Source organism: Eriocheir sinensis, chromosome 62, assembly GCF_024679095.1.
Source record: "Eriocheir sinensis breed Jianghai 21 chromosome 62, ASM2467909v1, whole genome shotgun sequence".
Classification (NCBI taxonomy): domain Eukaryota; kingdom Metazoa; phylum Arthropoda; class Malacostraca; order Decapoda; family Varunidae; genus Eriocheir; species Eriocheir sinensis.
Window position 1 is genome coordinate 9891036 of NC_066570.1, and position 72089 is coordinate 9963124.

At 42.1% G+C, this 72089-nt stretch overlaps 1 protein-coding gene across 2 annotated transcripts; it reads left to right on the forward strand.

Moving 5' to 3' along the window:
- Positions 1-40165: 40165 nt before the first annotated feature.
- On the forward strand, positions 40166-54672 carry LOC126986755 (lactosylceramide 4-alpha-galactosyltransferase-like). Of its 2 annotated transcripts, XM_050843134.1 has the most exons (8): positions 40166-40249; positions 41074-41238; positions 43381-43474; positions 43889-43981; positions 44689-44882; positions 45045-45268; positions 46852-47058; positions 52604-54672. In XM_050843134.1, the coding sequence occupies exons 2-8, from the start codon at positions 41091-41093 to the stop codon at positions 52757-52759; spliced, it is 1116 nt and encodes a 371-aa protein (XP_050699091.1). In that variant the 5' UTR covers positions 40166-40249; positions 41074-41090; the 3' UTR covers positions 52760-54672. The 2 variants fall into 2 exon arrangements, with proteins under 2 accessions (XP_050699091.1, XP_050699092.1); XM_050843135.1 differs by lacking the exon at positions 43889-43981.
- Positions 54673-72089: the final 17417 nt, after the last annotated feature.

Consider the following 72089-nt stretch of genomic DNA (forward strand, 5'->3'; position numbering starts at 1 on the left):
TCCGCCCACCTAACAATGACCGCTTGACCCTAGCCAACGCATGACCAGCCGATTGATTCAGTGGGGTCACACTGAACCACTCGTCTTACCCCAGCCCTCCCACCACAGGAGAGTGTTGCCCACCGAGAGGAACTACACCCTGCCCCGCGGTGGACTCAACTCCCAAATGAGAGGGCACGGGAAGTATACGGGACGCCACGCACGGCAATCACGTGGGGAGACAATAGCCCTGCCCTAGGTGGTAAAAGGGCGGGCAAAGGCAACATCACCAGTAGGCCTCCCTTACCGTTGATAAGGGGAGAGCACTTGCCGTGATGTGGTATTCGTATTCGGTATTCGTATTCGAATACATTCGAATACAGTATTTGGGTGTATTCGTATTCGAATACTTGTAATCTGACGTCAAAGTATTTGCATTCGTATTCGAATACTTGGGAAAAGTATTCGTATTCTTCGAATAACATGCCAAATAATCTTAAATCCATCATCAGAAATAATAGTTATTATTCCTTCCAAGTTACAAATCTTCGTTCCTGTTTGTCCGACGTGTATGATACAGGTTTCCTAGTGTGGCCGCTGTGACTGTTGGGGTTTGGCGGGCGGCGGCCCTCATACAAAATAGGCTCAGAGAAAATATTATAGAAACACTATATATATATATATATATATATATATATATATATATATATATATATATATATATATATATATATATATATATATATATATATATATATATATATATGGCTGGAGTGGGTAGGAAGACACCTACCGAGCGGGCGCAAGCCACTCCCGGTGAGGTATATATGGGAGTTGAGAAGGGAGCTGAAGCCCTCCAAAGACCCTTTCCATGTCCTCACTAACCGTTTCCCTATTGTCTCACCAACACCAGAGAGTAGTTCAGCATGCTCTCTAAAGACAGATCCTCTCTCTATCCACACCACACTACATTCACACAACATATACACCTTTTCCCAAAATTCAAATTTCAAAATGGCGCACCTACATCAAGCCTCGGAGTCCCCGCCTGGGGGGGGACCACAAATTCCCCCAGGGAGGACTCCCCTTCTGGCTGCCGACCCGAGAGGTGTCTTGATAACTCCTCGAACCTCTTTCTTCTCAATTTCTGCAACATTCGCGTCTTCGTTCTAATTTTCATTCTGTGGAACATCATCTCTCCTCCTCTAAACCTCTCCTTCTCTTCCTTACCGAAACACAGGTTTCTGAGGCTACTGACAGCAATCTCTACTCTGTTCCCTCCTACTATCTCTATCCTAAATTTCAATCCAAAGCTGGATGTTGCGCCTACGTGCGCAACGACATCACTTGCTCTCATGCCCACAACCTTGACTCTTCTGAATTTTCTGCCATCTGGCTAAGACTTTATTGTCATTCTATTACTAAATACATCTGTGCTGTTTATCTCTCACCTAACTCTACTAACTATGTAAAATTCTTTGACTATTTGAACTCGAAAGTGGAGCACATCTTGACCCACTCTCCTTTCGCTGAAATCTCCATCCTAGGAGATTTCAATGTTCACCACCAGCTTTGGTTTTCATCCTCTTTCACTGACCATCCGGGTGAACAAGCCTACAACTTTGCTATCCTCAACGACCTAGAGCAGTTGGTCCAGCACCCTACTCGTATTCCCGACCGTCTTGGAGACCGGCCCAACATTCTAGACCTCTTCCTTACCTCAAACCCTTCTGCTTATTCTGTCAAACTGTTCTCTCCGTTGGGCTCCTCCGATCACAATCTTATTTCTGCATCCTGTCCTATCGCTCCTGTACATCCTCTGGACCCACCGAAGAGGCGTTGCTTCTGGCATTTTGCTTCAGTTCGGTGGGACGACCTGAGGATGTACTTTTCCAATTTCCCGTGGAACGATTATTGCTTCCAGGATAGAGACCCCTCTGTGGGTGCTCAGCGCATCACAGAGGTGATTGTCTCTGGAATGGAAGCATACATTCCTCGTTCTTTCTCTACTCCTCACGCTAAAAAGCCTTGGTTTAATCACGCTTGTTCTCGTGCTGTCAATGATAGAGAGGCAGCTCACAAAAGGTACCAGAGCCTTCAAACTAATGCTAATTAAGAACTTTACATTTCTGCCCGGAATCGTGCCAAATCTATTCTCCGACTAACCAAAAACTCTTTCATTAATAGAAAATGCCAAAACCTTGCTTTCTCTAACTCTTCCCGTCCATCTCCTCCAACTTCACTTCTTCATCTTTCCCTCCACTCCTCAGTCCTGACGGCAACACTGCCGTCTCATCTATCTCTGAGGCTGAACTCTTCTCTCAAACTTTTTCTAAAAACTCCACTCTGGACGATTCTGGCCATATCCCTCCTACTCATCCCCCCTCTGACTCCTTTATGCCTGTTATAAAGATTCTTCAAAATGATGTTTTCTATGCCCTCTCTGGCCTCAATCCTCAGAAGGCTTATGAACCTGATGGAGTGCCTCCTATTGTCCTTAAAAACTGTGCCTCCGTGCTGTCATCTTGCCTGGTCAAACTCTTTCGCCTCTGCCTGTCAACATCTACCTTTCCTTCCTGCTGGAAGTATGCCTTCATACAGCCTGTGCCTAAGAAGGGTGACCGTTCCAATCCCTCAAACTACAGTCCCATAGCTTTACTTTCTTGTCTATCTAAAGCTTTTGAATCAATCCTCAACCGGAAGATTCAAAAGCACCTTTCCACTTGTGACCTTCTATCTGATCGCCAGTATGGGTTCCGCAAGGGGCGTTCTACTGGTGATCTCCTAGCCTTCTTAACTGACTCTTGGTCATCCTCTCTTAGCCGTTTCGGTGAAACCTTTGCTATTGCGTCTGGCACAAATCTTTGCTTTCCAAACTACCCTCCTACGGTTTCTATCCTTCTCTCTGTACCTTTATCTCCAGTTTCCTTTCTGACCGTTCTATTTCTGCTGTGGTAGACGGTGGTTCTTCCTCTAAACCTATTAACAGTGGTGTCCCACAGGGTTCTGTCCTATCTCCCACTCTCTTTCTGTTGTTCATTGATGATCTTCTTTCAAAAACGAACTATCCTATCCATTCCTACGCCGATGATTCCACTCTTCATTACTCAACTTCTTTTAATAGAAGACCCACCCTACAGGAACTTAACGACTCAAGGCTGGAGGCTGCAGAACGCTTAGCCTCAGACCTTACTATTATTTCCGATTGGGGCAAGAGGAACCTGGTGTCTTTCAACGCCTCAAAAACACAGTTTCTCCACCTATCCACTCGACACAATCTTCCAAACGACTATCCCCTATTCTTTGACAACACCCAGCTATCACCTTCCTCAACACTAAACATCCTCGGTCTATCCTTAACTCAAAATCTCAACTGGAAACTTCATATCTCATCTCTTACTAAATCAGCTTCCTCTAGGCTGGGCGTTCTGTACCGTCTCCATCAGTTCTCCCTCGCACAGTTGCTGTCCATATACAGGGGCCTTGTCCGCCCTCGTATGGAGTATGCATCTCATGTGTGGGGGGGCTCCACTCACACAGCTCTTTTGGACAGAGTGGAGGCTAAGGCTCTTCGTCTCATCAGCTCTCCTCCTCATACTGATAGTCTTCTACCTCTTAAATTCCGCTCTTAAATTCTTCTATCGATATTTCCACGCTGACTGCTCTTCTGAACTTGCTAACTGCATGCCTCCCCCCCTCCCGCGGCCCCGCTGCACACGACTTTCTACTCATGCTCATCCCTATACTGTCCAAACCCCTTATGCAAGAGTTAACCAGCATCTTCACTCTTTCATTCCTCACGCTGGTAAACTTTGGAACAATCTTCCTTCATCTGTATTTCCTCCTGCCTACGACTTGTACTCTTTCAAGAGGAGGGTATCAGGACATCTCTCCTCCCGAATCTGACCTTGCTATTGGACACCTCTTTTGTTTCTTTTTTAGGAGCAGCGAGTAGCGGGCTTTTTTATTATTGTTTTCTTTCTTTGTGTGCCCTTGAGCTGCCGCCTTTGTTGTAAAAAAAAAATATATATATATATATATATATATATATATATATATATATATATATATATATATATATATATATATATAAAATAGAAGTGAGGTCTACAGCAGGATACTAGAAAAGTCTTGGCTATTATAATTTGTTGTAGGTATTTTGTTGTGTTTCTTTCAGTCCAGCTTAGATATATACTTGAAAATTTTGGAAAACAAATATGTCTTGGTGTGACAAACATGTACAGAATACTGGCATCAGTTACAAATTCATGACGTCATTTTAATATTGAATAACTTTAGTACCATATTAGGCTCATTGCCGAGCTACCTGCATGAAAAAAAGTTATTTTTAACGAAAAGTATTCATGAATGCATTCACGAATACTCTCGTGAAGTATTCGTATTCGTATTCGAATTATCAGTATTTCAATGTATTCGTATTCGTATTCGTGTAAATATGAAGTATTCGTATTCGAATACACAGTTCTCGCATTCACCCCATCCCTGAGCATTTGGTCCACGAGGTCAGCGGACATCGAGCCCTATCGAGGTAGGCAAGCCACCACGGTATAGATGGTGCCACCGACCTTGCTTCAAGCCCCGTCACCACGACCCCTATGACGGGGGCGCCCATCCGATAAATGTAATAACATACAAATATAGCATTGACCAACTGGGCTCGTTGCTGTGGCTGCATTCAACATGAAAAAAATGTTACTTTCAATAACAAAAAGAATGATGAGAGACGTAAGTGGGCAGTCGCTTCATGCAATCAAACATGGCGTCGGTAAACTGGGTGAAGTGCAAGGTAGGTGTTTGTGATGGAAAATTTTGGCTATTACTGCCAAATAGGAGTAGGTAGGAAGACACCTACCGAACGGGCGTGAGCTACTCCCGGTGAGGATATTTGGGAAGCGAGGAGGGTGCTGAAGCCCTTCAAAAACCCTTCCCATGTCCTCACTAGCCGTTTCCCTATTGTCTCATCAACACTAGAGAGCAGTTCAGCATGCTCTCTTAAGACAGTTCCTCTCTCTTTCTACACCACACTACATTCACACAATACACACACCTTTTCCCAAAATTCAACTCAAAAAGGCGATGAACAACAGCCCCGCCCGGGGGGGGGGGGGACCATAAATTCCCCCAGGAAGGACTCCCCTTCTGGCTGTCTACTTGAAAGGTGTCCTGATAACTCGAACCTCCTCCTTATCAATTTCTGCAACATTCGCGATCTTCGTTCTAATTTTCATACTGTGGAACACCATCTCTCCTCCTCTAAACCTCACCTTCTCTTCCTCACCGAAACACAGGTTTCTGAGGCTACTGACAGCAACCTCTACTCTGTTCACTCCTACTATCTCTATCCTAAATTTCAATCCAAAGCTGGATGTTGCGCCTACGTGCGCAACGACATCACTTGCTCTCGTGCTCACGACCTTGACTCTTCTGAATTTTCCATCATCTGGCTAAGACTACATTGTCATTCTATTACTAAATACATCTGTGCTGTTTATCTCTCACCTAACTCAACTAACTATGTAAAATTCTTTGACTATTTGAACTCTAAAGTGGAGCACATCTTGACTCACTCTCCCTTTGCTGAAATCTCCATCTTGGAAGATTTCAATGTTCACCACCAGGTTTGGCTTTCATCCTCTTTCACTGACCAGCCTGGTGAACAAGCCAACAACTTTGCTCTCCTCAACGACTTAGAGCAGTTGGTTCAGCACCCTACTCGTATTCCCGACCGTCTTGGAGACCGGCCCAACATTCTAGACCTCTTCCTTACCTCTAATCCTTCTGCTTACTCTGTCAAACTGTTCTCTCCGTTGGACTCCTCCGAGTAGCCCGTTTCGGGAGGCTGCTCTGTGACCAAGTGGCTCTTCGAAAGCCAAAAAACGCGGAGGCGAGAACACCAGCAGCTCCACCGTAAGGGAGCAAGGGAGCACTCAACCCGCAAAACCCCCGACTCGAATCACATTAAAGCTTGCTATGTAAACGCTCGTAGCCTACGTAACAAATTTGAAGACTTAGAAGTCCTCGCAGCTATAAATCATTACCACATCCTCGGAATCGCAGAATCTTGGATAGACACTTCAAATAGAGATTTCATTGCGGAATATAGATTACCGGGTTATACCATCTTTAGTCATGAAAGAGAGAACAGACAGGGTGGAGGCGTTAACTTTTATATCCACAACACTCTCCATCCAGTATCCATGAAAACATATATTATAACCAATGTAGACACGGTCTTCATTGAAATTAAAAAGAAATCTCGTAAAATAGTAATTGAACTTATCTACAGACCGCCAAGGCAGACTCTTAATATCGACCACGCATTAAGTGAATTATTATTAGAAACAAGTAGCAGTTGCGAGGCAGTAATTGTTGGGGATTTTAACTTACCCGTGAAAATATGGGGTGAACCGTTGAACTGTCATACAGGGCTCGACCTGTACTCAAATTTACTAGAGAGTGATTTACATCAACACGTTCAAGAACCGACTCGGGAAAATAATATACTTGACCTTATCTTTTCAACGACAGCTGATCTAGTTAATGAAGTAAATGCTGGTACAATTTTTAGTTCTAGCGATCACCGAACAATCACATTCAGCATCAATATGAAAGAAAGTAAAGTAACTCCTAGTAAAGAAAAGGTGCTTGATTATCAGAGAGCGAATTTCGTAAGACTCCGATCAATTCTAAATAATTCTGACTGGACTGAAATCTCGGCGGAAACAGATATTGATAAATATTGGGGGGGCCTTCATCACAATATTGAACAATGCCATAAGCATATGCGTACCCTATCGTAACAGACGTTCAGCTTTTAAGAAGAAACCCAAATGGTGGAATAACGAAATTCAAAATAGCCTATCTCTTAAAAAAAACGCGTATACAGTAGATACATATCAACTCAGAGTGAGGCTGACAAACTAGAGTTGAACAGAATTCGCCGCGAAACCAAGAAATTAATAAAACGAAGCAAGAAAAATCTTGAAGAATATATACCGGAAACGAGTAAATCTAATCCTAAAGAATTTTTAGCTATGTAAATAATAAAAAGTCACTCACTTGTGGTATTGGACCGCTTGCTAATGATAATGGTAACCACACGAACGATGAAAATGAAATGGCTACAATCCTAAATAACTTTTTCGCATCCGTATTTACCGACGAAGATTGTTTATCACCTCAACCGCCGGAGGTTAGAAGGACCGAAAAGATGTTAAGTGGCGTACTCATCGTAGAAAGTGACATTTTACGCACAATTGAAAAGATTAAAGTAAGCAAAGCTCCTGGACCATACAAAATTACCCCTAGGGTCTTAAAAGAAATCAAACATCAAATTTGTAAACCGCTCTCCATCATATTCAATAAATCTTTAACAGCTGGAAAAGTTCCGTCGGATTGGAAACTTGCAAATGTCACACCAATTTTCAAAAAGGGGGACAAGTCTCATCCAGGAAACTATCGATCAATTAGCCTGACATCGATTGTTTGTAAGTTAATGGAGACTATCATTCGCGACAATATGGTGAAATTCTTCGAAGAAAACAATATAATAAATAATACGCAACATGGCTTCCGTTGTAAACGTTCGTGTTTAACTAACTTACTTGATTTTTTTCATTATATTTTTGAGGTGTTCGATGAAAGCAGATCAGTAGATATCATATATCTGGATTTTCAAAAGGCACTTGATAAGGTTCCCCACCAACGATTGCTCAGCAAACTATTGGCGCACGGTATCTCGGGCAACATTCACAATTGGCTTGTGGACTGGCTCTCTGAGCGGAAACAGAGAGTAGTTCTAAACGGTATTACATCTAACTGTCTCGATGTCAGAAGCGGTGTACCTCAAGAATCAGTGCTTGGCTCCATGCTCTTCTTAATTTATGTTAATGATATTGATGATGGGCTCACTTGCAAAGTATCAAAATTTGCTGATGACACAAAAATTGCTAGTAAAGTAACTGCGACACTCGACGAAGAAGCTTTACAATCAGATCTAGATCGACTTGCACGTTGGGCCAATCAATGGCAAATGAAATTTAACGTTGAGAAATGTAAAGTGTTGCACATCGGAAAAAATAACAATCGCGTTCGGTACGTAATGAATGGCCAACAACTTTCTGCAGTAAGTAAAGAAAAGGATCTTGGAATCACTATATCAAGCGATTTAAAGCCCGGTCAGCATTGTTCAGAGGTAGTTAAAACTGCAAACAAATTGGTTAGCTTCATCGGACGAGTCTTTAATAATAAATCGGAAAAAGTAATATTAAAACTGTATAATTCGCTGGTTCGACCCCGTCTAGAGTACTGTGAACAGTTTTGGTCTCCCTATTACAGAAAAGACATAGAAAAGTTGGAACGGGTTCAACGAAAGAGTAACAAAGATGATTCCTAGGTTGAAAAATTTATCATATGAACAAAGGCTTAAAGAAGTAAATTTATTCAGACTATCAAAGCGAAGAATGCGAGGCGATCTAATAGAAGTGTTTAAAATGTTTAAAGTATTCAGTGATATTAATGCGGAAGATTACTTTACAATTGATCGATCAAATAGAACAAGAAGAAATCACAATTTCAAGATAAGTGGTAAAAGATTCTCGTCGCACGAAGCTAAACACTTCTTCAATCGAGTTGTTAATGTTTGGAACTCTCTACCCTGTGATGTCGTTGATAGTACAATAGTTACGGCCTTCAGGAATAGATTAGACAAGTATTTTGAATCCAACCAGCAACTAAGATATTACTCATTGTCGTAATAACGTTAAGTTCTTTCGAATACTGGTGTCCTTGTCCGCTTTTATTGCCCGGTTAGTGGTAACAGTAATGGTAGTTCTTTCCACTTTCCTACATAATTTCCATGCGGTTTTTCCATGCTGCATGTTTTTTTTCCTTTCCTGCCAGCTTTAGCTGGAGGGATGGGGGAGTGGGAGGAGCCTTCGCCTTTGCTGTCCTTCATCTTCCACCTTAATTAGATAGTTAGTGTAGCTTGTCACAAACAGCCTCGTCAGGACCAGCAGGTCTGCTGTTGTTAGTTCTTCCTTTGTTCTTTGTGTTCCTTTGTGTGTGCCCAGCGCATCACAGAGGTGATTGTCTCTGGAATGGAGGCATACATTCCACGTTCTTTCTCTACTCTTCATGCTAAAAAGCCTTGGTTTAATCATGCTTGTTCTCGTGATATTAAAGATAGAGAGGCAGCTCACAAAAGGTTCCAGAGCCTGCGAACTTCCGCCAACTTTGACCTTTACATTTCAGCCCAGAATCGTGCCTAGTCTATTCTCCAACTTACCAAAACTTCTTTTATCAATAGAAAATGTCAACACCTTGCTTCTTCTAATTCTTCTCGTGACTTCTGGCATCTACCCAAAAATATCTCCTCCGATTTCACTACTTCCTCTTTCCCTCCTCTCCTTAACCCTGACGGCAGCATTGCCGTCTCATCTGTCTCTAAGGCTGAACTCTTTGCTCAAACTTTCTGTAAGAACTCCACCCTGGACGATTCTGGGCATATTCCTCCTACTCATCCCCCTCTGACTCCTTTATGCCTGTTATTAAGATTCTTCCAAATGATGTTTTCTATGCCCTCTCTGGCCTCAACTCTCAGAAGGCTTATGGACCTGATGGAGTGCCTCCTATTGTCCTTAATAGCTGTGCTTCTGTGCTGACACCCTGCCTGGTCAAACTCTTCCGTCTCTGCCTATCAACATCTACATTTCCTTCCTCTTGGAAGTATGCCTTTGTACAGCCTGTGCCTAAGAAGGGTGACCGTTCCAATCCCTCAAACTACCGCCCTATAGCCTTACTCTCCTGTCTATCTAAAGCTTTTGAATCAATCCTTAACCGGAAGACTCAAAAGCACCTTTCCACTTCTAACCTTCTATCTGATCGCCAGTATGGAATCCGCAAGGGGCGTTCTACTGGCGATCTTCTTGCTCTCTTAACTGACTCTTGGTCATCCTCTCTTGGCCGTTTCGGTGAAACTTTCTCTGTTGCGCTAGACATATCGACAGCCTGCGATAGAGTCTGGCACCAGTCTTTGCTTTCTTAACTGCCCTCTTTCGGAATCTATCCCTCTCTCTGTTCCTTTATCTCCAGCTTCCTTTCCGGCCGTTCTATCTCTGCGGTGGTGGACAGTCACTGTTCTTCCCCTAAACCTATCAACAGTGGCGTTCCACAGGGCTCTGTCCTATCGTCCACTCTCTTCCTGTTATTCATCAATTCATCATTCCATAACAAACTGTACTGTCCACTCATACGCCGACGACTCCACTCTTCATTATTCAACTTCTTTCAATAGAAGGCTATCCCAACAGGAAGTACGCGACTCCAGACTGGAGGCTGCAGAAAGCTTAACCTCAGAGCTTGTTATCATTTCCGATTGGGGCAGAAGGAACCTTGTTTCCTTCAATGCCTCAAAAACTCAATTTCTCCACCGATCAACTCGACATAATCTTCCAAACACCTATCCCCTATTCTTCGACAACACTCAGCTGTCACCATCTTCAACACTAAACATCCTCGGTCTATCCTTAACTCAAAATCTCAACTAGAAACTTCACATCTCTCTCGCTAAATCAGCTTCCTCGAGGTTGGGCGTTCTGTATCGTCTCCGCCAGTTCTTCTCCTCCGCGCAGTTGCTATCCATGTTCAGGAGCCTTGTCCGCCCTCGTATGGAGTATGCATCTCACACAGCTCTTCTGGACAGAGTGGTGTCTAAGGCTCTTCGTCTCATCAGCTCTCCTCCTCCTACTGATAGTCTTCTACCTCTTAAATTCCGCCGCGATGTTGCCTCTCTTTCTATCTTCTATCGATATTTCCACGCTGACTGCTCTTCTGAGCTTGCTAACTGCATGCCTCCCCCCTCCCGCGGCCCCGCTGCACACGACTCATGCTCATCCCTATACTGTCCAAATCCCTTATGCAAGAGTTAACCAGCATCTTCACTCTTTCATCCCTCACGCTGGTAAAGTCTGGAACAATCTTCCTTCATCTGTATTTCCTCCTGCCTACGACTTGAACTCTTTCAAGAGGAGGGTATCAGGACACCTCTTCTCCCGAAATTGACCTTTCTTTCGGCCACCTCTTTTGATTCTTTTTTTGGGGAGCAGCGAGTAACGGGCTTTTTTTTTTTTATTATTATTGCCTTTTTTTGTGCCCTTGAGCTGTTTCCTTTGTTGTAAAAAAAAAAAAAAGACATGTCTTTATTGTTTCTAATTTAACAACTTTTTAAAAATTCGGACTCCATGGTTTCAAGTTAATCTCTCTCTCTCTCTCTCTCTCTCTCTCTCTCTCTCTCTCTCTCTCTCTCTCTCTCTCTCTCTCTCTCTCATTTTATTTAAACAAAAGTATACAAGAAGGGGCATACGGTTACACTTTTAAAGGAGCCCTCTTCCATAAGGGCACCTATTCCAAAGCTACCCCAGTAGTCTGTTCTTTATTAGTGTGGGAGTGGCCCGCCTTTAAGTCCGTATTGTTCCTAGACACTGCTCTTAAGGGGGGCGTGCGCGACACCACAGGTGGGCAGCTGTCTTTACGCGCTGTGTGCTCAAGCCTGAGAGGTCCACTTCGGCCGTGAAGGCATTCCACAGTGTTGCTGTGGCACAGGTGAGGGCCCGCTGACACCTCAGCGTACGGGTCCTCGGGACTTCGAGGAGATCACCGGACGCTCTCTCTCTCTCTCTCTCTCTCTCTCTCTCTCTCTCTCTCTCTCTCTCTCTCTCTCTCTCTCTCTCTCTGTGTTCACACACACACACACACACACACTCTCTCTCTCTCTCTCTCTCTCTCTCTCTCTCTCTCTCTCTCTCTCTCTAGTGTGTGTGTGTGTGTGTGTGTGTGTGTGTGTGTGTGTGTGTGTGTGTGTGTAAATATGACGAGGGAAAAGTCATTGACCCCTCAAAAAAGTGTTGACAGGGCCAAGACTGCTATGCTTGTGAAACTCAACCGTGACAACATCAACGACTGGCTCCCCATAGGGCAGCGCCATAGCAACCACGCATGTACCCTCTTCATAATGATTAGCCATCTTTCCTTTAAAACACAGTCACCCTCTATCAGTGCCAAGGAGATAACTTGCAGAAGTATCTCTGCCTTTGAGTAGTAAGCAGGGCTTCAGTCGTCCCGTGTGAGAGTGTATAGTTGGTGCCAGTGCTAAGAGTGCTATGGTTGTTATATCGGCAGTTCACCAGTGAAGGTAAGTTTTGATTTGTACGGAACTCTGGACTAGAGATGGAACGGATGTCTATTTTTTGCATTCGCGAATGCGAATGCGAACTTTTTGTGTTGAAATTCGCGAATGCGAATGCGAATTGCGAATATTGCAATCCAATCCATATTCCATCGTGCAAGTATCTGTAATATATAATTTCTTAATATTGTATCTGAATTGTATAAATATTTTGGGCGCTATACATTTTCAGCGTGAGAAAATGGAAGATCATCCATTACTAACATTTCTGCAACTTTAGTGTCCATCCTTTGTGTTCTTGTGTATTTAACATTCCATAAAGTCACCTCTCCTACACATGCTTGATTCTTAGAGCTGTTCTTTTTTAACAACAAAGGAGACGGCTCAAGGGCAACAAAAAGTGTAGAAAAATAAGCCCGCTACTCACCGCTCCCACAACAGACAAAAGTAAAGAGTGGCCAAAAGAGAGGTCAATTTCGGGTGGAGAAAGAGGACAATTTATAGGTAGGAGGAAATGCAGACGAAGAAAGGTTGTTCCAGAGTTTAACAGTGTAAGGGATGAAAGAGTGAAGATGCTGGTTAACTCTTGCAAAAGAGGTTTGGACAGTATAGGGATGAGCTGGAGTGGAAAGTCGAGTGCAGCGGGGCCGCGTTAGGAGGGGAGGCATGCATGCAGCAAGTTCAGAAGAGCAGTCAGAGTGAAAATGTCAATAAAAGATAGAGAGGCAACATGGCGGCGGAATTTAAGAGGTAGAAGACTATCAGTAAGAGGAGGAGAGCTGATGAGACGAAGAGCCTTACGGCCATAGTGTTAGTCTTCCCCACTCCCTACCCGTCCCCATCCTCATACGCGGGACTGGGGTATGGACAAGCCGCCCCGTTACCTTCCCATCCCCGGGACAGATATGAGGGACCAATCTGCACGTCATAATAATGTTGGCAGGACTTTCAAACCAATAATTACAGAAAACGAAATAAATAATGCATTTTTTACACACCATTGTATTCATATACACTATATATCATAAAACAAAACAATAGCGTTGTTGATCAACAAGTAAATAACAAGTAACGCGGGTAAGTTAATTTGTGAGACAGGTTGGTATCCATGACTCGCCACACACCTGGCCAGCCACACTGGAGTTGCCAGGTCGTGTCATTTATGGCATTTTTGTCTTAAATCAAGGTGGTCGCCAAGAAATGCTATTTTTTATGGTATATGTTAAGTCTTCCCATAATAATGCCATATTTAGTCATCAATCTGCCGTCTTTTGCCATTCTCGGGGACAATTATAAATGAATCTTCAGAAATAACTGTACGTTTACAATCAAATGGAAACACCAGAGTCTTTACAAACAAAATTTTCCCTGGTCTTTAAAAAATAAGGAAAGATTGCATATCCTGGTCTCTGTCTCTCTTCCTCACTAAAATATGCATTTCAACTCTCCTATTATTAGTGACCATGTTTTTTTTTTTTTTTTGGGGGGGGGGGTAAAAGTACCCTTGAAGAATAAGGGGGCTGAATAAATAAAGTTGGAAATAATAATTATCATGCAAAGTCTTAGTTTATTTTCATGCAAGTTCGCTACAAGAAAAGTCAATAATCATTTTTGCCCTTAAAACTCATTAGCTATTGCCTTTATTAACAAGTGATGACTTTCTGCGCGGCAGTTTTATTGGTTCAGAGCATGCTTATACAGTATGGCACGTAGACGTCCACTCGGCGCTCTCAATGATGAGCAAATTAAGCATCATTTCAATGAAGAGGAGGGTGATACTGACAGTGAATCTACAATAGATGATAGTGATAAAGATGAAGATTATGTTTTTCAAGAAAGTGAAGAAAGCCAATCAGCAAGTGGATCAATATTATCCAGCAGACACAGCAGCAGCTGACTACTCCTCAAACATATGCTCTGGACCATCACCTACTCAACTATCTTATCCACCTCCTTCCACCTCCAGGTGTTTATATCCACCACGTGGTGGCAGAACGAAGATGGCAAGACGTCGGAGTTCATCAAGTGAAGATGAATGCAATGCGTCTCGTCCAAGAGTGACTCACCCACCCGCCCGTGGTCTCACTCCAGACAGACAGACGCCTTCCCGCCGATCCTGTAGGTCACGTGTTATGCCACATTTCATTTTTATGTTTCCTGTTCAGAGTTGCTAGCCTATTTTGAGACCAATTGTGTTCTTATAGCCTACTTTACACTATCATAAGAATGCAGTGTTGTACATAAGGAAACAATTGTTATGCCACATTTCCTTTTTATGTTTCCCGTTCATAGTTACTATTTTGAGACTAATTGTGTTCTTATAGTGATACAATATCATAAGAATGTAGTGTTGTGCAAAAGAAAAACAATTGTTAGAGGAGGAGTTGAAAATAATATCTCGGTGGTGAGATTACGTCTGGCAGCGCCGCGCCACAGGTGCCAGTTAAATGCCGGCGGTGCATTTAAAAAAAAGGTAAGGAGGAAATTTCCATGTTATTTTCTTTATGTGGAGATATTTTGGGGTTCATTAGACCAAAAATTTAGTTTTCCATTTTTCGTGACCAGGGGAAGTACAGACATTGTAACATAGGTAACCACGAATGGGTTAACCTATTGTTATGTAAGTTGTCCTGAAAATTTCATAAAGTAACTTCATCTTGTACTAAGAAACAAGGTTGTAATAGTAAACTAGGATGTTGAAAAAATTAACCCCCCCAAAATAAATTAACTTATATTACCCTAACTTAGCTACTACCTACTCTAATGTAACCAATTGAAACTTAAAAATTACTAAATCAAATTTATCATAACAGTTGTTGGACCTCTACAGTTGGAAAGGAAGCCAATCATTACGAGCTGATTTCAACAAAGCAAAGAATAGTTAACTTTATGATCCCCGCTACAACTTAAAATAAGAGTTTCTTCAGTTATTACGCATTTGTATGCCTTTTATAATGCTTCAGGTATATAATATTGAACTTTCGTACGATGGATGATGATTTTAATGATTAATGTTTAAAAAAATTCTTATAAAAATGAAACTATTCGTAAAAAAAATAAGGCGAAAGTACCTTTCAGAGAAAACAGCTGAATACAGGAAGGCAGCAAAACAGAGACATGAACGGTTAGAACTTGCTACTTTAGTTCAAAATGTCATTGGTGAAAATACTGAGGAAGCCATTGAAATTGGTAGGCTGAATTATGATGAGGAAGCAGTACCAGTACCAGTACTTGACATTAACAATGCCACTGAAACACATCCTGAATGTAGTAATCAAAATTATAATCCTGGTGTAGAGGACTGTAGTCTAAATCCTTCAGATGAGAATTTTAATTTAGGAGTTACTGAAGATCACTGTTCATCAGGAGAGAGTGAAGATAATGCACCTTTCCAATTTGCATCAGCTGAGCCAGATGCTCCCGGAACTTTATGGGATGACATACAAACTGCAGCAACTTATACTAACATGACAACGACCCAGGTTGATGCAGTCCTTACTGACCTCCACAAACATCTCAGTGAGATCAGAAAGTTACCAAACTCCCATAAAAATATCCTTATAGTTTATTCTACAATACCTCAAGAAATAAAAAGTAAATCATGTCATGATTACCTTTATCTGGGACTGGAGGAGTGTTACAGGTTTTTAGGTGGTTATTGAACTGGATGCGTGTAACTGATTGTTTGTTAAATGTTTGTTTAAGGCGCTAACTGTTACCTCACTAGTTCAAGGGCCGGTGTTACCGTAGCCTGCTTCACAGTTGAATGTAGTAGGTGAGATAACACAATAGCCTTTAGTTAAGTGATATAGAAGATGTGTGGCCGAGCGGAAGACGTTAAGTTCACTTTGTTCACTTAGTTCTCTCCCTCTGGGACATTAAAAGGTGTGTGATTTTTAGTATAAAAATGGTATTGACAATTTTAAACAATAGTTTCAAGGTTTATGTGAGCCATCGCACGAAACGAAAAGCAAGCCACATCCAGCGCGCGCGGAGCGGAGGAGCGCCTGCCCGCTACTCGTCTTCTTGTCTGCTGGTAGCTCGGGTGAATGGTATATATGTGCGTTGCTCCTTCACCGGAAGTGTTGATCTTCCGGAGGCTGAGTCGCCTAAACTGCTCTGCTTCCGGCGTCAGCATTTGCTGCTTGGTGTCAACCCAGCTGCTGTTCTCACGACCATAAGCACCTACTTGGCGTTAAACATCCTGTGGTGACACTGACCTTGTGTTTCGACACATACAGTCATACATTCATATGTACATGATAACATATATATTACATCGCTCAGTCACCTAAAAGTCGCGACGCCGCGACTCTCCCGGCCTTTAAAAGTAGTGTACCTACCCATGTTACAGTCGCACAATGTGTACTAGCTAAGCGTGGACTTGTTACAGTTGCTTTAAAGATTAGTATACAAGTCAGAGCCCGCCTAACGATACAACATAGGGATATGCCAATGATTATAAAAATAATCATGGAAGTAACTAGAAATGGGCAATGTACATACAGGTTGAGGTAAACTGGGCTAGAGTCATGGACGTGGAAGCTGAGTTCTATTCCGAGAAAACAAAATAATAGCTCGAAAAATTATTTACATGATACATCCTAGAAAAAATAAATTGACTAAACTGTCATTGGGATACATGGTAATGGAGCTATTTAGAATAGTAAAAAAGAAAGAGGAAAAATCCTTGATGAAGATCTGCTACAAACTGAACCTTCGAGTCACACCTTGACACAAAACTGTCGCAGAGAAACACTCATCCGTGGCGTGACAATTAATTTGCCAGTGCCGTTACCCTCGGCATGACTTTTGAGACGGGCGGGGTCTACAACGGCAGATGTTGTGTAAAAAGAGGCAATGATATCCGTAGAGTCTCCTAAGGAAGAATAAGAGTTACAATGTGATAACAAGGACAAGTCTGGAGAGCCTTAGAAGCATCGGCTGTGTCAGCACCACTGACTCCTGATACTACGCTTTTCAGTTTTACAGTACTATAAAAGAAGTTCCTGTCACCAAGTTGTATAATCACCAATGTAGCAAATCTCACTGAAATATATAATTCCAGCATAATTGATTAAACTAATTCCAGCATAAATATACATCAATTGAAAAGAAAAATGGTCAAGCCACTAAATTTCCACCTATCCCATAATATTTGTTTCATCATGCACGTATGCATGTATAATGTGACAAAAGTTTCCAAATTCGACAGTCACTATTTGTTTAATGTCAGAGAAAAATAAAGCCTAAGTGGATTTGTGTTACAGTGAATATATCCATGTTTTCGTTATATAGCCTTAAAACAACAATACCAGCATCCGGATTCACAAAGATACTCACTAACTACACACTATTGCTTTAGCGACCGACGTTAACTTCAGTCTCACGAAGTAAACCTTACACTGTAGTTAGAGGCAAGGAAGCCAAAGATCAAAGAGAGACAAGATATTTCGCTCCTACGTCATTGTTATGACGTCACAGGGAACGATGACGTCACGCCCGCATCTCGTGCGCACTGGTGCCCAAAGCCATGGCGAAAGCATGGGAAAGCCCCTTCTATTACGTTATTTCAATGCAGCAGAATATGAAACTAGTGCAGAATGAAACTTTTGTAATAGGCTGGAACATTTTTGCACCAAATCGAGAAAATTAACCAAGAGAACAGCAAAAAATGCTGAAGTTGAACTGTCATAGATGCTGTATTTCGTCCATACTATACTATAATGTGTGTTTCATATTTCCTCCTTGTATCCCGAGCAAAATATCGGTGACTAAAACAGTAAGGAATGCCGTACCATTCTCTTATAGTGATGCAAAAACTGGCCTAGCCGTAAATAACGTGAAAATCGCTATTTTTCACTTCTGATCACCGGAAAAAAAATCTTCCTGATTAAGCAGTTATATACTCAGTAAAATTTACCAACATGTAATCACAATTACGTCCTTGCTACATGTCATTCGAGTTCTATTACATGGTCTAGGCACTCAATGTGAGAGGCTTGTCCAAAGCACATGCACAATCAATCAATCAATAAATCAACATCAAGCAATAGCTCTGAAGCCACTGGCACCTGTAAATGGCACTAGAGGACGGCCTGAATCATCATCTGGGACGTGCAGCCACTCACCTGTCCCTGCATTTGACACAACACTCACCCCACCACCACCAGTCACCTTCATCTTCACTCCTTTCACTATACATACCTGCATGTGGTTTTGATGGAATATGTACAGATGGTACAGCCCCTGGCTTCAGTGCCTTTGTAAGCTTTTGTCCCCAAGTGGCACCATCACTCCTTAGAGAATAATCACTTTTTAAGAAGTGACGAGAGCACACGCGGGCATTTCTGGCGTCATATTTATCTGCCCGTCGACACGCTATTTTCCACTTCCGACAGGTTTTCTTGTCTCTGGGGAACCTGTAAAACCTTAGGCCACTCTTTCCTAAGTTCCTTGTGTTGCTGGAACACCCAAACACCGCACAAACATCCTCGGGCTCACTACGCCCACACGCTAACCGTTCGGGCACCGCCTCCCTGTTTAGAAGATTAAAAGATATTTGCGAAAAACGATGCCTCAAGGCCTTTGAACTGCTTAGTAGGCACCGGCATAAATCTTTGGAATGAACAGATTCACTTCAAAGGAAATTTCTTCCCAGATACTGTACTTACTCGACAGTACATTGATCAATCAGATGCACTGTCAGATTGTATTGTCCGAAAACAGTATGATGAACTTTTATTTCAGAGAAGAGAAATACATTGATACTTCATTCGTTACAAATCTAATAATCCTTTTGAAGTAATGTAGATCATGGTCGAAAGTTACGAGAAGATGAAGATGTATTACGACTAAGTCACACCTGCTTCCGATATACTTTGTTCTTCGTTAGGACCAAAAGAGCTGCGAGCATCCAGTTGGGAGCGTCGATGGTCTCAATGGAATCAGACTGTTTCCTACTGAAGATAATTCGAATATGAGACTCCTGTAATCATTCAGTTTTCATTGAACTGGTGTAAATGTACGGTGGTATGTAGTCACGAAATGTACTGGCTGGCGGGAAGTGATTGAAACATTGAAACATTTGAAACATTTTATTATACTTGCAATTTGTATTACATTGGTTGATATAACATAGATTAGTTGTGCAAGTAGCCCATAGGAAGCTAGAGCTTTTGGGGCAACAATTGGTATGTATTTTTAAGTTTTTTTTTTTTTCTGGACATGTATAGTCTACAAAATTTCTGGCCCAAATAACATTAGACGAAGTATTCAAAATAATAATCTAACAATACTAATATTACTAGTAAAAAGACAATAATGATAATAATAATGAAATACTAATGATAATGATGATAATGATACTGATAACAATGATAATAATAATAATAATAATAATAATAATAATAATAATAATAATAATAAAAGTAATAATGATAATATATCACCTCTGTTTATATTCTTCTTTAATAACATCATGATAATAATAATAATAATAATAATAATAATAATAATAATAATAGTAATAATAATAGTAATAATAATAATAATAGTAATAATAATAATAATAATAATAATAATAATAATAATAATAATAATAATAATACCTATCATTATTATAATGATGATGATGATGATGCACAGCAGTTGTAATAATAATAATAGAATGACAACAATAATAACAATGGTAATAATAATAATAATGATAATAATAATAATAATAATAATAATAATAATAATAATAATAATAATAATAATAATAATAATAAGTGAAAATAATAATTTTAATAATAATGGTACACAACAGTTGAAAATAATAGTAATAGTAATAATAATAATAAAAGTAGTGATAGTGATAATAATAATAATAATAATAATAATAATAATAATAATAATAATAATAATAATAATAATAATAATAGTGGTAATAATAATTAATAGTAAACATAATGCATTATATACATACATAATGACATTGAATAAGAGATATATGCAGTTTTTATTGTACGGATAGTATATCTATTTTTTTAGACGATTTTTAAAGGAATTTAGGTTTGGAAGGAGTTTTATGTGTTGAGGTATTGAGTTCCATAGTTTGGGGCCATTGTATGATAGGGAGTGTTGATATAGGGATAGGGCGTGTGGAGGTACATTTAGATTGTGGCTGGTACGAGTGTGATAGTTATGGTGGGGTTGCAGTAACACAGTATGTTCACTTTTTGTTTTATACATATAAATACCCATATGGAGTTTATTTAAATTGAAAAGTGTTAAAGTATTTGTTTCCTTAAAGAGTGGTAGAGAGTGTGCGTAATATTCGCTGTTTGTAATAATTCTTATTATTTTTTTTTAATCGGAAAAGGGGTAACAGATGGGTTGGGTAAGTGTTACACCAAATGGGTATGCGATAACTTAGAATGGGTAAGACATGAGCATCATATATGATTTTCAAAACATAACGAGGCATGTGATCTTTAATTTTATAGAGAAGGGCAACTATTCTAGATAGTTTAAGGCACATATTTGATATATGAGGTTTGAATGTTAGTGAGTCATCAAAAGTGATCCCTAATAGTGTATGCTGGGTTGTTCTTTTTATTATACTGTAATTGTAAAATAATGGAGGTAGAGATTGTGTATGTTTGTTGGTGAATAGCATATAATAAGTTTTATTTTGATTTACTGTTAATCTATTGCTCACACACCATTTATAGAAGATATCCATTTCCGTATTGGCTTTATGTACCATGGCAGTTGGGTCTGTACCAGTTATATATAGAGTTGAGTCATCGGCAAATAATATAGTTTTACAATTTTTGAATATATGTGGCAGGTCATTAATGTAAATTGAAAATAGAATTGGACCTAGAACACTTCCCTGTGGTATTCCATATTTAATAAGCCGTGGTGTGGAGGAGTGGTCGAGCAATTTAGTGGATTGAGTTCTGTTTATCAAGTAGTCTCTGAACCAGTCATGTATGATCCCTCTAATGCCGTAATGATATAATTTTTTCAATAAAATGTCATGTCGAACAGTGTCAAATGCTTTTTGAAAATCTATATAGATACTTAATAGAGAATTTTTTGAATCTAATGTAGAGTAGATTTTTTCACTGAAATTACTTAAAGCATTAAATGTACTTAACCCTTGTCTGAGACCTTATTGATATGGAGTTATAACTGACTTATTCTCTAGGAAATTTACTAGATTAGCTTTCATTATTTTTTCGAATATTTTTGAAAACACATTTAACAGAGAAATTGGTCTGTAGTTACTTAAGAGATCTTTATGGCCCTTTTTATAAATTGGAATTACATTAGCATGTTTTAGACATTGTGGGAATTTACCATAGAATATAGATTGGTTAAATAGAATTGATAAAGGAATGGCTAGTTGGTATTTGTTGTTTTTTATAAGAGATACAGAAATTTCATTTATACTGGCTTTTGTGTTTTTAAGTTGTTAATTATAACGATTACCTCTTGGGGGTCAATATGAGGAACTGCCATAGATGTTGGATAATTGTTGGGGAGAAAGCTAATAGGGTCAATATTAGATGGTGGAATGTTACTATCTAGGTGAGGTGCAATGTTCACATAGTATTCATTAAATGCTTCAGTTATTTCATCTGGACTTGTTAATATTTTGTTGTTATAGGAAATGTAATTTAGATAAGTTCTATTGTGATTGTTTTTTAAATCATTAATTGCTTTCCATATTACTTTTGTATTGTTTTTAAAGTTTGTAAATGTATTCATATAATATAATTTCTTGGCAGTTCTTATCGTTGTGTTTAGTGTATTTCGATACTTCTTGTAATACTCTTCAGATATGGCCCCAATTTTGTAGTCCTTGTACAAATTGTTTTTAGTTTTTATGGATTTTAAGATAGCTTGTGTGATCCAGGGACTATTAAATCGTTTTTCTGATATATGTTTTGTTTTTATAGGAAAGGATTCCTCAAATAGGTCTTGAATTTTTTTGATGAATCTAGCACAATTTAAGTTAACATCTTGTAAAGATAGATAGTCTTGCCAGCATATAGAGTTTAGTTTAATTGAAAACAGTTCTTTATTATTATTAGATATGTCTCGGATTTTTTTCTTATAGAGTTTCTGATTTGCTTTGGGAGTTGATATATTTAAGAATATTGGGAGATGATGTAAAATGGGAAAGTGCAAAATACCTGTTTTTACTTTAATGTTAAAGTTTATGTATATGTGATCCAAAAGTGAGGGCACACCCAGAGATGAGCTGTCAGGAAATCTGGTGGGTCTAGCAATGAGTGGAGTGAAGTTTAATAGTTGTATATTTGTAAGAAAGTTATTTGCTGGGATGTGAGAGGTGTGTTCAAGTAAATTAATGTTAAAATCTCCGATCAGCACTATTTTATTATTTTTTGCTTTCTCTCGTAAAAGTTCGTGCAATATGTGTGAGAACTCATCAACTGCAATGTGTTTACTGTTAGGACTGTAAATTGTGCATAGAAGGAAACCTAATGAGTTTGTTTTTATCCTAATTGTATTTATTTCTATATCTTCACTTACTATTGTCAAGTCTTTGATTTCCTGAGAATGTATTAGATTGGACACAAATATTGATACCCCTCCCTGTTTGCGCGTATTTCTGGTTAAATGGTATGAGTGGTATCCTGTAAATTCGTGTAGGTGTTTATTATTGTCTGTAAGCCAGGATTCAGTGACTGCCAAGATATCAGGTTGTATGTGTAAAGATCTGAGGAGTAGTTGTATATTAACGATTTTTTTGTTAACGATCTCGAGTTTATGTGCATTATGTTTAAATTATGTGTCTGTTGAGTCTTAATGAGGTTATTATAGGCTGGAGTAGGTAGGAAGACACCTACCGAACGGGCGCAAGCCACTCCCGGTGAGGTATATATGGGAGGTGAGAAGGGAGCTGAAGCCCTCCAAAGACCCTTCCCATGTCCTCACTAACCGTTTCCCTATTGTCTCACCAACACCGGAGAGTAGTTCAGCATGCTCTCTAAAGACAGATCCTCTCTTTATCCACACCACACTACATTCACACAACATATACACCTTTTCCCAAAATTAAAATTTCAAAATGGCGCACCTACACCAAGCCTCGGAGTCCCCGCCTGGGGGGGGGACCACAAATTCCCCCAGGGAGGACTCCCCTTCTGGCTACCGACCCGAGAGGTGTCTTGATAACTCCTCGAACCTCTTTCTTCTCAATTTCTGCAACATTCGCGGTCTTCCCTCTAATTTTCATTCTGTGGAACATCATCTCTCCTCCTCTAAACCTCACCTTCTCTTCCTTACCGAAACACAGGTTTCTGAGGCTACTGACAGCAATCTCTACTCTGTTCCCTCCAACTATCTCTATCCTAAATTTCAATCCAAAGCTGGATGTTGCGCCTACGAGCGCAACGACATCACTTGCTCTCGTGCCCACGACCTTGACTCTTCTGAATTTTCCACCATCTGGTTAAGACTTCACTGTCATTCTATTACTAAATACATCTGTGCTGTTTATCTCTCACCTAACTCTACCAACTATGTAAAATTATTTGACTATTTGAATTCTAAAGTGGAGCACATCTTGACCCACTCTCCCTTCGCTGAAATCTCCATCCTAGGAGATTTCAATGTTCACCACCAGCTTTGGCTTTCATCCTTTCACTGACCATCCTGGTGAACAAGCCTACAACTTTGCTATCCTCAACGACCTATAGCAGTTGGTCCAGCACCCTACACGTATTCCCGACCGTCTTGGAGACCGGCCCAACATTCTAGACCTCTTCCTTACCTCAAACCCTTTTGCTTATTCTGTCAAACTGTTCTCTCCGTTGGGCTCCTCCGATCACAATCTTATTTCTGCATCCTGTCCTATCGGTCCTGTACACCCTCTGGACCCACCGAAGAGGCGATGCTTCTGGCATTTTGCTTCAGCTCGGTGGGACGACCTGAGGATGTACTTTTCCGATTTCCCGTGGAATGATTATTGCTTCCAGGATAGAGACCCCTCTGTGTGTGCTCAGCGCATCACAGAGGTGATTGTCTCTGGAATGGAGGCATACATTCCTCGTTCTTTCTCTACTCCTCACGCTAAAAAGCCTTGGTTTAATCACGCTTGTTCTCGTGCTGTCAATGATAGAGAGGTAGCTCACAAAAGGTACCAGAGCCTTCAAACTAATGCTAATTATGAACTTTACATTTCTGCCCGGAATCGTGCCAAATCTATTCTCCGACTAACCAAAAATTCTTTCATTGATAGAAAACCTTGCTTTCTCTAACTCTTCCCGAGACTTCTGGCATCTAGCCAAAAACATCTCCTCCAACTTCACTTCTTCATCTTTCCCTCCACTCCTCAGTCCTGACGGCAACACTGCCGTCTCATCTATCTCTAAGGCTGAACTCTTCTCTCAAACTTTTTCTAAAAACTCCACTCTGGACGATTCTGGGCATATTCCTCCTACTCATCCCCCCTCTGACTCCTTTATGCCTGTTATAAAGATTCTTCAAAATGATGTTTTCTAGGCCCTCTCTGGCCTCAATCCTCAGAAGGCTTATGGACCTGATGGAGTGCCTCCTATTGTCCTTAAAAACTGTGCCTCCGTGCTGTCACCCTGCCTGGTCAAACTCTTTCGCCTCTGCCTGTCAACATCTACCTTTCCTTCTTGCTGGAAGTATGCCTTCATACAGCCTGTACCTAAGAAGGGTGACCGTCCCATCCTTCAAACTACCGCCCTATAGCTTTACTTTCTTGTCTATCTAAAGCTTTTGAATCAATCTTTAACCGGAAGATTCAAAAGCACCTTTCCACTTCTGACCTTCTATCTGATCGCCAGTATGGGTTCCGCAAGGGGCGTTCTACTGGTGATCTCCTAGCCTTCTTAACTGACTCTTGGTCATCCTCTCTTAGCCGTTTCGGTGAAACTTTTGCTATTGCGCTGGACATATCAAAAGCTTTTGATAGGGTCTGGCACAAATCTTTGCTTTCTAAACTACCCTCCTACGGTTTCTATCCTTCTCTCTGTACCTTTATCTCCAGTTTCCTTTCTGACCGTTCTATTTCTGCCGTGGTAGACGGTCACTGTTCTTCCCCTAAATCTATTAACAGTGGTGTCCCACAGGGTTCTGTCCTATCTCCACTCTTTTTCTGTTGTTCATTGATGATCTTTCCAGAACGAACTGTCCTATCCATTCCTACGCCGATGATTCCACTCTGCATTATTCAACTTCTTTTAATAGAAGACCCACCCTTCAGGAACTTAACGACTCAAGGCTGGAGGCTGCAGAACGCTTAGCCTCAGACCTTACTATTATTTCCGATTGGGGCAAGAAGAACCTGGTGTCCTTCAACGCCTCAAAAACACAGTTTCTCCACCTATCCACTCGGCACAGTCTTCCAAACAACTATCCCCTATTCTTTGACAACACCCAGCTATCACCTTCCTCAACACTAAACATCCTCGGTCTATCCTTAACTCAAAATCTCAACTGGAAACTTCATATCTCATCTCTTACTAAATCAGCTTCCTCGAGGCTGGGCGTTCTGTACCGTCTCCGCCAGTTCTTCTCCCCTGCACAGTTGCTGTCCATATACAGGGGCCTTGTCCGCCCTCGTATGGAGTATGCATCTCATGTGTGGGGGGGCTCCACTCACACAGCTCTTCTGGACAGAGTGGAGGCTAAGGCTCTTCGTCTCATCAGCTCTCCTCCTCATACTGATAGTCTTCTACCTCTTAAATTCCGCCGCAATGTTGCCTCTCTTTCTATCTTCTATCGATATTTCCACGCTGACTGCTCTTCTGAACTTGCTAACTGCATGCCTCTCCCCCTCCCGCGGCCCCGCTGCACTCGACTTTCTACTCATGCTCATCCCTATACTGTCCAAACCCCTTATGCAAGAGTTAACCAGCATCTTCACTCTTTCATCCCTCACGCTGGTAAACTCTGGAACAATCTTCCTTCATCTGTATTTCCTCCTGCCTACGACTTGAACTCTTTCAAGAGGAGGGTATCAGGACACCTCTCCTCCCGTATTTGATCTTCCTTTCGGCCACCTCTTTTGTTTCTTTTTTAGGATTAGCGAGTAGCGGGCTTTTTTTTTATTATTGTTTTCTTTTTTTGTGTGCCCTTGAGCTGCTCCTTTTTTTTAAAAAAAAAAAAAAAAAAAAAAAAAAAAAACAAGGTCATAATAATTTGATATTGATTCAAAGTCTATGTGGCCGTGTAGTTGATTGATTATCTCCATACTTATGTTATTTGAATTGGCATGTCTGTGTTCATCATAAAAGAGTGTCTCATAGAGATGGGACATAAGATTAATGAAAGAAGAGTCAGAGAAGAGAATGGAAAGAAAGCAGTAAGATACAACATTAAGTCTAGCCGCGCCGGGTGGCACTGTGAACATGTTGTTTAAGATAAGTAAAAAAACTTTACAGAAAAGTAATAATGAGTAGCAAGGACAATGACAATCATAATTATAATAAAGCAAAAAATAACAATAGTCGCAGTAGCCGTTATAATATCAATGATATTCAGCAATATAATAATAATAATAAAATAATAATAATAATAATAATAGTAATAATAATAATAATAATAATAATAATAATAATGATAATAATAATAATAATAATAATAATAATAATAATAATAATAATAATAATAATAGTAATAATAGTGGAAGTAATATTAATAGAAATAACAAGAATGATAGTAATAATATACTAATATAGCAGTCGTGGCAGTAGTAATAGTAGTAGTAGTAGTAGTAATAGTGGAAGTAGTAGTTATAGATGTTGTTGTGGTGGTGGTAAGTAATTAAAATAATAATAATAATAATAATAATAATAATAATAATAATAATAATAATAATAATAATATAGTAGTAGTAGTAGTAGTAGTAGTAGTAGTAGTAGTAGTAGTTATAGTTGTTGTTGTGGTGGTGGTAATAATAATAGTAATAATAATAATAATAATAATAATAATAATAATAATAATATAGTAGTAGTAGTAGTAGTAGTAGTAGTAGTAGTAGTAGTAGTTATAGTTGTTGTTGTGGTGGTGGCAATAATAATAATAGTAATAATAATAATATAGTAGTAGTAGTAGTAGTAGTAGTAGTAGTAGTAGTAGTAGTAGTAGTTATAGTTGTTGTTGTGGTGGTGGTAATAATAATAATAGTAATAATAATAATAATAATAATAATAATAATAATAATAATAATAATAATAATAATAATAATAATAATAATAATAATAGTAATAATAATAATAATATAGTAGTATTAGTGGTAGTAGCGGTAGTAGTAGTAGTAGTAGTAGTAGTAGTAGTAGTAGTAGTAGAAATAGTATTACCAAGTAGTAGTAGCAGTAGTAGAAATAGTATTACCTAGTAGTAGTAGTAGTAGTAGTAGTAGTAAAACAGTATTACCTAGTAGTAGTAGTAGTAGTAGTAGTAGTAGTAGTAGTAGTAGTAGTAGTAGTAAAACAGTATTACCTAGTAGTAGTAGTAGTAGTAGTAGTACCATTTTGTCGTGCCGTTCATGGGCACTCTTTTTAATTAATTATGTAGGTTCATTATACCTCAAAGTAGAATTAATTATTGATCATTTAAACCACAGAGTAAAATTAGTAGTTTATTCACCCAGTCTTATAAGGCACCATTATCGCACACAGGATCATCACCTGTCCAAGTAATATAGGTACCACGACTTTAAGAAAGTTACTTGAGGTAATTATTGTTTAGGGATTCTGATGGTGAACTAAGGGTCATAGGACAGGGTCCACTTATTAGAGGTTAGCTTACGCATCTTACATCACTAATTACACTTGTAAATACCATGAACACTGGTTAACATTAACACCTTAACCTAGCATGCACACATGGCAATAAGAAGCATCAACATAATACTGTTTCCACCCACACGGGGAAACACAGACTCCACCATTCCACAGCTTAATTAAGTCCTAACTAAAACTAGTGAGTGTTTGCGCTTATCCATTGTTACCCCTGAGAACAACACACATACCACCCTTTTGGCCTTCTCCTTTCCTTCCTCTCTTCACACACCCTGCCACAGGCAATCCCCCCACAGCGCAGCTTCAAAAGTGTTTACTGCCGGACTTTGAGGCGACGGTGGTTGATAGTCGTATCAACCACAAGCTCTGTTAGCTTAAAAATAAAATGTTTAGTAAAGTTTGTAATATTAAATAAAGATGGTTGTCGGCCACAGTCATTGGCGGGGTGGGGCCAATGAATTGCTTTGTGAAAGGATATGAGAGAATATACCACTCACAACGCAACTCTAATAGATGGAGTCCCGTATATGTAGTAGAGTAGTAGTAGTATAAAAAAAAGTAGTAGTAGTAGTAGTAGTAGTAGTAGTAGTAAAACAGTATTACCTAGTAGTAGTAGTAGTAGTAGTAGTAGTAAAACAGTATTACCTAGTAGTAGTAGTAGTAGTAGTAGTAGTAGTAGTAGTAGTAGTAGTAGTAGTAGTAGTAGTAGTAGTAGTAGTAAAACAGTATTACCTAGTAGTAGTAGTAGTAGTAGTAGTAAAATAGTATTACCTAGTTGTAGTAGTAGTAGTAGTAGTAGTAGTAGTAGTAGTAGTAGTAGTAGTAGTAGTACGGAAGTAGTAGTAGAGCGGAAGAAGGCAAGTTGACTGTTAGACGCTCATACCTTCAGTGCAAGGAGCAAGCTTCCAACATAAGGCTTAAAATTGAGCTGGACCACTTCATATCAGATATCGTTAACAGTGCAGACTGACACGCTACAGCTTGCCGAAATTGCTGAGTGGCCTGCTGTTTGCCTGTTGGTAGGAATCACGTTAACTTGTCTGCACCTTCTCTCTCTCTCTCTCTCTCTCTCTCTCTCTCTCTCTCTCTCTCTCTCTCTCTCTCTCTCTCCACACACATACACACACACACACATGTATTGACACAAACTCCAAATTGTAACACCAATTTCATAGATCTCCGGACTCGCTTTATTAGGCAGCCGGGAGCCGGATTATGACATATGAATCCGGACAGGCCGGAGTTGGGCCGGATCAGTGACAACGGAAGCCTGCAGTGGCGAGACGCTAGAGACGGTGGGCGGAAAGAACGCAGGCATGGAGGACCAAGCGTTATCCCGCGCTCTGCTGGGAGGGAACATTGTCCCCTTCCCTGCCTCATGTTTCTGGAGCCAGGGATCAGATAGATAGATAAATAAATAGATAGATAGATAGAGATTGGGATATATCGAGAAAGAAATCAGAGAGAGAGAGAGAGAGAGAGAGAGAGAGAGAGAGAGAGAGAGAGAGAGAGAGAGAGAGAGAGAGAGAGAGAGAGAATAAATAACCCGCCTGAAACAGGGGAAAGTAGACAGGGAAGGACGGCCAGGAGTGGCTGGGAGGAAGAAATACCGGAGAAGAATTGTGATAAGAAAGAGAGATAATTTCACGGGTCGTCACAATGATCCATCACTCTCCCTCGCACCTCTCCTACCTGCTTCTTCCCGATCTGCTTTCTCCTTCCACCTTAATCCAACAAAAGGTGAGAACATTTCCACGAACTCTAAAAAATACTAGTCTGTGTAATGGTTATTCTCGAGTTACAGGCTTTCATATATTTTTTACGGTAACTCCAACCCTTGAAGCTGTTCCGAGACTACATTTATGCCCCTGGACAGTAGGTGACAGCATTGTTGACATTAATGTGTGCAGGAATAAAGCAGAGTTGAATAGAGTGGTTTACACGTGAGTAGTTGGTAAGGTTGAAACTATCACCTGTAGCTCAGAAAACATGTGAATAAAGGTGGTTCGATGAGTGCACAGCTCCGTTTCGTGAGAGGCTGAGCGGCGAGAGCATGGCTGGAACAGCGCATGCCCCTGCTGCTTGGCCTGAGCTGAACTTATTGCATGAACAACGAAGTGTTTGTTCTCTTTGTATTTAATGATATAGTTTTCCGTTATATGCAGCGCGGCTAGTCTCTGAAAACTTGTTGAAGTTTTCCGAGATTCTTTTCAAGCAGTACTGACATTGGTGAAGTGCCCTTCGTTCCAAATATTGTCATAATTTTTAAGTTCCTTGATTGGGAAGCTTTAGTCAACGAAATGAATGTATTCCGATGTATTTGTTCAACTGTAAAGTGTGCAAACTATCTCTCCTTTAAGGGCAAACGTAGTATTTTTACCGTAATGAGATTTGTCTATTAAGTAAGAATCTCGCATTTTATGCGTCATTGTTTACCAAACTTAACTTTCTTTGCCTCATAAAGTGAATGTTCAGAGAACACGGCAATTAACCTTCATGAGATTTTATTTCTCCTTGCCTGCATTCAGTTGGAATTTGTACCAAGAGGAAGCGGTCTATATTTTGTTAAATTATTCTGTTTAAATCGGACCTTGCCACGCTAGGCATACTAATAACGGCCGCAGAAACAAAGGAAGCACATCCATCACAATGGGGACGGAGTGGTGTCCTCACCACGGGTGTCCTCTGAGCATGTGCACTCGTGTCGGTCTCCCAGGAGAAAACTAATTCAGATAATTCTGCATGCGACATGTCCGACGCCGAGTTTTTTTGCAGAGGGAGAAATGTAGGTAATAGGTCTCCAAATTAGATTTCATAACTTCACGAAACGCGTAGGCTGTAAGTAGCTGTGTGGGGGCGTTGCCTGGATGAGGCCAGGTACTCAGTGGCCCCGCCCACCTACCTTATATTCGGTCTGTCTCATCTCTCTCTCTCTCTCTCTCTCTCTCTCTCTCTCTCTCTCTCTCTCTCTCTCTCTCTCTCTCTCTCATACACATACACACATAAACACACACACACACACACACACACACACACACACACACACACTTATTACTGTCAGTAAACTTTTCGGAGCCTCCTCTGCAGATTTGCTTTTATGTTCCTTAGCTGTTCTTTTTTCGTGCTCAAATGCTGCCATTCTGCGATTTGTTGATGACAAGTCAAACAACGTGGTTTCATCACATTGCAAGGTGATCACCATACCTTCGTGAAGGAAAGTTTTGTCTTTTGCAAGTAATTCCTGAAAATTATGCGGCACTTTATAGCAGTTATGAGTGGAAGGTAAAAGTGGGTTTTACAGGTCCGAATATCCCTAGCGATGGGATGGTGAGGGATGTAGTCATTTGGAAGCTGCCATTCTACGACCTGTTTATCGAACGACACCGTCTGCAATATGAGAATTGGCAACATGTCAAGGAAATGGCTTAATATTGGTCCCCAGAGTGCACCGTCATGACGAACAACTGGCTGACGTCTAAACCGATGTCGCTCCTGACACACTGAACCCATCAAAAAGTCATCTATGATTCTATTGGACACATTCTGTTGTATGTGTGACGGAGGTCATAAGGCTGTGTTGGAGGCCTTACAGTAACGATATCATGGGGTCTGGCACGTTTATGAAAATACTGGTCTTGTATTCAAATATAAATATCTTTGCACAACCGCAAAATCTTGTACAGTATTTTTAATATACCTAAGTGTTCACTATTTTCTAAGCCTTTGAAAAGACATAATTTCAGATTAGGTCTTAACAAATAATTTAGTTAAAACTTCATCTACGTTAGTGGAGATCAGTTAGTGTGTTGTAGGTGTATACCATCGTCTACATGGAATACAAGTATTTTGAAATTAAGGCATGTTCTCGAGAGCAACATGTAAACTCTTTTTCTGTTCTATTTGGCATCAACTAGCATTTCAGTTATATGATGTAACTAATCCGATAGTACTGCCCTTGATTAATGATTCTCTACAAAGTGTAAAACCTGTAAAATTTCGGGCTAATATGCAAAGAAGTTTATTGGACTCCTCAGACCGACAGCCGGTAAATAATATATATATATATATATATATATATATATATATATATATATATATATATATATATATATATATATATATATATATATATATATATATATATATATATATATATATATATATATATATATATATATATATATATTATATTTTACTCTCTGGGACGTTGGCAATATGCAAGCTTTAACGGAGGGTTAAGAGGCACTGGATGAATATATATAAACTATGCATTTTACATTCCTTATTCATAACAGCACCATTTTCTTGGCGACTGACGCGCCTGCCCTGCATACGCTGACATTCTTGAGGCTGGATATGTTGATGGCTTTGGCTCCCCTCCCTTCATAATAAGATTTCAAGACATTGTTTCTCTCTCGGAAGATGGAAAAAGTGTGTAAGCAGAGGTTTACTGGTACTAGTGGTGGTTTATTGAGTAGAATATTTTTTTTGTAATGTTATTGGACGTAATTTCACACCTAAATAATACACGGGGACGTGGCACCCAGATCGCAAAAGCTCAGGTAACATATTCTTCAGCAATGCCCTTAAGTCAGAATGCACGGTGTTCGGCGTATTACTAAGTATTGTCTTAGCAGGAGTGGGGCGTGGGTTCCATATTATAGCAATGCACCATTCAAATTTAACCGATAAGTGACGGCAAAAAGAAAATACCTACTCAACACGTGCGCGCGCGCACACACACACACACACACACACACACACACACACACACACACACAGTGCACGGGAGGGAAATGTCGCGAGAAATAGGTGTAGTGCAGCGTGCCATGGCCAGAGTCCATGCAGGTGATGCCTGGGAAGGAACAATCCGGCGCGTCTGCTAAGCATCTTTAGACTAAGCTAGCATCGGCGGCCTGTGTGGGCGGCTATGTTGCCCGAGCGAGGTGCCGAGGAATAGGCAGTACTACTGCACACTGTGGGCAAAGCCTCAAATAATCGGGAATACAAAGAGTGTTTTAGAAAGTGAATTAACAGATATTTTGCTAAAAGTTCGATGGATGCCAAGCAGTAATTAGGAATGCACACCAACAACGCCATTTCCACGTTATCCCAAAAATCATCTATTTGGTGTTTTTTTCGGCTGATCTCAGCAGACAGTAACAAGTTTCACTCTTTCTCGTTTGTCTGCAAATAGTTTTATACAATCTTTACTGCCGTGTTTCTCAAAGAGCGACAAAGGCATCTTGTAATCTCTCATTCACCTCTGGCACTCCATTTATCGGCCTTTAGACTTTGCGTAATCTTGAAGGCAGTCTGGTTCCTCGGTAAATTCAGTCGTAACAGGTTGTAAAGGACTCAGCGTCGGCCAGGGGAAGGTATTGACGGCTTCCGGCTCTGTCTAACTTGTACTCGCCTCCTCGTTGATGCCGACTCCATTAACTTCAATCTCAACTACTTGGCGAATCATCCCTCCGAATGTTTCCTGCACTCTCCCCCTTTTCATCTCCTCTTTCCCACCTTTCTTTTAATTTTTGCCATTCCCTACCAACGATCATTAGTGAGGTGTTGTGTTACTTTACAATCGTCCTTTTTGTGTTCAATTTTTACTATGAAAATAATTCGCCAGTATCGTTTCCGCAAGTGGCGTTCTACTGGCGATCTACTTGCTCTCTTAACTGACTCTTGGTCATCCTCTCTTAGTCGTTTCGGTGAAACTTTCTCTGTTGCGCTAGACATATCGAAAGCCTTCGACAGAGTCTGGCACAAGTCTTTGCTTTCTTAACTGCCCTCTTTCGTATTATATCCCTCTCTCTGGTCCTTTATCTCCAGTTTCCTTTCCGGCCGTTTTATCTCTGCGGTGGTAGACGGTCACTGTTCTTCCCCTAAACCTATTAACAGTGGTGTTCCACAGGGCTCTGTCCTATCACCCACTCTCTTCCTGTTATTCATCAATGATCTTCTTTCCATAACAAACTGTCCTTTCCACTCATACGCCGACGATTCCACTCTGCATTATTCAACTTCTTTCAATAGAAGACCATCCCAACAGGAAGTACATGACTCCAGACTGGAGGTTGCAGAACGCTTAACCTCAGACCTTGCTATAATTTCCGATTGGGGTAGAAGGAACCTTGTGTCCTTCAATGCCTCAAAAACTCAATTTCTCCACCTATCAACTCGACACAATCTTCCAAACAGCAATCCCCTATTCTTCGACAACACTCAGCTGTCACCTTCTTCAACACTAAATATCCTCGGTTTATCCTTAACTCAAAATCTTAACTGGACACTTCACATCTCCTCTCTCACTAAATCAGCTTCCTCGAGGTTGGACATTCTGTATCGTCTCCGCCAGTCTTTTTTTTTTTCCCCGCACAGTTGCTATCCATATACAGAGGTCTTGTCCGCCCTCGTATGGAGTTTGCATCTCACGTGTGAGGGGGGCTCCACTCACACAACTCTCTTGGACAGAGTGGAGTCTAAGGCTCTTCGTCTCATCAGCTCTCCTCCTTTTACTGATAGTCTTCTACCTCTTAAATTCCGTCGCGATGTTGCCTCTCTTTCTATCTTTTATCGATATTTTCACGCTGACTGCTCTTCTGAACTTGCAAACTGCATGCCTCCCCCCTCCCGCGGCCTCGCCTCACACGACTTTCTAATCCAGCTCATCCTTATACTGTCCAAGCCCCTTATGCAAGAGTTAACCAGCATCTTCACTCTTTCATCCCTCACGCTGGTAAACTCTGGAACAATCTTCCTTCATCTGTATTTCCTCCCGCCTACGACTTGCACGCTTTCAAGAGGGGGGTATCAGGACACCTCTTCTCCCGAAATCGACCTCTCTTTTTGGCCATTCCTCTGTACTTTATTCAGGAGAAGTAAGTAGCGGGCTTTTTTTTTCATTATTGTTTTCTTTTTTTTCATGCCCTTGAACTGTCTCCTTTTCTGTAAAAAAAAAAAGTGAAAATGTGCAATGTGCATGTTTGTTTCATTGTACACCTGCACCTATTGTGACAGACACCTGTGGAAGAGACATGATAAGCAGCCGTGTGTGTGTGTGTGTGTGTGTGTGTGTGTGTGTGTGTGTGTGTGTGTGTGTGTGTGTGTGGGGGGTAGGGGGGTTGGGGGGCGCGTGTGTGTGTGTGTGTGTGTGTGTGTGTGTGTGTGTGTGTGTGTGTGTGTGTGTGTGTGTGTGTACCTGCATAAAATTAGTACAACTAAAAATGTGCTTGCTACTTCTTCATCAATGGACAAAAATTTGTGCAGAAATTGCTGTTGGAATAGAAGCTGGACAATATTTTAGCTTTAACAATGATTGCAAGCAGATGTGCCTGTCCTCTTAATGCAAGGTTTTATTATTATTATTATCATTATTATTATTATTATTATTATTATTATTATTATTATTATTATTATTATTATCATTATTATTATTATTATTATTATTATTATTATTATTATTATTACTATTATCATTAAAACAAAAAAAAAAACAAAAAAAATAATAATAATAATAATAATAATAATAATTATTATTATTATTATTATTATTATTATTATTTATTATTCCCCAGTTAGGATTCAAACCGCAGCTGTGACGTACGCTGTCACCTTCGCTTAAAGTGGGACTCGCCCTGGCTCTCTCTACCAAGATCAGGTTAGGTGAGAGACGGAGTGAGTCTCTCACTTTTACCCTCCGTGTAGCGGAGGTGGCAGCCTACGCAGCGGTTGCGGTTCGAATCCTGGCTGGGGAATAATTAACCTGTCTTTCTTTGACCATTATTATTATTATTATTTTTATAATTTTTATTATCTCCACTCACACAGCTCTCTTGGTCAGAGTGAAGTTTAAGGCTCTCCGTCTCATCAGCTCTCCTACTCTTACTGACAGCTTTCTACCTCTTATATTCCGTTGCCATGTTGCCTCTCTTTCTATCTTCTATCGATATTTTCATGCTGATTACTCTTCTGAACTTGCTAACTGCATGCCTCCCCCCCTCCTGCGGCCCCGCTGCACACGAATTTCTACTCATGCTCATCCCTATACTGTCCAAATCCCTTATGCAAGAGTTAAATAGCATCTCCATTCTTTCATCCCCTTCACTGGTAAACTCTGGAACACCCTTCCTTCTTCTGTATTTCTTCCTGGCTATGACTTGACCTCTTTCAAGAAGAGTGTATCAAGACACCTCTCCACCCGAAACTGACCTCTCTTTTGGATACTATTTACTTTTGTCTATTATGGGAGCTTCAAGTAGCGGACTTATTTTTTCACTTTTTTTGTTGCCCTTGAGCCGTCTCCTTTGTTGTAAAAAAAAAAAAAGCTATCGTGCACTAGTCATTTCGGGTTCCCAAAAATAGTTTTTCAGAGATCAAAACCGTCAATATATATATATATATATATATATATATATATATATATATATATAGATATATATATATATATATATATATATATATATATATATATATATAGGTTGAGGCGGTGGCTGAGTGGATAGCGTGACGTCGCAGCGTTCAGGACGACGCGGCTTCGCGCACCGCCCGGTACCACAAGCTGGGATTTTTCAGTCACCGCCGAGTAGCCTAAAGGCCCAGTCAAACTGGCTCTACGACCTACTGCCGACCTCCAGCGACCTGCAGGTCGCGGGAGGTCTCACATGGTCGACGAATGGTCGTGCGTGCGATCGTCATGTGTCTCCGTCTGTCCTGAGACCGATGGAGTCTTAGGTCATGCTCTAAAACCTCCAGCCGACCTCTCAGGTCGCTGCCGGTCGTAAAAAAGGTTGCCGTCCGGTGGCCGAATGGACTGCGTCTGGACGGCAAGCGGACTGCCACCGGTGGCCGACAGGTGACCATTAACTGTTGAACGGCGACCGGATGGCAAGCGGACGCCGTCTGGTTGCCGTCAGATAGTAGGAGGTCGCTGATGGTCGCCGTCCACTTTTCATCTGTCATTGGCCGTGGTCGACGTCCGGCCTACCACCACACGGCGAGTTGTGCGGCGATCGATGGTAGATCAAACCACCCTTGTCCGGAAATGAGGTACATTTCTGAGCAGTGACGTCCCACGCCACTCATGACGCCCGCCCAAGCTCCGTCCCAACTCAACCTGCTCCACAGGTCAAGCACACGGCCAAATGTGTATGGGTCACCTCTGCCTAACCAAAATAAATTACTGCAGGACATGATGTGTACAGCAGTAACAATGAAAGTCTGTCGAGCTAATGGCTTTTATCCATTTCAAAAAGAACTGTTAATTTCATCTTCTGCTCTGTCCATGGTGATGGAAACGCCTTAGAACGAATATAATGTTACATACATACTAACGACAGGTTAAACCAAGATTGCTTGGAGCATTTTTTGCATGTCTGCGGCACATAGGGGGCTGGGGGGTGGGGTCACAAATATCCGTCTTTTGCTGCAGTGAAGCACATAATACTTTCATTACCTTTATAAGTAACTTTTTTTTACCAAACAATTTACAGAAATAAGAATGAGAAGTGTGTAATATAACTGGGTGAACATATTAGATACTGTAACACGTCAGCAGCAAGTCGTTAAGGGAGGTCGCCGTCCTCATTGCGACAGGACGCGTACTGGTCTTTGCCTGTCGGCCACCGGTCGGCGTATGGTGGGCGTCTTGGCAAGACTCCAGGTGTGAGGTCAAGGTGTGAATCTTACCATGGTCGCCGTCCGGCCCCCCACTGGACGGACTCTGGACGGACACTAAACGACCGCCGGTAGACGTTCGGTCGCACGACTACTTTGCCACCTATGTGGTCCGGAAGCGGTGGGTGTGAATCGCAGCATTTTGAGGTCGCAGGTGGTCGTTAGCAGGTCGTGAAGTTAGCGTGACTGTAGCTTAAGACTACCCACATGCTGTCCAGAGGATCACCTATCAACCCGGACTCTAGTTTCCAGGATCAAAGATGAGCTCCGGGGGGGGCAGCATGAGCCAAGACAAGATGGCGCCACTATAAAACTCTTGCCTGCCCCACAACGGACTGGGGGCGACCATCAGGCCCTATGAAGAAAGCCTAACGGCTCCATAGGCAAAAAAACGTAGAAAGTATATATATATATATATATATATATATATATATATATATATATATATATATATATATATATATATATATATATATATATATATATATATATATATATATATATATATATATATATATATATATATATAAATAATCGTTATGTAAAACAAAGTCACACTACCAATCTTTCGACGATAACAAAGTTGCATGTTGAGGTTGGATAATAGAAACTTTTTTTAGCTAAAAGAACGATCTAAAATGTAACAATAATAATGATTGTAATGCCTCCTACATTTATTGTCGGGGGGTATCGCCAAGACTGTTTATTGATTAAAATTTCAAAGATCTTATAAGCCAGGGCTTTCCAAACTTTTTCAATACGAGGTCCACATCATATATAACACTTTTTTGAGGGCCACAGGAAAAAGAATTAAGAAGCGTCAGTTTCATTAATTTCATGAACTCGAACTAAAGTAATACGAATTGAAGATATTGAAAACAAAACTTGTTTGCTTTAATCGATGTACACCAAAAATATACCTGCCTTCATTTTTATGGACCCACATTAATGATGATAATGATTTTTCTATTTCAAACTCTCATTGAAGTCAGGTTCCAAATTTGAGGAGCCATTTATTAAAATGGATTTCAAATGTTCATCTCATAAATTTGCTGGACAGTTAGACCTGACATACTTCATTTTGGAAAATGTTTGTTCACACAGATATGTTGTACCAAAAATGGACACAAAACTACAAGCAAGTTGTTGCAAATCTAGAAACTGCTCTGCCATAAAAATATAAAAAAATCAGATATCCACGCTGCGGTCCTGATGAAATCATATGGCGGTCCGGATGTGGCCCCCGGGCCATAGTTTGGAGAGCCATGTTATAAGTTAACAAAACAGCTGTGAGATAGTATTAATCATTTGAAACTCAAAATCGACTATATTTAACGGATTCCTGATTGCTGCCGTCATATTATTGATACTGACAACTGTCTCCAAAATGTAGGCCATCATATAATATCCACGGAATTGGACACCCTGTATGACAGCAGGCTGCCAGAGTACGATAATATACACCTCAGACCTGTATGCCGCGACTATGGTCTTGGCAGAATATGATTTCATGCCCCAACGCTGACACCAAGAAAAAATAAATGAAGATCCGCATTCAACTGAGTGGCCACAGGGGACCTAAGAGAACTTTTAGGATCAAGAATAGGAAGAGAAAGGAGAAATATCATCGGTACAAGCTAAAACGAGAGGAAAGAAAAAGAACATTTTCATCAAGTTGAGCAAATACATCTGCAAGAAATTTTAATATAATGGTTACTGAATATAAATTAGCGTGCATTTCGAGTCATCATCATCACCACCACAACCATCATCATCACCACCACCACCACCACAACTGCCATTTCCACCACCACCAGGCGGTGGCTGAGTCGTCAAAGTAACGGCCCCGTGTTCAGGAGGACGCGAGTTCAATCCCCGCCCGGTGCCACCAAGCTGGGATTTTTCAGCCGCCGCCGAGTGGCTTAAAACTACCCACATGCTGTCCAGAAGACCACCTATCAACCCGGACTCTAGATTCTAGGATCAAAGATGAGCTCGGGGAGGGCAGCATGAGCCAATGCAAGATGGCGCCACTATAAACACTCGCCTGTGCCAGAACGGGCTGGGCCGACCATCAGGACCCACCGGAAAGAAGCCTTGGACCGACCATCAGGATCCACCGGGAAGAAGCCTACCGGCGCAATAGGCCGCAATGTAAAAAAAAAAAAAAAAAAGGCTCCAACTTCAACACCAACAACAAGAGATGTCACCTGTGAATTTTTTTAAAACCTGTTTCATCACGAACCTCCTACCTTGAACACTTGCTTAATCTCGCATTCCAGATTTCGGTTTCGAACTCATCTGCAGCAATATTTTCTCCGTCTCAATAATGCCGCCTTGATTGCGGAGTACAGCAGCAGAGCCAACAAATAAATTTTTTTTTATAGCCACCAGAAATAATATTTACCTTGGTATTTCGCACAGTTTGCCACGCTGGCGTCACTTCCGCTGTTGTTGAAATCGTTCACGAATATTTTACATGCCCACTTGTGCTGAATTCAGTTCATCACTTGTCTAGTTTACAGTCTGTACATTGATCCCTCTGCTTTCCTACTTCACACAGATCATAGCTTTTCTGGTGTTACTGTGACTGGTACGTTTATCTGTTCGGAGTTGGGTATAAAGGCAGCTCTTCTGCTCTGAATCGAAAATTTTGTCTTCAGATAATATTTAGAGGGGAGGCGGTGGCTCAGTGGTTAGCATGCGGGCCCCGTATTCACCGCGTACTGGACGACGCGGGTTCGAATCCGCCGCTACTACCTAGGATTTATCAGTCACCGCCGAGTGGCCTAAGACTACCCACATGCTGTCCTGAAGACCACCCATCAACCCAGACTCTAGAGGAAACCGTCCACGTGAATCAAGAACGATCTCTGGGGGGCAGCATGAGCCAAGAAAAGATGGCGCCACTATAAAACACTTGCCTGCGCCATGAAGGGCTGGGGCCGACCACCAACCAGGCCCCTCAAGAAAGCCTACCGGCGCCATAGGCTGGCACGTAAAAAAAAAAATGGAGTGAAGATAGCTCTTCCAATCCGAATCGAAGATTTTGTCTTAGATGATATTTAGATGTAGTGAAGATACTTCTTCCAATCCGAAATGAAAAGTTTGTCTTAAGAGAATATTTAAACGGAGTTCAGTGTCTGTCAGCTACTCCTAGGCATAAACATATTATTTTTACATATGTATGTATAGAAATATATTCGCATGTTATCACATTTATGACGTATAACCTAGTCTTAGGTAAAGGCATTATTAACAAGTTATCATTTGCTTCTTTTTCTTTCAGTTTTTGCTTCTGTCTTCTAAGAAAGCAATCTATCTCCTTTAAAGTCTGTCCTATTATGTCAAAAAAATATATGTTCATGTTTTTGTTAAGAAAATGATTCATCCGTAAAAGGACCGTCCTGTCTTTAGGTTAGTGGGTGTGAGGCATGAGACACAAATATGTCCTCCTGGCGATGGTGCTGGCGTGCTTCTGCTTCTTCTCTTACCATCAACGAGGCAGTGAAAAGACCGTTTATTACTACACCAAAGTCTTTCGAAACATTACGCCCTTATCCTCCGACCTTCAGAACACGGGTAAGACTTTTGTTTCTGTGTGCAGTCCAAGTGTTGTGGGCGCTGGGGTCTGCCCCAACTCGTGCGGGTGAATGATTTTTTAGCGATTACGTAAATTTTCATCTTGTTTCCGGGTTCTTGGTGCCTCCTGGTGCTCCCCTTGACACAATTCAACAAAAGAGGGGTTCATAACAGCATGTATATTATCATCCTCGACTCGGCGATGGCTGATAAATTGTAAGCCAACGTACAGATTTAAACTTAGGACTCCTTCCATACACTTCATTGAACTTAATATTAACTAGAGTAGAAATGCAACGTTATGGAGCCATCTGATTAATGTAGAATCACTTAGGTTTAAGGACAGACCACCTAGTCTGGACCATGGGGTCTGTGTGGTCTGATTTTCTTTGTAAATCTTTGTAAGCCACATTCGCCCGCTGACAACTAGGGCGCCTTGTGAAATGCCATGACAAGCACGCATGCCACTAATACTGCTACCGTCACTATCATTACTATAGTCAAACCATTTCAAATAGTCCGTTTGGGTGTTTGATTCCGCGGGTCCTTTCCTCCCCTCTTCTCTGCCATACAGTCCCAACACCTATCCCTTCCTCTCATATGTTACCTATAGGCATAGCTGGGCACGATAACAGAAAACCTTATTCCCGATAACCGATAACTGATAATGAAAAACCTTAACGGCGATAACCGATATTCGTTAACTAGAGGCACAAATATAGGCGATAACCGATAACCGATACCCGATATAAATCCAAAATTCCGATACTAGCTAGCGATAAGTCCGATAGGCGAAAACGATACTATATTGATATTTCAGATAGAACAACATTGATGAATTCAAATTTCATTATCTGTATTTTAGGAAACTTACAAAACCTTAAAACCACACGTTGACACGCACATATGGACGGTAATACTAAAAATGCCTGAATCGGTGTTGTGTTGTTTGGCGTCCCCACCGTCAAAAATTGTTTACAAACACTGGTCTCTCGTGAACGGTGCATGCTCAGACCAGCAAGCGTAGACCTGTACAGTCTCACAAAGCTTTTAAACCGTAATTAAGAGTTGCTGGAAGGCTGAATCAGACATATAGTACCACTACCATCATCCTCGCTGTTTTTAGAACGACACTCTGTACGAGTTGTATTTATATGTACAGAGTGTACGTCGTTCTAGAAACAGCGAGGATGGTGGTACTGTATGTTTGATTCAGCTTTCCAGCAACTCTTAATGTGTTAAAAAAGCATTGTGAGACTGAACAGGTCTACACTTAATGGCCTGAGCATGCGCAGTTCACGAGAGACCAGTGTTTGTAAACAAAAGCGCCAGCTTTTGACGATGGGACACCAAATAACACAACACCGGGTGCCTTCAGTATCATGGCATGGTCACAAACGAATATGGAATATCAAATTTGAGGCAGTGAATAATCATTTTTGGGGCAAAGTTAAATGATTTTTCTCTATGATATATTGATTTTTGAGTAGCATAAAAAAAAAATAACCTAGTGTTTTAATTTTCATGATCTAAGCATGAAATCTCATCACCGAAGATATTTCATACCCCGAAGTTTTTTCATACAACACCGGGCCACGCATGCGCAGTAGGGAGACAACGTTTTTTTCTGAGAGGCGGAAAAAAAGTAGCGATTATCGCTAGTTTGGTTACAAAAGTAACGAAGATACCGATATATATTTAAATAAGTAGCGGATGGTCGATAATCCGATTTTGTTATCAGCGATAAAGTATCGCGATAACTTATCGCGATAACGCCCAGCTATGCCTATAGGTGACATATGAGAGGAAAAAATAGATGTTGGGACTGTGGCAGATCAGAGGGGAGGAAAAGACCTGCGGAATCAAACGCCCAAACGGACTATTTGAAATGGTTTGACTATACCACCACTACTGATAATAATACTTAATGATAATACTACTAATATTACTAATGCTGCCAATAATGATGATGATAAAAATAATAATAATAATAATAATAATAATAATAATAATAATAATAATAATAATAATAATAATAATTATAATAATGATAATAATAGTAATAGTAAAAAAAATAACGATGACATAGTAATGATAGTAATGTTAATAATAATGATACTACTACTACCACTACGGGTGCAGGAGGTGAGCGTCAGCCGTGGTGGCGGGAAGTGGTGTGCGAGAAGGATAATCTCACGACCCAACAGACGGGCAAACCTCTGAAGCTGCTGTTCAGGTGAGTTAGTTTTTTTTCTGTTTCATATGATGACTATGAGGAGGAGGGGAATGAAGACGATAACTTGAAGGAGGAGGAGGAGGAGGAGGAGGACAACGACGATAGTTAACGTGTTGCGTGCATACATGCGTTTAGTATTTGCAGTGACTAGTCATACAAAAGCCTACATCATATGTCTATAATACACTATTATATCATGAATGAATCTTTATTTCGTGTATGTCATTAAACTCGTGTGTAATATTGTTTGGTTCATGTATGTGAAAAACTACTTTTATCTGGGGTAGTCCTTTACATCTTATATAAAACTTTGATGTCCGTCGTCTCGTGTGTGTAAAGGAACTTATTTTGTACAGTGTACACCAACATGTAACATGTGATCTGTTTTTCCAACGCTCAGCCTTTTCCCAGCAGAGACGTGACGCCAGTAAAGGACAATAACATTTTTCTGGTGTACACGTCGTGCAACTCAAGACCGCTTTATCGTGCCTGGTGCGCCGTTGAAAGGCAAGTAAACAGCAGCATGAGGAAATAATAAGGGGTGGGATGCGCTCCTTATCACTTGTGTTTTGTTGCACCATTGCCTAGTCCTTTAGGTGTATATATATATATATATATATATATATATATATATATATATATATATATATATATATATATATATATATATATATATATATATATATATATATATATATATATATATATAAAGCAGAAAGAATAATTATAAGAGTGTGTGGAATGTGCGTTTCCATCCTTGAGACAGTCACTCCTTTAATATACTGGCCAAATAAAAACAATCTTTGATGGAGAAACAGTAATCATTCAAATGGAAATCGAAACACTTTAGCCTTTTGTTTTCTTATGCACGGAAGTACCATCATCTCTTCGGTCAGTTCATCGGCTACGCGGCGTCAATAGGACAGAGTACAGATATAAACTCGTGTTCAGAGGAGTCCAACGGAAAGCATATTTAAACAGAATCATTGTAAATGGTCAAATGTTAGGAAAAGGTTTAGAATCCCACCCTCCTCCATACATACTGACAGTCGTGTTTTCCTCTACTCACACTCACTCGTTTTACTTCATCTCTCCTTTGTACTTCTCAGCAACTACTTCCTCCGTTTATTTTACTTTCATTTGCTCCGGGATGCCAGTTCCCGACACGCCCATTCAGTCTTTTTATTCAGATCTTCCGATTGCTACTCCGGCAGCTGGGCGAGGCTGAATCCAGGTCGTCATGTATGGTTTCTGCTCACCTCGGGTAGGGCAGAGGAGACGGAGCATCTCTCGACCCTCCTGAAGCACTATGATAACCTTCAAGTTGTGGGTGCTGACCTCGATGATTTGTTCACAAACACGCCTCTTGAGTCGTTCTTCAACGGACGGAATTGGACTCGGAAGGACTGTGAGTGATGGTGGCGGCGGTTGTAGTTTTATTTTTTTAATCTCTCTCTCTCTCTCTCTCTCTCTCTCTCTCTCTCTCTCTCTCTCTCTCTCTCTCTCCATGTGGAGAACAACAAACAACTTGTTGAATATATGAATATACTAGATGTTCTTTGTGTTTCAGCGTGGCCCATCATCCAGATGAGTAACATGTTGCGTGTGCTACTGTTGTGGCATTTTGGCGGCGTGTACAGTGACACCGACATGATTAATCTGCAACCCTTCACGCTGCCGCTTAATGGCATTGGCATGGAAACCTCCGACAGGGTGTGCAATGCCTTTTTAAGCTTCCATGCCAACCATCCATTCCTCAGCTACCTGATGAATTTCATGGCTCAACAATTTGAGGTAATGTTCACTTTTTCTATTTTTCACTGATGAAGGAGGGAGCTCGGTGAAAAAATGCACTGAACAGACGAGATAATACATAGTAAATGCATCTTATAATACTTGAAAGGGGATGAATTTGACCTTGATGCATTTGTATTTATTGGCTATTTAAAGATTATTGAATAAATGGGATTGTAGGTAAGCGAATACCAGTAGAAAATTCGAACATTATAAACCTTGTAAACTCACAATGAAGAGTGTCAACTCTTCAAACCTCCTAACAATTATATTGCCCATGAACACTAACCTGGAAATTAAGAGAAATAGGACACCGGGGAACAGCTTGTAACTCTGATGTTCCCTTTAAAAAATCTTTTATTTTATTTTACACACACAAAAAAGGCCGCCACTCGCCTCTCCCATAAAAGATAAAAGAAAAGAGTAGCCAAAAGAGAGGTCAATTTCGGGTGGAGAGGTGTCTTGATACACTCTTCAGGAGGAAATACAGACGAGGGAAGGCTGTTCCAGAGTTTACCAGTGAAGAGGATGAAAGAATGGAGATGCTGGTTAACTCTTGCATAAGGGGTTTGAACAGTATAGGGATGAGCATGAGTAGAAAGTCGTGTGCAGCGGGGCCGCGGGAGTGGGGGAGGCATGCAGTTAGCAAGTTCAGAAGAGCAGTCAGTATGAAAATATCGATAGAAGATAGAAAGAGAGGCAAAATGGCTGCGGAATTTAAAAGGTAGAAGATTGTCAGTAAGAGGAGGAGAGATGATGAGACGAAGAGCCTTAGCCTCCACTCTGTCCAGAAGAGCTGTGTGAGTGGAGCTCCCCCACGCGTGAGAAGCATACTCCATACGAGGGAGGACAAGGCCCCTGTATATGGAAATCATTTGTGCGGGGGGAGAACTGGCGGAGACGATACAGAACGCCCATCCTCGAGGAGGCTGATTTAATGAGAGAGGAGATGTGAGGTTTCCAGTTTCCAGGCTGTCGGTTAAGTCCACGTCCTCAGTAAAAATAATGAAAGGATAAAGGATAGATACACACACACACACACACACACACACACACACACACACACACACACATTGTGTGTTATAAGTTCCATAGCATCACGCAGATATTGCCATCACCATCTTTGGTGTACTTCCTATTGTATCCCTCTTTTCAAGTCATGCCAGTTGATGCCTTGGTGGAGCTTCGGATACAACAGCTGGACGTGCTCTTATAGTCTTTAGCCCATTTTCTTGTCCTCCATCCCTCGAACCATTATGTTTTGCATGGCTCTAACTCCTCCTTTCTTTACTTCCCATCCCTTTACAATTTTTTTTCAGTGCCACTAATCAATAATCAGTCAACATTCCATCTATTCATATCACTTGGTAAATTAATAATTGAGCATGACCTTGTCTCTGTAGTTTAGGGGTAAGATATAATTAATTTAATTTCATTAGCATATGTGTAATCAACCAATTTTGTACCCATCATCCAAATAAGTCTATCACAATACACTTTTCATCAATTGGTCACTGTAAACCAGTGACCAATACTTTTTTTCTTTTGCTTCCTTAAACATTTTTTTTTTTACCTTCTTGCAGCCCAGGAAGTGGGGAAGCATTGGAATTTTGGCCATCACAAAGGCGGTAAAAAAGATTTGTAAGAAGAACCTTTCCGACCTATTTAAGAGAGCCCCAGTGACCTGCCCAGGGAACTTCACAATATACCCGAAAATATCCTTCTACTCAGTTCTTTATAATACTTACTCGAAGTACTTCCGTCCAGGAGGAGGAAAGGACTTCGATAAGGTGAGGTTCTCTAAAGCTACTTTTTTTTTTAGTTTTGCCTGGACAGGAAACTCATCAGTTCCTTTCCTAGTCAGCCGACTGCGTATCCAGTCAAAATTTGTGTTAGATAGGATAACCATACCCAGGCAAGTGGCTCCACCACCCCTCATCGATAAACATCAGGCTATATCTTTAAGTTTCGTACAATAGGAGCAGTTCCGTAACCCCAAAATTGCCAGTGATCGCTAGCTACTTTAACTAAAACTCTGTCAGGGCCTGTTGAAGCGATGAGGACTCGCACACTCTAAAATCTCTCACGTAATAAATTATGATGCACTGCACTGTGCCTATATTCTATAAGACATTGATCCCAAGTTTTTAGGCTAACATTTTTAACGTGAACTGGTGAGAAACACTCTACCATTCAGTTATTACAAGCTAAATACTCGCAACTAAGCTTACACCATTCTCGCATTTTTTTTCTACTCTCCTGCCGCATGTATAGCTTGAACCATTTTTCCAATAGATTCCACGAAGACTAATGTTTAATCTGGCAAGTACCGAACAGAATCTAGTCAGTAGAACTCGTGGTAAAGAGATATTTAAAAGGCCGAAACCCGCACGGTGCCGAAAGGAGCGGCTGAGCGGCCGAACTCACCCTCACCGAGACCTACCAACACAAAGGGGGAAACCAGAACTGTAGCTGTAGGACAGGGGAGAAAGAAACAGTGGAACACCTAATTGTAGAATGTAGCAACTACGAGAGGCAGAGAGGGGAGTTAGTAGCAGGAGTAGTGACGGTAATAGGCAGGGAGGAGTGGGCTAGGAGGCTAGAGGAGGACAACGGAGCAATCTGCACTGTGTTAGGGCTGTATGGAGACAAAAAGGAAACAGAAAGAAGAATTGTAAAGCTGGCAAAAGTGTTCCTGATGCAGTGCTGGAGAAAAAAGGGCACAAATGCTTGAATAAGTGCACAGTAAAAACAATGAAAACAAGTTATTTCAACGACAAACAGAAAATTATAATACAATACCGTATTACAGTGAGGAAAGATATGTAACACAATACTATTGAAAAGCAAAGTGTGTGAATAAGAACAGAGGACCGAGAGGAAGACTTAAGAAGCGATACAAAGCGTTACGGGTCAAAAAAAGAAGGTTTGTTTTGGTTTGGTTACGGACCATCTCAATAAATAATGCCAAGCAGTATTAATACATGTGAACAAGTATAGTCTGTGTTCATGATTTATAAATTGCTTTAGTGTATGAAGTGCCTAAAATTGAAAGTACAGAAGTTTTTTGTAAATAAATATACAACGAATATTTTTTCCCCAGGTCGTAGATTGTACAGCGATCCAACCAAAGGTCCATAATTTAATTTATCATAATACCGCATCTGTGTCAAAGATTATTAAACAAAAATGTTCTCAATATTCATAACTTTGTTATGAATTACAGTGGGATAAGCAAAAATTTATTTTTATAGTAGACCCAGTTTTCTGTACCATATTATGCTTTCCAGATAATCTGGCATCTTTTTTCGAGGTATGGAACTGCTCTGATTGACAGACTACACGTTAGTGAAATTTGTCGTGTCACATAAAATATCTGAATGGTAGTCACATCCGGGGGAGCAACAGGACTGCAACAGTTACCGTGGTATTACTCTGCTCAGTGTGCCGGGTAAGATGGTCGCTCATCTGCAGCTGATGTGAATTCAATTTCATCTGCTAAAGGTTCATAGACCTGAGCAATCCGGGTTCACGCCCGGCAAGTCAATAATTGACCGGATCCTAGCACTTTGCGTCCTAGTGGAACACCGACATGAGTTTCGACAGGGGCTTCTTGCTAACCATGACGATCTCAAGAAGGCATTTGACTCAGTGCATCGTGAGGCTCTCTGGGATTCCTGCAAGGATTAGTGACCTGAAGACTGGCCTTTATTCTGGGACTGAGAGTGTTGTTACGTGTGGGGGAGGCGTTTACGGCTTCTTTTCCTGTTAATTCGGGTGTGAGGCAGGGGTGCGTCCATGCTCCATCATTTTTCAACTCTTGCATGGTATTAGGCAAAGATGCCGATCAAAGTTCTTGCAGAGCATCTATTGTCAACATCAGGGTCACTGATCCTGTGTTTGCTGATGATGCTGAAGGTTCTGTTGATGGCTCTCGAAGTGGTGCATGAGGAGACGAAGCCCCTGGGCCAAAACCAAGGTCCAGTCGCTTGGAGGCATGCAGTTCAGTCTGTTCTACATGTGGTGAGAATGTCGCGGTAACCCGCGAACCAAACCCAGTGTTAGTGCCAGATTTTAGAAGAGCAAACTACGAGGGGCTTCGAAGACATCTTGAAGGGGTAAACTGGGATAATTTAGGGATTCATGAGGGCCAGAACTGCGGATTGGAGAGCCAGGAGAACCAGGTAGAAATATCTTACAATAATTTAGTTAGAGTAATAGTAGAGGGGCAAGGACAGCATATACCACAGCGAACACTTAGAAAAGAAAACAATGATCCTAAATGGATGACTCGTGGACTAAAACACGAGATTGGGTTAAAGAAGGGAATTTATCAGAAAATAAAGAATGGGGAACCACATCTCAGGGGCCGGTACGTCGAACTATCTAGATTAGTTAAGAAAAACACCAGGATAGCAAAAAAGAACTATGAAATCAAAGTAGCAAATGAGGCGAAAAGTAATCCTAAGGGCTTCTTTCAGATGTATAGAACAAAAACACGGGAGAAAATTGGACCACTGAAAACAAACACAGGGGAGCTAGTAGAAAATTACGAAAATGTGAGCACATTGTTGAACGACTACTTCCTTTCAGTATTCACACAGGAGGATCGAACGACTATACCGGAAAGAGTTCAGGTGTACGAGGGCGGGGATGGCGATAAATTGAGGGATATAATCATTACCAGGCAAGTAGTTCAGGATGAGATAGATAAGCTTAAGAAGAACAAGTCGCCAGGTCCTGACGGGATATTTCCGAGGGTATTAAAGGAGTTAGGTGATGTAATCAGTGACCCACTAACCGACATCTTTAAGATGTCGGTAAATACTAATTATGTGCCGAGCCTATGACAAGTAGCTAATGTGACGCCGATTTCTAAAAAGGGGGACAGGTCAGTTGCTTCAAACTATCGCTCAATTAGCTTAACATCGGTTATAGGCAAGATGCTGGAGTCCATAATAGCCAGGAACATTCGGGAGCATTTAGAGAAACATAGCTTAATTCACGACTCGCAGCATGGGTTCACAAAAGGTAGGTCATGCCTCACCAATCTCTTGTCCTTCTACAATAAAGTATTTGAGGCGGTTGACAGAGATGAAAATTATGATGTAATCTATCTTGATTTTAGTAAAGCGTTTGACAAAGTTCCTCACCAACGACTGTTGCTTAAATTACAGGCTCACGGAGTAGAGGGTAAAGTTTTGAACTGGGTCAAGGCGTGGCTTAGCAATAGGAAGCAAAGAGTGCAAATCAATGATAAAAGATCTGACTGGGGATGTGTTACGAGTGGGGTCCCACAAGGTTCGGTATTAGGTCCACTTTTGTTTATTATTTATATCAATGACTTAGATACAGGAATTAGTAGTGATGTTAGTAAATTTGCAGATGATACCAAGATCGGTAGAGTAATGGAGTCGGATCAGGACGCTAGTATTCTCCAAGGTGAACTCAACAGATTATATGACTGGGCGGATAAATGGCAGATGGAGTTCAATGTAGGGAAGTGCAGTATTCTGAGTGTAGGTAGGAACAACCCCTCACATAACTATTGTTTAAATGACACTCTCATAAGTAGGTCTGGGTGCGAGAGGGATTTAGGGGTCTTAGTGAGCTCTGATCTCCGTCCAAGGGCACAATGCGTTCAAGCTAGAACTCGAGCTAATCGGGTACTGGGATTTATTTCAAGGAGCGTAAGCAACAGAAGCCCCGAAGTCTTCCTCAAACTATATTTAGCATTAGTTAGACCTCATCTTGACTATGCGGTTCAGTTCTGGTCACCCTACTATAGAATGGATATCAAAATGTTAGAATCGGTGCAGAGGAGGATGACTAAGATGATTCAGGGGTTGAGAAACTTGCCATACGAGGAAAGACTCAAACAGTTAAACTTGCATTCTCTAGAAAGGCGAAGGGTGCGTGGAAACATGATCGAGGTTTATAAATGGATGAAGGGCTTTAATAAGGGAGACATTCATAAGGTTTTGTTGGTAAGAGAACCGGGTAGGACACGAAGTAACGGGTTTAAACTGGATAAATTCAGATTCAACAGGGACATAGGCAAAAATTGGTTTACTAACAGGGTGGTGGATGAGTGGAATAGGCTTAGCAGTCATGTGGTGAGTGCCAATACAATTGTCACATTCAAAAATAGACTAGATAAATTCATGGACAGCGATATTAGGTGGGGTTAGATACACGGGAGCTTAGGGTCAAAGGAGCTGCCTCGTACAGGCCTACCGGCCTCTTGCAGACTCCTGCGTTCTTATGTTCTTATGTAAAAGCTTCACGACGGTTTGGCTTTTCTTACGGTGTTATGAACTCGATCAAAACGAGAATAAGGCGTTGTCGATAAATATGCAGGCGGACAAAGATTCGAATAATTAAGTCGCTTGTGCTTCCTGTCATACTGTATGACTTTGAGGGATGAGAGGCGTGTCTATGCCTTTGGTACTAAGTGCCTTCGCAGTATCATGGGGTTTCGCTGGAATGACTGTGTCAAACCAGCGGCTACTCCGTGAAACTGAATCGGGTCCTGTTACCTGCTTAGTCCGCCAACTCCGGCGATATGGACGCGTGGTATGCCTCCCGGACATCGATCCTGCTCACAGGGTTGTTTCTGTTCGAAACAACCCTGGTGGAGGAGACCAAAGGGACGCCCACGTAATTCATGGCTGGGGCAAATCAGCCGATTCTGCCGGGAAGGACTAGGGATGGGTAGGGCATATGCGTGGGAACTTGCTCCCGAGGACCGCCAGAGAGTATGGGCGGTGAGTGAGTGAGGCGACGCGCCCCCGGGCGTGTGCTCCCCATCAGTTAGAATAGTAGTCACATCACATAACTAGGAAAAGAGAGACAACTGAAAGTTCATAGATGGTTACGAAAATTCTTGTTAAGGATAGGTTCCAAGGCAAGGAAATAAAAATGCAGGTTATTACTTTGTATGGTTGGAACACTCACCCATCTAATGCATTGGTTGCATGTATGCGTACTTCCAGCAAGTAGTTAAGATAAGTGTTAGCAGGCAGAGTCAGAAGAGTTTCACCAGAAGGGTGTTAGTGCAGACATTTTTCTATAGTCATTGGGGATTTCAGACAGAGAGGGCATAAAAGGTGGGATAGATTAAGTCGCATTGATGTTATATTTTCGATTAGATGCCAGAAGCCACTGAAAGAACTTTTACATTTCTTTTTAAATGAATACTTATTGGCCAGTCAAAGAGTATCATAAAAAAACTTTCGCCCCAAATGATTTTTTTTTTTTAAGTAAGGGCATGGCCACATGGAAATCCATATATTTTGTTTTTCTGTTCGCTCATTTCACATTTTGTCTCTTCAGATATTCACCTCCAAGAGCTTCGGCGCACACTTCTGGAACAAGTTTACCAAGAATATTTATGTGAAGGTAAACAACAACACCTTAATCGAAGTGCTAGCCAGAAAATTCTGTCCATTTACCTTTCGAATTGCCACAGCCCACTCAGATATTTACTGAGAATAGAGAATTGACTAAAATATTAGTATCTCATTAATGTATCAATAATGATGTATTTACCCTGGGTGAAACAAAATCACACACACACACACACACACACACAAAAGTTATGTAATGTATCACTGCTTGTTACATTTGGATAGGTTTGGGATTTATACTTCTCCATGGTTAGCCTCTATTAAAAACATATGTAATGAGTGTGGTACGTCATGGTTATGGTTGTCTCAAGATGTTCCCAATACAACATGGGTTAAAAAAGCTGTGGAATTGAGATTGAAAGATCAGTGGATTGCAACTTGGCACAGCAACATAGTAACATAGTAACAAAATCTCTATGTAGTAGCTACAAAATGTTTAAGGTGGATTATGGCATGGAGTGGTGTATTTCAAGGTTACAGAAGAGCAACCGAATAATGGTGACGAGATTAAGAACTTGTAACAACAGATTGCCTGTTAATGCTGGCAGGTATCAAGGTGTAAATAGAGAAGATCGGCGTTGTAATAAGTATGATGCTGGTGTTGTGGGAGATGAATTTCATGTCCTTTTTGAGTGCACTGATAGTGAATTTGTAAGGGTGCGTGATATGTACATACCAAGCTGTTATACACACAGGTCATTGTAATGGCCCGAAATGTACTACAATTGTAATGGTATTTTTCCCCATGTAAATAGAGTTAACCTGGGGTGTTTGCGCAACCAGTTATATATGTATGTGGGTTTCTCATGAGAGAGAGAGAGAGAGAGAGAGAGAGAGAGAGAGAGAGAGAGAGAGAGAGAGAGAGAGAAAGGAAAGAAGGAAGTACACAAGAGGAGGAAAAAAATGAAAAGTATGAGAGGGGAGAGAGAGAAAGAAGTATGAGAGAGAAGGGAGAGAGAGAGAGAGAGCGAGAGGGAAGAGATGGGTGTTGAAACAAAGAGGCTGTTGTGCTCCCATATCTCCCCTACAATCTGTAGTGTCAACAAAATTCAGAGGTGTCAGGGGTCAAAACAGGGTATTGTTGCCAAAAGTGGTCAATTTCCCTTCTTTTAATTATTGCGGGAGAACGGTAAATATTTATAATGGAAATAAAATACCAGAGACCTTATATTGATACTGGAGGCCTACCAAGGAAATCTCAGGTCTCAAGCAGGCCTAACCTGCGGTCAGTTTGTCACTCCGTGACGTCACACCAAGGCATTTTGGGGCCGAGACTAACGCCCCTTCCTCGCATTAGGTTGTGGGAGCGAGCTCATTCTCACGAGCGACATCGCCCCTTTCAGGTGAGGAAAGAACTGTTCACGGTGTTCAACTCACTTTGGCTATAATACTATAACTGAGACTGGATTCTCACGAGCGACATCGCCCCTTTCAGGTTCGCCAAAGGCAAGCCTGACAGATGGGAAGCTGGGCGTCGCCCAGACCAATTAAGGCCAACATGCAGCAGTAAACACTTTTGAAGCTGCGTTGTGGGGGATTGACTGTGGCAGGGTGTGTGAAGAGAGGAAGGAAGGAGAAGGCCAAAAGGGTGGTATGTGTGTCGTTCTCAGGGGTAACAATGGATAAGCGCAAACACACTAGTTTTAGTTAGGACTTAATTAAGGTGTGGAATGGTGGAGTCTGTGTTTCCCCGTGTGGGTGGAAACAGTATTATGTTGGTGCTGCTTATTGCCATGTGTGCATGCTAGGTTAAGGTGTTAATGTTAACCTGTGTTCATGGTATTTATAAGTGTAATCAGTGATGTAAGATACGTAAGCTAACCTCTAATAAGTGGACCCTGTCCTATGACCCTTAGTTCACCATCAGAATCCCTAAACAATAATTACCTCAAGTAACTTTCTTAAAGTCGTGGTACCTATATTACTTGGACAGGTGATGATCCTGTGTGCGATAATGGTGCCTTATAAGACTGGGTGAATAAACTACTAATTTTACTCTGTGGTTTAAATGATCAATAATTAATTCTACTTTGAGGTATAATGAACCTACATAATTAATTAAAAAGAGTGCCCATGAACGGCACGACAAAATGGTGGCAGCGGTGGGATGATTTACTTTGATGGTGTGAACAACAGGCTCGGGACGGGCTTCACTTGTTGAGAGTTGGTGTCAGGAGAAGTGAAATTAAATTGTCAACATGCCTGGAGACAAGGTAAAACTTGAGTCCTCAGGGGCAACAGGAGGACCCCAAGAGCCAGAAGTGAGGATGGTAGAGTTTGAGAACAAGTTGAAAGAGCTGGGGGATATTATTATTGCACAGGGGGAAATTCTCAGCCAACTAGATAATGAGACCCTTGTCAAGACAGAAGTAGGAACCTCACCTCCACCCAAAACTATTTCTACTAAGCCCAGGGACATACCCATCCTGCAGTTACATGAACTGGATGATTTAGAGGCTGCAGGGAAACTCAGTCTCTTCTTTGACCTTGTCGAACAATGTACCACCGAGGATGGGGATAGAATGAAGGTGGCTAAAACAAGAGTTAGTTCAGATCTTGCCATGCTCATTCATAATCAGCAGGGGAAAAATAGTTGCCAGTCTTGGGAGGATCTGAAACAGTTCCTACAAACCCAGTTTGCTGCTGAGGTGACTCTTGATAGGGCCTGGCAGCATTTTGAGAGCCATCAGTATGACTGGGCTCTCAACCCACAAGGGTTTATGAATACTCTAATGTACAAATATGCTGTTATTGAAAGTAAGTTCCCCAGTGACCCCCTCCCTAACAAAGAAAAGGCCATAAAAAGGAAATTGTGGAGTGGATTGCCAGCAGAGGCAAAGGGAAGGGTAGAAGGCTTTTTGGATGAGAGTTACCCCCTCAATAAGTTTGTTGACCAAGCACGAGAGACAGCTCATAATTGCAAAGCATGTCCCTACAATAGGTAGAGTTGAGAAGGAGCAACCTGCCTCAGAAACCACTAACCCGAAATCTGAGTCAAAGAGTGAGCTCCAGGAGCTTAAAAACCAACTTGATTCACTCTCAAAGAAGCTTGAGCGCCTCACCCCGGGAAGACAGCGGTATTGCTCCTACTGCCGCAGTAATTCCCACGACCAGCGTGAATGTACACGCAGCCCACCACCAGGTCATTGTTTTGATTGTCTACGAAAGTACTGTAGACGCGGGCATCCAAATTGTCCAGGGAAGAAGCCCCAATCTAACTCACACTGACTAGAATCCATAAGAAATACTTCCCCAATAATATCCATCGCAGTAAATGGGAGAATCGTGCTGGCTTTAGTTGACACAGGCAGTGGCCACACGCTGGTAAAGAAATCAGTAGTAGAGAGACAAGGTGGCGAGATCAGTACCAGGAAAGAAACACCAAACCTAGCTGGAGTGACTGGCACCCCTCTACGTATTGTGGGAATGGCCTGGCTCGAGATAGCGGTTGGAGAAGAAAAAAATTATAAACAGTGGTTCCCAGTAGTGCCAGACAGCTACTTAGATTCAGATGTTTTGTTGGGCTGTGACGTTTTAGGACAGGCCAGCCTCACCTGGCATCAGTCAAACCGCCTTATGCTGTGGGGAAATGCCACCTATCCTGTGTCCAGAGTAACAAAGAAACCAGGCAAGGTGGAAAGAGTACAGAGCCTTGTTTCAAGGGAAAATCAAAGGGTTAAAACACCTAACCAGCTCAGAGTGAGGGAAAGGCTTGTCATTCTTCCTTATCAGTCCCACTTGTACCCATTAGAGGTGAAGGCTGCAAAAGGGAAGACCATCATGGTTTACCCTCATCATGGTATTAGTAATCTGAATTACCCTTACATTAGCACAGTTAATGAGGAGAATAAGATAATATGCCTTATAGAGAATAAGGGTAGAAGTAACAGGGTACTCCAAGTTGGGACACTTTTGGGGACATATGAACAAGTAACCCCAGACAGCAGTAACGTGAAATCCACCACAGTCATCCACAACGATTTACTCCCACATTCAGATCAGCCGCGTAGGAGGGGGGACAGGCGTGACAAACTTAGGGCTTTGTTAGAAAAGCAAGATTGGAATCATTTATCAAAAGAGCAACAGCAACTTCTGGCAGAGGTGATCCAGGAACATCACCTAACATTCATATTGGACAAAAATGAGTTGGGATGCATTCAATCTCCCCCAGTTAACATTGGTATTAGTGATCCAACGCCTGTTAGGAAACCAGCCTACCGTTACCCGGAAAAGGCAAAAGAGATAATAGCAGATCTCCTGCAAGATATGGAAGCTAGGGACATTATAGAACCTTCAACGGCAGCTTGGCTAAGCCCTATTGTCCTTGTTACCAAGTCAGATGGCAATAAACGCATGTGTCTTGATTATAGAGAAGTGAACAGCCACCTCACCACTGACATTTATCCTCTCCCCAGACTGGAAGAGTTGGTGGAAACTGCATCAGGAAACAAGTACTGTGCCACATTAGACCTGAAAGATGCTTACTTCCAGGTGATGCTGTTATAGTAGGAAAAAAAAAAAAAAAATGTAACGGGCTTGTCGGGGGGCGTTTAAAGGGTGTTGATTAAGACTTCAGCTTCCTTAAGGCGAATTATATTCGTAGCCTTTATGTACAAGAAGCGACGGAGCGAGAGCGACTGTCGTTGTGTGTCAGTCGGACTCTCGTGAAGGAGTGGCGAGTTACAGGTTGGAAAATAATTGTTACAATTGGTCACGTATGTCAAGGTGACCTCCACGCACCATCGGAGTGCTAAGTATACAAAACTGAGACGGTAAACACTGACGGACGACATTCCTATAAGGTGGCGTGATCTATCTGTCGTGGGGTTTTTCCATTGACAATTGTATGCCTAATTCGTGGTGATATTAAATAATAATAATACATTGATATCCTACTATAACAATGCTGGACGAGGAGAGCAGAGACGTTACCACCTTCAGTGACGGTGTGTCTTTGTACAGGTTCAAAAGGTTGCCTTTCGGCTTAAATTGCAGTACAGCTATATTTTCCCGTCAGATGGCCACAATATTGTCTTAGTAAATGTGCCTTTGGTCAGAGGCAAGTGAAATTCTTAGGTCACATTGTGTCTGAAGAGGGATGTCAGCCTGATCCGTCAAATGTAGAGGCAATAAGAGACATGAAAGCCCCAACCAAGGTGAAAGAAGTCCGCCGTTTCCTTGGAATGTGTGGCTTCTATAGGAAACATATTCCCAGATTTGCCAAAATTGCAACTCCTCTCACCAACCTTACTAAAAATAATGTAGCATTTGTGTGGACAGAGAAGTGTCAGGAAGCTTTTAAGAAATTGAAACAGTGCCTTACACAAGCACCAATCCTAGTAAGAGCAGACATCTCTCAGCCATTCGTTGTAACAACTGATGCCAGTAAAACACATGTGGGTGGTGTACTAAGTGCAGCCTGACGGGACAAACAAGGCTATAGCGTACTTCTCCAAGAAGCTGAAGCCAACAGAGGTTAGGTATTCAGCTACAGATAAAGAGGCACTAGCAGTGGTCCTAACATGTAGGAACTTCCATCATTACCTATGGGGAGCAAAGTTTACCATCTTTACAGACCACCAGCCCCTCACTAGTATATTTAAGAAAAAGACAAGTCCCCCCGAATGAACCGTTGGATCCTGGAGATGAGGGAATATAACTATATAGTACACTATGTTCAGGGAAAGGATAATCATGTTGCTGATAGCCTTTCACGGCCAGTAAGGATGATACAGAGGCCTCAAGAACCAATATGGTTGGGTAAGAGCAAGGAGGAAATGAGGGCACTGCAGTTAGAGGAAGATAAATGGAAGGAAATGATTGAGTACCTTGAGGGTGGTAGAATTCCACGCATAAGGTTTCCTCGTTGCACCCTGAACCAGTTCTCTTTGTGGGATAATATCTTATACTATACAGTGACCAGGAAGGACGGCAGTGAACAATTTTGTCTTGTTGTCCCTGAGTCCTTAAAGCAGAGTGCACTCCATCATGCACATGTCCAGTCAGGTCACTTAGGTCAAAAGAAAACCCTCACCACTGCAGAGTCCATTTTTCTGGTGTAAAATGAAGACTGATGTATGTAATTATGTTAAAACCTGTTCCACTTGTCAACAACTGAAACATTCTGCAGGCTTACAGCAGCAGTGGCAAGAAATGCCAGGAGTAGATAAGCCTCTTGAAAGAGTCAGTATGGATGTAGTTGATATGGTAGCAGGTACACAAGGCTTTAGGTATGTACTGACTGTATTAGATCACTACAGTAGGTACACTAAATTGTTTCCCCTGAAGACTAAGGCCACAGAGGGAGTATGTGAAGCTTTCTCGAGTTATATTGCAGACTTTGGAGCTCCTAAGGCTGTCCTGGTGGATAATGGTGGAGAGTTCAGTTCGGCCTCCTTCCAAAACCTCTGCCGCACTATTACCCTGTGCCACACTACCCCATACCATCCACAAGGAAACAGCATCAGCGAGCGCTACCACCGAACGCTCAAGTCTGTGTTGGCCACCCTATGTCAAGGACACCCTCTTCGGTGGCCAAGGTTGCTCCCAGCATGCCAGAAGGTACTGAACATGGCAATGCACACCACTACGGGTGAGCAGCCATACTTTGCCTTCTTCTCGCGTCGTCCGCCACGCCAGGTGGGTGTTCGTCTCCCAGAAATTGAAGGTACAGAGGAGGCTATAGCAGAAGCTCACGCTATCCTCAGGGAGACACACCAGAAAATGGTAAGGAAGTTTCGGGCAGTAGCTAACCGTGGGCGCAGAAACCAAAAGGTCGGTGTGCGTTCTCTGGTGTGGGTGAAAAGTGAGGGTAGCCTACCTGGTACTTGTAAGAAACTTAATCTGAAATGGTTGGGCCCTTACAGAGTGGTTGAAGTGATCAGGGATGGTTCTGGTTATGTACTTGAGAATGTTTTTGATGGACGAATACTGCAAAGGGCTGCAGAGAAGGTGAAACCTTATTGTGGAAGTGAGGAGTGGATCACCGCTCCCAGAGAGATAATAATCCCTGAAGAAACTGATCCTGAACCTTTACCGCCCCGAGTGCGTCGACCACCAAGGCGATAAGTGGAGGAATGTTGTGTCCATAGTTCATAAGCTTGTATCTGTATTAGCTTCAGGATTTTTACAATGGTGCTACAATGTATGTTTTTTTTTAGGATTTTGGGTTGTACAAGGTGTTAGCCGGATATGTCGAGGGGGAGGGGTTGTTAATTGAGGGACACCTAGGCAGGATGGGTTAAGCTCCACCTCTCCCTTACCCTTCTGCTGGTATTACACATTCCAGCTTGGTGTGGCTGGTGTCTATTCTTGGGGGATGATTTGTAATTGGTTGGGAAGGGATGCAGTATAATGTGGATATTTAGCAGAGGGGGAACACCTCACTTGAGCTCAGGTTTTAAGTTGTGCCGGCGTGGATGCTAGTAGGCACGTATGACAGATCCCCGTGTGCAGGACCTGGTAGTATCTCTTCATGAGGCGTCAAGCAGGCTCTCGGTTATATACCTATGGGTGCATTTCCTGCTGCGGAAACGGATGAGTTCTGTGATTAGGAAGTATGTCTGGGGGTTGAACGATTCTGTTTCTTTTCTGGATTTTTTGGGGCGGATGTTGCATGCTAAACAGGACCCCTTGGTGCCGTTTCCTGTCGCTGAGAGAGGCGAGTTTGTCCCTGTTGAGGACGCTCATCCAACCTGTTACCCAAGAGGGATACTGGGACTGGCAGCTCAAGTCGAGGAGGGGAATAGTAAGGTCCGTAAGGGACGCTTTTAGCCGTGTCTAGGCACAGAAACTGTTCTCACGCAGTGGGCGGAGGCAGTATTTGGAGTACACCTTGAAGAAGCAGATGTTGTTAATGACTCCTGTTTGTGGAAGTTTCCACGTCTTTTGTGTTTACCTGCCTACCCTAGATGATATGAATATTGAATACTATGTTGTATTGCAGTTGTTGCTAGCCTTGTACTTCCATGGTAGGTGTGTCACCAATCTCCTGTACTTAGTATTATTCCTTATGGCTATGTTCTAGATTAACTTACGGGAAAAAATACCAAATCGAAGGGGAAGGTCGTGTAATGGCCCGAAATGTACTACAATTGTAATGGTATTTTTCCCCATGTAAATAGAGTTAACCTGGGATGTTTGCGCAACCAGTTATATATGTATGTGGGTTTCTCATGAGAGAGAGAGAGAGAGAGAGAGAGAGAGAGAGAGAGAGAGAGAGAGAGAAAGGAAAGAAGGAAGTACACAAGAGAAGGAGAAAAAAATGAAAAGTATGAGAGGAGAGAGAGAGAAAGAAGTTTGAGAGAGAAGGGAGAGAGAGAGAGAGCGAGAGGGAAGAGATGGGTGTTGAAACAAAGAGGCTGTTGTGCTCCCATATCTTCCCTACAATCTGTAGTGTCAACAAAATTCAGAGGTGTCAGGGGTCAAAACAGGGTATTGTTGCCAAAAGTGGTCAATCTGCCTTCTTTTAATTATTGCGGGAGAACGGTAAATATTTATAATGGAAATAAAATACCAGTGACCTTATATTGATATTGGAGGCCTACCAAGGAAATCTCAGGTCTCAAGCAGGCCTAACCTGCGGTCAGTTTGTCACTCCGTGACGTCACACCAAGGCATTTTGGGGCCGAGACTAACGCCCCTTCCTCGCACTAGGTTGTGGGAGCGAGCTCATTCTCACGAGCGACATCGCCCCTTTCAGGTGAGGAAAGAACTGTTCACGGTCTTCAACTCACTTTGGCTATAATACTATAACTGAGACTGGATTCTCACGAGCAACATCGCCCCTTTCAGGTGTGCCAAAGGCAAGCCTGACAGATGGGAAGCTGGGCGTCGTCCAGACCAAGGCCAACATGCAGCAGTAAACACTTTTGAAGCTGCGTTGTGGGGGATTGCCTGTGGCAGGGTGTGTGAAGAGAGGAAGGAAAGGAGAAGGCCAAAAGGGTGGTATGTGTGTTGTTCTCAGGGGTAACAATGGATAAGCGCAAACACTCACTAGTTTTAGTTAGGACTTAATTAAGGTGTGGAATGGTGGAGTCTGTGTTTCCCCGTGTGGGTGGAAACAGTATTATGTTGGTGCTACTTATTGCCATGTGTGCATGCTAGGTTAAGGTGTTAATGTTAACCTGTGTTCATGGTATTTACAAGTGTAATTAGTGATGTAAGATACGTAAGCTAACCTCTAATAAGTGGACCCTGTCCTATGTAACTTTCTTAAAGTCGTGGTACCTATAAAATTATTACTTGGACAGGTGATTATCCTGTGTGCGATAATGGTGCCTTATAAGACTGGGTGAATAAACTACTAATTTTACTCTGTGGCTTAAATGATCAATAATTAAATCTACTTTGAGGTATAATGAACCTACATAATTAATTAAAAAGAGTGCCCATGAACGGCACGACACCATCACATTTCAAATATATATCACTGACGCAAAACACCAATGTCAACGTTATGAAAAATTTAGCTCTATTCTTGAGGCCAGTGCTAATTATGTTTAGAGGAGTGCCAGGTGTTGGCAGTCACTATTCTCCTTCAATTATTTTTTATTTCTTAGTACCTGCTTTTGTGACTTTTGTTAATGTATTTAATTATTGTTGTGTATGTTTTGGTTAGTTATATAATCAGACATTTGATTGCATGGACAACATATTGTTTTTTTTTTTTCCTTTTGGAGGAGCTGTGCTCCATACTTTTTTTTTATAAAGTCTGAGCTTAATCAATAAATTCAATTCACACACACACACACACACACACACACACACACACACACACACACACACACCTCTTTGTGACGCAACTGGTAGAGCGCTGCGCAGCCAGGCTTCACGGGCTGACAGGACGGCGGTTTGATCCCGCTCAGGCCGGATTCTTTCAGTTGACTAGGAGAGGTTACTGTCCCCCCTTGAGTAAGGGGGATGGGGTGTGTGGTGTGTGAGGTCCTGGCAGTATCCAGCGATCGACTAAATGAGCACTTGTTCTGTTGGGAGGGTACCTGCTGGCGATTACGAGTCCAACTCGCGATCAGGCCGTGGTGAATTACAGTCTCTCTCTCTCTCTCTCTCTCTCTCTCTCTCTCTCTCTCCTTCCTTCTACAGCTTGGCAGATATGCAATGAGGCTACAGCCTTATGATTTATTTATGTACAGTGTATGCCTAATGAAATTATACACATTACTAAACTGTTGAATTAGCTTAGGATCTAATAAAAAAAAACTAATCCAAAAGGTGTATTATTTGTAACTTCATCTTTTGGGAGACTGGAAAAGCAGTGTGGTCCCTTTGGGATGCAGGGATCTGCATCCACGAACAGTGCAACACGAAGGCATACTATACAAGAGTTTCCCCATGCCAGAAAACGGACCGCTCAGATAGACCTCTTCTAGCTGGTGTCCAGCAGGTCAAGACTGAAGGGAACTCCCCGCAGCAGCAGCAATCATACCTCTTCCTCGTCTAGATTGTGACGACACGGTCTGCCTGCGCAGTTCACAGCAATTTTAGTCCAACGCCCCCCACGCGGGAATACCTGGCTTGCCTCCCTTTACCTTTACCTTCTATCTATCTGTGAATGTGTGTGTGTCTTTCGACTTCCCTTGCTTTATGTAGATCCTTGTCTGTTTGCATTACTGCTTGTTTGGCCGAAGCCGGGTTTGGGGGCCTGGGTTTGCACCCTTGAGTTACCCGCCATTACAGGGGCCGGTGTGTGTGTGTGTGTGTGTGTGTGTGTGTGTGTGTGTGTGTGTGTGTGTGTGTGTGTGTGTGCAATAGAACGATTGAATGAAAAATAATAATTGTAACGAGGTTCTATAAACATATATACATACTTATTCGATTCGAACACCGATTCGAACCATTGGACACTCTGTGGCTCGCTGGAGGTTGCCACTACCAATCAAGAGTGACGGGATATATTACATTAACTCATAATAGCCATCTCCGTTGCATATGCATCTTCCGTTTCCTTCACATGCTGTCCTTGAAAAGCTAACTAGCATGCACTGAAAGACTCGAACACAAACTATTGCTCTGAGACGGGTAAACATTCCTTGGTAATATGCATGTATGAAGGAAGAAAATGGAATACATGGCACCTTCCTGGGCAATCACGTGACTTCCTTCCGTTTCCTCCGTGCCCGCAGGCCCCGCAGAAGCTGAGCGGCGTGTGGGAGGGGAGTGTTGTTGCTGAGTGGTGACTGGGATTTCCGCGTGTTGTCGTGTTCGGGTGTCCTGCGGCGGCGAGGAGTCCACGTGAGGGGCGGAGGTTGAGCCAGTAGTAACAAATGTACGGAAGTGGGGGTTGCCTCAGCGGGGGGGACTGGAAGTGGGGGTTGGGGGGGTCAGCGGGGGGGGTTACGGAAGAGGGGGTATCTGGACCCCCCTCCCTAACCCCCATACCCATCTCTTTTACCCCTCACCCCCCCTCACCCCCTCTCGGACTAGCGTACGGAAGCGAGAAGGTGACGGGAGTAGGGGTGCCCAGCAGGGAGGGAGGGGGGGGGGGTGACGGGAGAAGGGATACTTGAAGGGTTAAGATAAGATCTTTCTTTGACCCTCGAATGACCACGAGATTATAATCACGGAAAAGGTTAAGGAGATTAGGTTAATGACCAGGTTGAAATATGAATTTACTCTAATGCAAGTCCGAAAATAAAATAAAAAATCGCCATTGAACGTAAGACTCGATAAATTATTTAAGTTTTTGCTGGATGTATTGTATCATTATCTTCTTATTTCTCATTTCTCAACTTGTTTCTTCTTATTTCTTTCCTCAACTTATATATATATTTTTTTACTCCGGTTATTTGGTGCCATCTAACCCTAAACACTGCAGCACCAAGTCTTTTTTTTTCTGATTTTGCATTAATTAATGTCTTATATCTCATTTCTTAACTTCTTTCTTCTTATTTCTTTTCTCAACTTGCATTTCTTTATATTTTCTGCATGCTCTTCGATGTCATATGACCTTAGGCGTTGCCGCATCGAATTTACCTTTTTCCGTGAAAAAGGGATCATGTGTGTGTGTGTGTGTGTGTGTGTTCCATTCCCCTCCGATTCTTGAGAAATCTGCGGCTAGCTAGAAATTTTGTGGGCCATCTTTTTTAGCCGATTATATGCTCCGAAGCGGAATTTAGTGAGGATTCTTATGGTATCTTCAAATTCCTCATACGTCTATTAGTTCCCGAGTTACACCGAGAAAACTGATTTTTTTTTTCTCTCGTCAGAGTAGCCTAACAAATAAAAAACACTCATTAATTAATGTCTTATATCTCATTTCTTAACTTATTTCTTCTTATTTCTTTTCTCAACTTGCATTTCTTTATATTTTCTGCCTGCTCTTCGGTGTCATATGACCTTAGACGTTGCCGCATCGAGTTTACCTTTTTCCGTGAAAAAGGGATCATGTGTGTGTGTGTGTGTGTGTGTGTGTGTGTGTGTTCCATTCCCCTCCGATTCTTGAGAAATCTGCGGCTAGCTCGAAATTTTGTGGGCCATCTTTTTTAGCCGATTATATGCTCCGAAGCGGAATTTAGTGAGGATTCTTATGGTATCTTCAAATTCCTCATACGTCTATTAGTTCCCGAGTTACACCGAGAAAACTGAATTTTTTTTCTCTCGTCAGAGTAGCCTAACAAATAAAAAACACTCATTAATTAATGTCTTATATCTCATTTCTTAACTTATTTCTTCTTATTTCTTTTCTCAACTTGCATTTCTTTATATTTTCTGCCTGCTCTTCGGTGTCATATGACCTTAGACGTTGCCGCATCGAGTTTACCTTTTTCCGTGAAAAAGGGATCATGTGTGTGTGTGTGTGTGTGTGTGTGTTCCATTCCCCTCTGATTCTTGAGAAATTTGCGGCTAGCTCGAAATTTTGTGGGCCAACTTTTTTAGCCGAATATATGTTCCGAAGCGGAATTTAGTGAGGATTCTTATGGTATCTTCAAATTCCTCATACGTCTATTAGTTCCCGAGTTACACCGAGAAAACTGAATGTTATTCTCTCGTCAGAGTATCCTAACAAATAAAAATCACTCAAAGCTCCTCATCTACGTTCCTTAGAAAGATTGCCATATGTTACTATTAAGAAACTTATCCCAACAACTGCAAATTTGACGCACTTTCATCGAAAACTTAATTTTTAATAATTTTTTATTTACTTTTATGACGCGTTTCGCGTTATCGTCCGCCAGAACCTTTTACCCTTGATGACATGCAATGGGTCATCGTGCGCGAGAGGGTTAAATAAGTCAGATTTATCTCAAATTCACTGTCTGGGCAGACAAATATTCGGAAAAGAGAAGGCAAACCAGTTTGTAGATATATATAAATATGCCGTATATTCACGTCCTTATGGATATCTTCTTGTTGATTAGGGTATAAATACTCCTGAATCCCTACAGTTTCGCTCAAACATTGTTGGAGAGCCTCCCAGATGAACGCGTATTCCAATGGTGAACTCCAGGAAAAAGGAACTCTTACACGTTCTATACTCCCAACATAACGAACCCTATGGTTTAAGCTCTCAGCTACTTCTGATCTTACTCTCTTAAGCCTTTGCAGTTACTTTCTTAAACCATCGAAGTCCGCCTTCCTGAAGTCAGGTATTAAGTGTTGTTTCTGCTGACTCTATCCTCCCATTTAATATTAAATTTAATTTCCTTATGATCACTGTTACCTAATGAACCCCCAACCTCAATGTTGCTTATTATGTCCTCTTTATTAGTTAACAACAAATCCAAAATATTTTCTTCCCTCGTTCGCACTGTTTTGTATATAGAACGAACTTACATTAGCTGAACTCACACTGTTTTGATTATAGAACGAACTTACATTAGCTGAACTCACACTGTTTTGAATATAGAACGAACTTACATTAGCTGATCTCACACTGTTTTGAATATAGAACGAACTTACATTAGCTGAACCCACTCATGGAAGAAGCTAAAATTTTCTAAAGGCTACAATAAAATCAATATGACCGATGAAGATACGGCACGTCACAATGAACAAACTCACTGTCTTCTCTGTAAATACGGGTTTTAAAAGGTAAAGGAGTAAAACATCATGACCATGAAAAATCAGGAAACAATTACATTGAAGCTTATTGTAATAGATGCAACCTTCAAATGAAAAAATCACAAATTGCAGCGCACTCTCATTGCACATTATGCGGATTACGACATGACGTTAATCCCGCGTGAATTAACGCTACCTGGCTTTGAAAATCAAACTAAGACCAAAACATTCAGTTCAGAAATACCATGAAGTCATCATAAATGACTTGAGATTTATTGACACGTATGTCTTTATGTCTGGTTCACTCGCGGCTTTAGCGAACCAATTCATCAGCACTGGGAACGAGCCCATGTGCACACAACAGATGTTGAAAGATGTGCCAGCACCTGCGTTACCATTATTGATCAAGGAAAGCAGGTTTTTTGTTATGACTATATGGACTCGATGGAACGACTTTCTGAGACACGTCTTCCATCCCGCGAAGATTTTTTTTCAATTCGCTTCAAGAAGCAGAACTTTCCGAAAGTGATTATAAACATGCTCAGAATGTTTGGTAAGTAGCTGGATGTCAGAGCCTGATGGACTATTTGTTGCTTTATGTAAAAGTGGATGTTGGCCTTCTATGTGATGTCTTCCTAGAGTGGAGAGGTATTTTGAAAACCCAGTGGAGGTTGGATATTGTAAATTATGTTAGCCTGCCAGGATTTGCCTATGACTCTTTTTTGTTAAAAACACAGAAGGAATTAGAGATGCTTAGTAGCCCACATATATCATTGCATTCAAACAAATGTGCGTGGGGGCTACACAAGTGTTGTGCGTCGTTTTGTACGCACCAATAACATCTACACGAACCCTCAGTTTAATCCAAAACATGATAGAAACACTTTCCTTTCATATCTTGACTTCAACAGTCTTTATCCCACTGTAATGCAAGAGAAGTTACCATGTGGAGATATGAGAAAACTAGATGAGACAGAAATGCACTGGTTTTTGAGAGCTTGGGGGGTTAGGTCAATCAAGCAACCGATGGCGATTTTGGATACCTCATTCTGTGCAATACTGAGGCTGTCTCACGTGAAGTCATTGAGAAAACGGATGACCTCCACTGACCATCAGAAGACACAATATCATCAATAGAGATATATCGTCAGCCGCACACGAATGGTATGAAGAAGAAAACCGTCCAGTACCGTGTAAGAACATAAAACAGATTGGAACACATGTTGCTCAGGAGAAAATGCTGTTTGCTCTGTCCCTCCTTTAACTGCTATTCAACTAGGCCGGGTTGTTAAAAGTGCATGCTATTTATATGTTTCAGCAAAGCACTTTCTTGCGGACTTCATTCAGGATAACATAGAAGCCCGCAAAAGTGCTACTTGCCCTATCAAGAAAACTGCAATCAAATGTATTTCAAACAGCATTTTTGGTCGATACCTGATGAACGCGGCCAAATATAGTGAAGACATAGATATTGTCACCAACCGCGAAAATTTTTGAAGCTGGCCCGAAGTCCTTACTTTAAACGCGTTGTACCCCTCAATGATGGTCATGTAGTTGTAGTTCGCCATAAGAAATATTCACAGGCGAATCATCCAAACTACATTGGCTACTACGTCCTAGAGCTGTCCAAGCTGCGACTATATGATTTCTTTTACAGTATCATGAAGGCTCATTACGGGTATCGGGCGAAACTAGTGTATTGTGACACTGATTCCTTAATAACAGAAACTGAAACTCCTGATCTATTAACAGAGTACTCGCAGGAACCCTTTAAAAGCTATATAGACACAAGTAACTTTAGCTCCTCACATTCCTTGTACAACACAGACAACAAAGGCAAGCTCGGATTTCTCAAGTCTGAAGTGAGGGAAAGAACCATCTCAGAATTTGTAGGTGTAAGAACAAAGTGCTACTCCATCCCCTTGGCAGACAGTGACTGGTTGAGTTCAGCTAAGAGCGTTCCAAAGCTCATAAAGAAAAAAAATTGCTCATCAGCGATACAAAGACGTCCTATTCCAGAAGCAAACATTTACCTTTGGCTATCAGGGATTCACAGTGCGTAATGGACGAATGAGTACAGTAAAATATCCCAAGAGATGGATATCTGTATTTAATGAAAAAAGACACTGCTTTAGCACCTTGAGTCACGATCTTACGGTCATCCGATAATTCTACAGGGGTAGAGGAGGAGGAGGAAGAAGGAAGCTGTAATCATAATTTGACCAAATTCAATAAACATTGAGTTTGTTTGACTTGTTTATATGTCCTTTATCAAAAATGAATGAAAAAACAATAATTGTCTTAAAATTTATTCGATTTGTGGAAACATGTAGACAAAACGCGTCTATGTTTCGATCTGGCTCATATAAAAAATAAAAAAGACTCATGAAATGTGCGCGGCGGCGGCAGCAGGTCCTGCAGCGACATCATGCGACGACAGGATGCGACAGGATTGCGTGGGCTCGGGGCGGGGCAGGGCAGGGCGGTGGGGGTGAAAAGGTAAAAGAGATGGGTGTGGGGGAGGGGGGTTAGAGGGGGTCCAGATACCCCTCTTCCGTAACCCCCTGCTGACCCCCCCCCACCCCAATTCCCACTGAGTTAACCCCGCTGAGGCAACCCCCACTTCCGTACATTTGTTACTACTTGAGCCAGGCCAGGATGGAGGAGCGAAACATGAGGTGAGCGACTGATTGCTTGATTTATTGGGGTATGTAATTATGGAGCCGCAAGGTGACTGACTGACTGTGGTGGTCAAGGTGCTGGCGATAATTTTTCCTTTCTCCTCTTTCTCCTCCTAATGCTCCTTCCCTCCCTTCTTTTCCTTTTGCTCTTACTTCTCGTCCTCGTTCTCTTCATATTCATCCGTCTTCATATCCCCCTCCTCCTCATTCCTGCTCCAACCTTGGTTGAGTACGGACCTCCGCTCGCTCCTCCTGCATACTACCACCTTCTATCGAGGCATTGCCTGCCTCGATGGGTAACTCCAAGTCCGGGGCTTCTACACTCGAGAATGACCTCGCCATGTCTAACGAGGACGACTCACCCGCAGTGAACCACTGGCCCTCGCTGCCGAACCTTGTCTCCCACCTGTCGTCGCCCACTCCCAGCCATGGTAAACCGATCACCACCAAACGGCCAGCAGACGACTCACACGACGCAGCCACTGAGGACTGCCTCCGCCCTCTGGCCAAGACTGCAAAAAGTGCCCCCACGGGTGGTGACACGACTCCTCCTCTGCCTCCTCTGCCTCTTCCTGTTGCCTCGACCCCTGCCGCCTCCCGAACATCCGCCAACCTCCCAGCTTTCGCCCCACGAGACACGTATGTCAAGCTATCCTTCCCTGGCAACCCGTCCACCGACACGAAGCTCCGATGGTTGTCGGAGGTTACTAAAGCCTTCCACCTCCAGCGCGGTATGGCCGAGGTCAAGATGGCTGCCGTCACCTCCAGGTTTGTTTACATCTCCCGTCACCGAACTGACATCATCTCCCGCGTTCAGGCTGGGAAGTTCCTGTCGCTGCCTCTCACCCCCATGGACTCACCTGACAGGCCTCGCAAGTTCCCCAGCTACATCCTTACCCGTTACCCTGTTGACGTGGACCCGCGTCTTGCTGAGGGTCACCAAGGCGTTTACTCGGCAAGACGCTTCATCCAAAACGGCTCCCCCATTAACAGGATGGTTGTCGTGTGGAGCCTTTCTGACCCGCCTCCACCCACTATGGCCCTCGATTTCCTTCCATGCCTGCCCCCCTGTGAGGTGCGTAAGCCCCAAAATGATCAGCCTTGGTGTTTCAGGTGCTGGGGCGTTGGCCATATCTCCAGGTACTGCTCTGCCTCACCGAAGTGTGCCTGGTGTGCTGCTGCTCACGACACGAGGACATGCCCGGTCAAGAACGAGAGTTCCCGCCCAGCTGCTTCCACCTCCTCCGACCTTCAACCACCAAAGGATGTGTCCCTCTGGAAGTGCCCACGGTGCCTTCAGCCGGGGGTTAACGTGTGGCACGGCTGTGCTCGGTGCCAGGCCCCGCTTCGTACCTCCTCGACAGCGTCACCACCACCACCTCTGCCACCGCTATCTAATAAGACTGCTAACCCCACTGACTCTGCCTCTCCACAGGATGTGGCACTTCGCAAGGCCATTTCTTCCCTCCAGGCTCGTGTCACTACTATGGAGGACCGTTTCTCCGCCCTCGACGCCAGGATCAACGAGCTGGTTGCCGCCCATGCAGCTACTGCCTCCAAGCTCAACACCATGGTCGAAGCTCAGGAGGCCGTCGTCACCGCAGTCTCCTCCCTCACAGAGAAAATGGATACCATCTGTGCTCGACTTGAGAAGCTCTACCAGACACCTCCTGCTTCTGCCATGTCTCCCTCAGGTTGCTCGTCTACCTCCACTCCTCACCGGTCTCACTTCTCAAAGGGTAAGATTCGACGCTAATTTCCAACTTGATATCATATCTTGGAATGTTTGTGGCAACACCAACCACGCCAAGCTTGCCCAGCTCAAGGCCTATGTGTATCAACACCATCCAAACGTCATTTTGCTACAGGAGGCATTTCCAGGTCGGCCGCTCCCCGCTGGGCAAGCTCCTCCTCTCACAGGGTACGTTCCGTACGTCCACATGGTAAGGAATGGCCTCCTGACGTACATTCATTGTTCTTTGCCTCACCGCCCTCTCCGCACATCTACAGATCCTGACACGACCTTTCAGCTCTTTGAAATCACGCTTGGGGGTGGCGTCTTTCAGATATGCAATGTGTACTCTGCCCCTGCTCGCCTCAACCTTGCAGCTCTTCCACCTCCTACGGTGCGCGGTATGATATATCTCAGGGACTTCAACGCGAGGCATCCCGACTTAGGTGATCGATCTGGGTGCACAAACTACCCTGGACTACGACTTCTGTCTAACATCCGAAGGCATCATCTGACGCGCTGGGACACTGGGGGCGCCACTCACTCCCGGGGTGGTACGCTGGATCACGTCCTCATCTCTGGCCTGGTAACATCTCAGGTCCAATGTTCCTCTGTGCCGGCTTTATTTTCTGACCACGTTGCCCTTCGGTTTTGTTATTCTCTGCCTTCTCTGTCAACCAATTCTGCCTCTCGACTACGAATCAATGTGCCCCCTAAGTATTGCTCGACATTTATCGCCTATATGTAATGCCCCGACGAGCTTCTTTTCCATCCTTCCTATTTCTCAACACGTCCTCTGCGTTTATCGAAATAACACGAGAAATTAATCAAGAGTGAGGGTATTCCCCGGCTGCCAGGGATTGAACCCGCTACCAGCGTGACGGGAGAGCCACTCCTTACCGAGTCGGCCAAAGAGGTACCCCACTGGCTAAGTGGGTTATGGGAGGCTTGTTCATCAGGCCGTCGCCGCACTACATATA

Excerpts from the sequence above, each read along its gene's own strand:
- LOC126986755 (XM_050843134.1), top strand. The coding sequence starts at position 41,091 with ATGAGACACAAATATGTCCTCCTGGCGATGGTGCTGGCGTGCTTCTGC. Across the intron at positions 43,475-43,888 it reads CCTCTGAAGCTGCTGTTCAG|AGACGTGACGCCAGTAAAGG; the intron begins GTGAGTTAGTTT and ends TTTTCCCAGCAG. Across the intron at positions 43,982-44,688 it reads GCCTGGTGCGCCGTTGAAAG|CTGGGCGAGGCTGAATCCAG; the intron begins GCAAGTAAACAG and ends CTACTCCGGCAG.